The 60948-nt window shown below is 49.5% G+C and overlaps 1 protein-coding gene across 2 annotated transcripts; it reads right to left on the minus strand.

Annotated features, from left to right (window-relative positions):
- Positions 1-11822: 11822 nt before the first annotated feature.
- On the minus strand, positions 11823-59673 carry PCDH19 (protocadherin 19; the record flags this gene model as incomplete). 2 transcript variants are annotated; one of them, XM_079542047.1, is made up of 5 exons in its annotated part: positions 11823-12385; positions 33880-34049; positions 36900-36958; positions 54343-54670; positions 57533-59673. In XM_079542047.1, the coding sequence occupies 5 exons, from the start codon at positions 59671-59673 to the stop codon at positions 11823-11825; spliced, it is 3261 nt and encodes a 1086-aa protein (XP_079398173.1). The 2 variants fall into 2 exon arrangements, with proteins under 2 accessions (XP_079398173.1, XP_079398172.1); XM_079542046.1 differs by having other exon boundaries at positions 33880-34052.
- Between the last annotated feature and the right edge of the window lie 1275 nt (positions 59674-60948).

Here is a 60948-nt window from a genome sequence, read left to right on the forward strand (position 1 = left end):
GGAGTTCACGGGGCTGGGACAGGCTTGGCGTGCCCCACTCAAACCCCACGAGATGCCCACCTCCTCTGGCTCACACAGACGTGAACACAAATGCTGAGCAGACAAAGCAGGCGGGGTTTGAAACACTCACTGCAAGCCTCTCATCACAGCGTGGTGAGTGTGACACAGCCTCACCCAGAGGGGTCACATTCCCTCCATTCAGCACACTGGGGCAGGGGACATGTGCAGCGCTTCAGAAAGCAGTGGTGAGCTGCAGGAAGGTGGCACAGCACCCAGCAGCCGTGTGTCACTTAAGGAGAGGCATCCCCAGCCATTATATAAATTGCTGATTCTCCATTTAACAAGTTAACATTAATATTTATTGCAGCATGTTCACAATTGTAAAGATCTTCATTTAAAATGTTTTGTGCCTCACACCCTGTCAGCAGGGAAAGCACTATAAGGCAGAAAGCAGGCTTGCAGGCTCTAATGCAAAGTGATGGCTCCAACTTCAGAAGGGAAGCCTATTTCCAGCAGGAACATCTGCTCTCGGCATGGTAACCCGGTACCTCATCGCAAAGGCTGGGAGCAGATGGAACAAGAAAGTTTCTTCTGCTCTTGCTGCAGAGCTGTGGCAAGAGAGGTTCACCACCTCAGCAGATTGCTTGCTGGGCGGTGCAGGCATCCCAGCCTAGATCTCTGCAGTGTCTTATGCTCTCGTTGCAAAGCAAGCAGGGAGGAAAATGTGCTTTAATTGTTTTGTGCAGCAAGAGCAAACCCAATTTAGCTCCTGTGCCAGAAGACATGCTGCTGGTGGTGACGCAGGTTTCCATCTCTCAGAATCGCAGCTCGTCTGCTGCAAAGAGCTTTGCTTGGTCTGAATCACAGACATTAGGCAGCAGGGAAGTGAGAAGTGCCTGCAAGTCGGGGAAGGCAGGAGAGGAGCCCGGGTGAGCAGAACCGGGCAAGGGGAAGGTGAGAGCGCTGTGAAGCGAAATAAAAATGAAGGTGGAAAAGTGAGAAGAACTTAATGCTAAGATCTGTTAAACCTCCCTCTTGCAAAGCCTTCTGCAGGTACTTAACTTTGCAGACTGTGAGTAATCCAATTAAAGTTGTTAAATCCCGCAGAGGCTTAAATTCAGGGGAATTAATGATAGCGCGCAAAGTTAAGCGCACGCTTACTGGGTGGAACAGTGAGAAAAAGACTTTTCTGGAGAGAGAGCTTCATGACTTGGAACTTTTAGAAGTGGAAAAAAAAACACCATCAAATGTCTCAAGAAATAATCTTTCTCTGGCTTGGAAGAAGCATTTGATGTGACCTAAAAGTCTCCTCCATCTCTGACTTCTATTAGTCCATGACAAGACTTAAAAGGTCATCTAGTCCACCCCCTTGCTAATGCAGGATTATTCCCAACAGCACACTGCCTGTTACTTTGTCCAGTCCAGTTTTAAATGAAAAGCCTTGCAAAATTTCCTCTTACCAAAGGACCATTATCCCTCCAATTCTAATGTGTTTCTTTTTGTCAATAGTTCTGTCAGTATAATGAAATCCTTACTGTGCTAAATTGCTAAAAAAGATCTAAAAGTCGAATCTTCTTCTAATATGACATGAAAGTGCTAGTATAAAAATAGGATTGTATTAGCGATTCTCCACTGTATTGTATTAACATCCTATTTCACTTAAGAGAGGCAGGACTGAATTATCTGCGGATTCTTCCAGCCACTACTTTTACAAAGCTGTGTATTTGGGGTTCAGAGCTGCATGACTTCCCATTACAGCGATACAATAAAATTTGATGAGGCATGCAAAACACTGAGGCAGGAGTTGAGGGCATGTGCCAAGCTGGGAGCCAGACCCCTTCTGCCTTGCACTCAGGCAGACACAACCTGGTCCTGGAGGCTCCCAGGATGCTTGGCCTGGGATGCATGGGGATATGCAATATGGGTGATCTGTGCCCCTGGGCGATGGGCAGCCCATGGCTCTGGAATGCTCCGTGCCTGGGTAATGGGCAGCCCATGGCATTTAGACTCTGTGTCCCTGGGTGGTGGATACTCTGCGGTTAAGCCATTGTGTGGGAAGGTAGTGCTTCTGTCACAAGTGTCTGCGATCTTGTCCAGGCTATTTCTCCGTTTTATCCCTCTTGTTTTCCATCAGAAAAGGGACTAATCGTCCTTTGTTTGTCACAGGGTGTGTCCCTCCTGTCTGTCAAAGCCCTGATTTAGGGCAGATGCGGCACCTGTGCACAAAGGGCAGCACAGCTGGCTCCTTGCAGGCGTCAGGGCCCCAACTGAAAGCGCAAAGCCCACCCCGTGCCTTTCATCCTCCCTTTGTGCCGCTGCATTCCTCCCCCCGCCGCCCCGCTCCTCCTCCCCTGGGGGGACAGAAGGATGGGGGGCACCGAGCAGGTAGAGGCCCCGGGGTACCAAACAGGATGGACCAGTCTGAGAAAAAAGAGATTTAAAAGCTCCTTTGTGGAAGAGCTGTGTGGAGGCTGAATGGGAAGAGGGGCTCCGTTTTTGCCATTCCCAGCCAGGTGAGAAGCATTTAAACGAGGGGCTACACCATCACAATTCACACGAGTTTAATGCAACTTGCATTATATCGTAGTAGAACCCAGCACTAACACAGTACCTTTTCTATTTTTTTTTTTTTAATCCTCTTAAAAACCAAGTCGGGATTCTTTGAAGATCCCCGAGCTCCACTGAAGCCATAGCATCACTTTTACCAGGAATCCAGAATAAAAACCAAGCAGTTTCATCTTGTTTCAGCCCTGTTCTCGTCGCCATTCCCAGCATGTTCTGCCGCCGTGCCCTCCCTGGGATTTACAGGGGCTTATTTTCCCAACACATGCTCCCTCGTTGCCATTCTTTTTCTTTCCCTTTTTTCTTTTTCTTTTTTTTTTTCTTTTTCTTTTTTTTTCCCCCTGCATAGCAGAAAGCTATTGAGCAGAAAGCCAGTGGGAAGCCACAGCTATTGTATCTCAGGTTTAGTTCCTTATCTGCTGAGGGGTCCTTTTGTGATTGTGTGAGGAAGGACGTGCAGACAGAGCCTTTTATCACCAGCACGGCATCTCCAGCATGAAAGGAGAGGCAGCGGGAATGCAGATGTGACGTTGGAGTATAAAAATCCACCATATGGTAAAGATTACTTCAGCTACGGTCTGGTCAAGATGTTGACACTTTGGTTATGAAAAGCAATATGTATCTCTCTCTTGGTGGTTTCTGTTCAAATTAAATGTTTTGTATCAGGCAGAGAACTAATAACGAGCCAGGTTTTCCCTTGACAGAGGAGTAGTAACAAATACGGAGTAATGTGAAAGCTGACTTGAAAATTACTATTCCCAAAGATGCAATAAATGTAGAGATAAGATTTGCTTAGAGGCCTTGAATGAGATAAATGCTAAAGGTGCTGCTGGTGGGAAGAGAATCCAAGGGGAACAGGCAAAAGCAGAAAAGTAGCACTTTGAAGACACAGGTTGACCTGCCAACATTGCTGCTAACAGAACGCCAGCGGGCACCGCTTTGTCCCCAGCAAACATCCCACCACGCCGATCTGTTGCTGCCACATGGCCCGAGCCTTTGCCTCGCAAAAACCAGCCTCCAACCAATTACATTCCAGAGGCACAGCCTAAAATAAACTTTGTGCATGAAATATTTAAAGCCCCCAAGCTTCTCCCGGAGGCTGAGCCCTGCAGCAGGCTCCCCACCGCCCCGCTCCCGCATGGCACTGGGCTGCACGCACCCCGCGCTGCTTAATGCAAGTTAACAGCGGTCGCAATGACTTATTTAAGAGCAGATCAAGAAACATCTCGGATCTCTTTGGAGACTTCAAAAGCAGCTGAATGCTACCGGTAGCCTCCGATAAAGACACAGTTTTGCTGTGCTGCCTACCTCCAGGGACCAGGTGGAGGGATGGTGAGGATGGATGGAGCCCGCTGCCCCCCGACCCATCAGCAGCCACAAACACAACAGAGATGAGCAAGATGAGCCTTGGAGAGGTCGCCCATAGCTGTACCAAAGACCTTCAGCTGGGATTGAGAGCAGGTGTCTGCCCTGCCTCAGTGCCAAACACAGCCAGGAGGGCCGAGGCTGGGATGTCCTCCATCAACAGGTGACATCCCCACTGGGAGCCAAAGCTCCATGGCCAAAATCTCCACCCCGGGCTGTTGTTGATAGGAGATTTGATATTGATTCACTGAGGCCCAGATTTCATCCTGTGATTTAAATCTAACTCCTCCAAAGAGAATAAGATCAATTTTACAGAGAATCAAATAGATAAAGAACAGCCTTTGAGCCTCTGCAGAACAGGCAGAGAGGAGACTTAAAAAAAAAAAAAAAAAAAAAGATTCTTTCCTTATCTGGAAAGTGAAAAAAAAAAAAGAAAAAGGAGAGAAAGAAACCTGGAGAATGTTGTTTGCTCATTTTTTCCTTTTCCAGTCAAAACAACTCCGCCTCTGTCTGCTCTCTGCATGGGCACCAAGGGAGCAGAGCAGCAGAGGGCTTCTCTGCGTTGCTCAGAGCGATGCCAGGGGATCCCTCTGCCACCTTTTGCCCCAGCCCCCACACGGGGCAGTCTCCATGCAGACAGGTAGCCCTCAGCGCTGCACTCGTAGAGCAATGTTACTGTGCTTGCACAGCCTGGCACAGGTGGAAGCTGGAGTAATGCACTGGTGTTACAGCACCAGTGGGTGTGGTGGGAGAGCAGCTGTGGCAGGGAAAGGCAGGGGTTTGGGATGGAAAGGGGGAATCATGGCACTGTGCTTCTCTCGCTGCCCCAGGCACCTTCACTCACCCTGTTGAGCCCTGCTCGCGTTCAGAAGAAGTCTAGAGACTATGAGGACTGCTCTGAAAGTAACGCCTCCTATTTTATTACGTTGGCATACAACATCAGAGGTGGTTGTTCGTGGTATGGCTATAGAGGTTGAACCTTCCCAACAATACCTCATTCCATTCCGTTGCCATGTGACAGATGGCAGCAGAGGGACAGTCTGACAAAGCGGGGTCAGACATGGAAGTGTGGATGAAGCAAAGGTGTGAAACTGAATTCTTCCATGCAAAAGAAATGGTGCCCACTGACATTCAATGCTTGCTGCATGTTTATGGAGACCAAACAGTGGGATGTCAGCAAGTGAAATTTGGACTTCCTGGGCAGCATCTTCCTAGCAACAAAACCATCATAGCAGCTGTGAAAGAAACAATCACCTCTGCTGGTGCAGATTTTTATGAGTGCAGCATTCAGGCTCTCGTTCATTGCTGATGAAAACATATAGCTCATGATGGTGACTATGTTGAAAAGCAGCGTTTTGTAACTGAGAATTTGCTCTATCAAATAGTGTCATTGTGCCCTTCGGATCTGTTGTAGCTTCCATGACAATAGATAGGAGGTATTACTTTTGGAGCAACCTACTTATTTTTCTTGAGAGAAAAAACTCTAAGCTCAATTCATGATGGGGTGAATATTGTTCACCACTCGTCTCCATTTACTTTTTTATTCAGGATTGTCCACAACACTGCAGCACAGCCACGTGCACACAGCTTCCCAGTGATGCTGCCCACAGCCTGCCAGCTCTGTGATGTGTGCCCTAACGCCCAGCACTCTTTGTTTCCAAAGAGCCTCCTTTCCTGCTCCAGCTCTTCTCCACCACCTGTGAGAGGGCAGGGAGCTGCTGACAGGTGAGCTCCATAATTGTGCACCTGCTGATGTTTGTTCTCCAGCGGCTCTTAAGGGACCAACAGGTTGCATCATCTTCAAAAGACAAGAAAACAAAACAAAACAAAAAAGAAACAGATGCAAGTTAAACAAGTGGATGGGTCCTTGGGACTGACAGCAAAAGTTATACTCCAGTTTCAGCCCAAAGTGAGCAGCAGCTCACCCTGCCTGCACAGGGCTGGGATCCAGCCCATGGAGCTGCAAGGACAGGGGGTGACCAAGGAGGGACAGCCAGCTCCCCATCCACATCCTGCTGCAGTGGGCACAGCTGCCCACACTTCCTTTCCTGCAATGCCCTGTGTTTGTAGAGCCACGCTTCAAACAAATACATATATTCTTGCTCTGTGCTTTCAGAGCTTTGATCCCTCCAATTTATTTGTTCTTGTCTTTGTGGGCTTAATAGTCAAAGTGTATGATAATTCATTGCTTGTTAATCCAATTTGGCTCTCTTTAGATATTCCAGTTGAACATCAAATATAAAATAATGTCTAGAAGAAACAGAAATGAGATCTGTGTCTGTGAACCGGCTCTGAACCTCAGCCACGAGGGCCGCCAGCTCTGTGCCCTGATTTATTCCCTCTCCCATCTCACAGTCCCTGTGACCAAATCCCTGCAGCTCCGCTCCTCCACTGCAGGTTGCACAGCACCCATAGGGGACACATTCCTCCAGACCAGCACCACTGTTAAGAAAAATCTCTTTGTTTCCTCCTCTGCAGAGGGCTCTAAATCACCCCTTCCCTCCCACTGTCTACCTCAGCCCTTTCCTGGCACTGTTATTTATACAAACTCGGGCACAGGCGATGTCGGCTGCTGTATCAGCAGAAGAGATGCTGCAGGTCTCAGAGGTGTGCCAGTGGGGACAGAGGAGAGGGACAGCTGGCCGGGGAGCACAGTGGGGACACGTCGCTGTGCTGACATCTCAGAGCCCCCAGCACGCCGCAAGCAGCAGCATGGCAGCTGGTACAGCGAGCTGCCCTCCATCAGGGGCTGATTAAATCACAGCCGCACCCGGTGCCCACAGGGCCCTGCAGGTTGTGCCAGCGAGCAGGGAGTGCTCTGAGGGAGCATCCCCAGCCTTTGTCACTGCTCGAGGGCAGCTCCCCTGCGCTGTGCACTGGGAGCGTCGGCTCCTGTATCCAAAGTAAGCCCAGCCGCAGGGATACTACGGTGCCACATCCCATTGCAGGAGCCTTCCTCCACCTCATGGAACAGCCTGGAGAGAGCAGGGTTTGAAGCCACAGACACCCCTGCACAGCCTGCTTTTGTCAGCTTACCACCTCCTCTCACCCACCTGCCAGGCGGGTCGTTGACGAGGTGCAGCCAGCGCCAGGTGCTGCGGGCAGGCTTTGGTGGCTGCAGCTGTGCGAGCTGTAAGCTCCCTATGTCTTCCAAAACAAAACTGGGCAGACACATCCGCCCTTAACCTATTTGTTATGGTGTGGTTGAACACGTTCCAGGTTCCCACCTGTGCACGGAGCAGCCCCACTGACAAACAGGGCTCTTCCTCCCATCCCACTGCAACCTCTGTGTCTCCTTGGCAGAGCCTTTAAGTGAGCAGAAGAGGACACTCACCCCAGTTACCCGCAGAGCGCTGCGATGCTCCTGGAAGAGCTCTATTAATAGGCCATTAATTCAGAGCAAGCGGATGCTCCTCACCAGCTCCCCAGGGCCTCCAAAGTGCCCTCCTGAAAATCCAGGGAAATAAGCTCTTCCTCTCTTTGGTGTTTCAATAGAAAAAAAAAAGTGTGGGCTGTCGGTGGTTTTCCTATCAATTCATGTCCCTGAGTGCTCTGCCACAACTGGAGCTGCATGGGGCTCAGGGCCTGCCTGCCTCAGGGGACAACACCTCTTGGGGGCCAGGACAGCCCATGGACACCAACGGCAAACAGAACTGGGAGAGGTGCATGGGGATGGGGCTGTGGTGGCACCACTGAGACCTTATGGGTGTCTGAGCTCCTTCTGGCTTCTGCAAACCCAGCACCTTCAGCCCATCAAAGCAAACCCACTTAGGCATGTTTGTAACCAAACATTTACTTTCCATTTTATTCAATAATTGCTTTAATACTAAAATGCATTAGATGCTCAAAGCAGAGAAAAGAAAGTCACATTTAGGTGGAAAACAAAGTTCTCATCGGATGAAAAAAACCCATGTGGCAGGTACACCATTTTGAAACAGAATCGTAATAATTTAATAAAGCTGCTTTATCATCTTCATAAAATAGACAGAATGGTGAATTTTTTTTTTCTTTTCCATTTTGTTCTTTACAATGATTCAATCACTGTGAAAATGTACATAACATACATATCAGCATATACAACAAATTATTCTTCGTATCATCAGCAACGGAGACACCACGACGAGACGCACCGCACTGAGTCCCACCGCCGCGCGGTGCCGTGCTGCTCCTCCTGCTGCGGGACGCGCCGCCTGCAGCTCATACCTGTCACCTTGGAATAGTGCAAGGAGGCGATGCTTGCTGAAAAGCAGTCTGCATTAGGTCAGCTCTTTGTGTTTAAAGATTATATCCCAGCGTAGATCAGCTGAACATCAGCTGATGGCGATTGAGGATCCATCCCAGCAGTGCTTGCAGTGGAGGCGGCTGGGCTTCTCCCCAAGGTAACCACAGCTCCCGGATGGGGTAAAGGATCACCTATAGCTGCAAAAGCAGCAGTAGCAACAGGATCATCCATGCTCCCCAACGACAGACAAATGTGTTTCCGTTCATAATTATTTTTTTTTTCCATGAATAATTTCAACATGTTCATCAGACAGTGTGTTCTTTACAAAAGGAACTTGTTTCCTATTTGGAAAAAAAGAAAAAACAAAAAAACAAATACCAACATACAAAAACAAAACAAAAAAAAGCAGAAGGGAATTCACTTTTGCGTGAGGTGTGATCCACAGGCCACCTCCAGCTTCACAACAGTGCACCAAGCACTCAGCGATGGTTTTCTCAGCCACCAAAGGCCCCCGTCCCCGCTGCCCATCCACACGGCCGCGCGCCCTTGTGGTGAAGGGACATTCAAGCTGGCAGAGGGTGGCACACAGGGACATCGCACGGGCTGCTCCAGACCAGGTCCTCGTCATGCTCGGTACAGAATCAGGCACAGCAGCTGCTGCCCTGTTTCTCCAGGGGAGCAGAGCAAGGCTGCCTGAAGGAAACCAACAGATCCAAGTTTGCTTTCCTAAACCAAATCTGAGGACAGGTTTAAATTACTAAAGAAGCATTCATTGGGTCTGGAGCCCCTCTCCCCCCCCCAAAAAAATCACCTACCCTGCAGCCTTTATGTTTTTGCATGACCAGTTTTGATGCAGCTATTACAAAACTAAGATATGCTGTGATTTGCCCAGGAGCCCTGAACTCATCTCAAATGGAGGGATGGTGACAGAAGTGCCCAAATCCAATGAAGGGAGGGGACGTGGAGTGGAGGCCCTCATCCCACACAGCAAGGACATGGCAGGGAAGGGCCCCTCGCTCAGCATCCTCAGCTGTGGCACGGGTCAGCCCAGGCAAAACTGTTGTTTAAACGATTTTCTTGGAGGCATAAGGGCTTACTGACCTCTTGAATGCCCCCTTTTAATACAGAATTATTTCGCATCCCTTCTCGGCTGTGCTTTTATTCAGAGTGGCAAGGAATGTTTCCTCTGGGTAAATTAGAGAAATGTTTCTGGGTTGGTTTTTTTTCCCTTTCTTCCTTTTCAGTTAGCATCTATTTTTCATCCAAAATCACCAGGCTGGTGGTGGCAGCTCCGCAGGCAGAGGGCAAGGCTCAGCACAAATTAACAGCCAGCACTTTTCAGGTGCTGGAGGCGGGTGGTGGGGGTTATGGATGCCTGGGGCGAAGGGGGCCATGCTCTCATCCCTGTGGCTGTGATGGGGCCGAGGGCACCGGTCCCATCCTGCTCCCAGATGGAGGTTGCGAGGTCTGTCTGTGATGGGGGGACGATGTCCAAAGGCATGGGATGGTTTCTGCAGAGGGGACAGATGTGTATCGAGCAGGCGCTTTCGCTCAGCAAAATAATACATGGATTTTCCTCAAAGAAAGCCCAGCAGAGCTGACAAAAACAGGTAATGTCAGAATAAACCCAGCTTAACGTTTACAGAAAACCCAGTTGCTTTAACAGCCCCAAGCCAGCCCGTTTCTTCTGTTGCTTGTTTTATAAAGATACACACATTTGGAAAGAAACAAAAACAAATGACAGCAGTACAGTATGCAGGCAGGAAACAACGCAGGAACAGAAATAACATATCCCTTAACCACAGGCTCAAACTCCAGAAGAGAGAGAAAAATCCCTGGTTCACGTTTAGGAGGGGTACATGACATTACATTAATGCACAGGATTTGATCTGAATGAGGTAGTAATAACACCAGAGGGAAGCATCACAAATTTTGTTGGAGGACCTTTGTTGGTTGGTTCCTTCCCAACACCTGGCCCTGGCAAGTGGCATGGGGAATACACTGACTGCCGACCTGTCTCAGAATGGCTACAACTTCAGGCAGTGTCAGTTCACCCTGAAGAAACAAATTACTCGAGCTTATTTTATGTTGAGGACAATAATGACTGGAGCTTGTTTTCCTGTTGACATTTTTAATTTAAATAAATCAAAGTAACAAATATTTTATCATGAAATGTATGCCTAGAAAGACTATTTCTCTAGAAACTGCTAATTTCAACTTGCTGGTACAGCAAACATTGGCAAGAGCTATATATTTTCCCTCCCAAAATCAATTTTAGATTCTATGAAACATTATTTAGGGTAGGAAAATCTGACAAGTGAAGGGTTAATAAAAATGCTACACTAACTGAAATCCTCCTACCGTACTCATACCTCACTGAGGAATTATCACTGAAAGAGAGCAGAGAGCTGTGAAACTCTTTCCGTCTCTCCCCCCTACAAAATGGCTATTAAAGTAGCTCAATCTTTAAATCAATTTTATATGAGTAAATTTGTACCCACACAAAAAAAAGTCCCTAATTATGAGAAAAAATAATGAATCGCTTTAATTTTTTCTCCATTAAGAAGGCACATTAATTGAATTAGTAGTGTTGTTACATATCACCTGTCTGCCCCTAAATTAACATCGCTGTTGCTCACTCCATGCTTATTCATGATGCAGGGATAAAAAGAAATCGGAACAGTCTAAAATCCATGCCATGATGACATACATACACACACACACTTAGCATAATCATGGCTGGGAAACGCTGACTGGGAAGTGTGTGTCTAATTGAGAAGGTAATTTAGATCTCCTAAATAATTCCGTCACTTTGACTTTGAAATGACTCGAGACAGGGCATGTCTAAATCCAGGAGCTGAAAACAAGAAAGAAACTTCTGGAAAAAAAAAAAACACCTTTCCATGCATTGCCTTGAAGTTACGCTAAGGAAGTGGATAAAGGGAAAAACTTCGGCACAGTGCATATGGCGGTTGCAATTCAGGCAGAATTTTCCCCAAGATGCCTTCTTATAACGTCCTGCCCTGAGAGCAGGTGGAGGCTGCAGATGGTGGGGACTGGAAATAGCACTTGTCCCACTCGGTCTGGAACTCCCCAAGGGTTCGGTGAGATGGTGGTGATTGTTTGTTTTAAACTTGAAAGCCTTTTGCCATCACTAGACGGACAGTAATTTGCGATATCAAATACAATAGTAGTACAGATAAGCATGTGACAGCAAAAGGATTCATAAACGCAGGGGTGTCCACAGCAAAATAGCAACATCTTCAGACAGAAACAACCTTGCATGGGGCGAATATTAAAACTCACTCAGATGTAATTTGAAAGTCGTGCGCAACAAATGGCCATTGCTTCGCCTGCAAAAAAGGGTCTGTAGAGGGAATTTGGAATTTGATTCTTGAGCATTACAGAGATTTACGTTGGCGTTGAGGTACAAAAATATATAAATCCAAGAAACGCGACGCTTGGCTCTGCCGCTGCCTCTTGGCAAAAGGAAAATGCGCTATTTGCCCACAGAACACCCCTGCCGCCTGCTGAAACAAGTGGGATTGTCACATTAACAACAGCTTCATTTATAAACAATACATTTAGGGAAAGCTTTTAAATACAGCGATCTGTGAACCATTGGTAAGCGATAAAAACGACCCGCTGGGCCCCTTGGGCGGCCGGGCGCTGCTCAGAGGACGATGTCCCTCAGTCTCCTGCCCGCCGGCGAGTCCTTCTCCCTGCGGTCCTGCAGCAGCGGGTTGCCCTCCTGCAGGCTGCCCTCGCTGTCCGCCCCCCTGGGCTCGGCCTCCGCGGGCCGCGCAGGGCCAGTGTTCGCCGGGGGCCGGCCGGCGGGGCAGGGCAGGCCGCCGTAGGCCGTGGGGCCCTTCAGGTGCAGGGGCGAGGTGACGGGGCTGGCGGCCTCGCAGCCATTGCCCGCCTCGCGCACGGTGCCGCTCACCTTGGGGCTGCCGGCGGCCGGCTCCACCGTTCTTTTGCCTTTGGGGTTGGCAGGCCGTTCTTCGGCCGGCGGCTCACCGCCCTCCTTGCCGAAAGTGGCGAAGGTCCTTTTGGCACTACAGTCTGCATAAGGCTCCGCGTCCACCGCCGTCGCTTCTATGGAGAGGGCGATGACGTTCCTGCCGTGCTCGGGGGACTTGGCGCGGCTGGGGACGGCGCTGCGGGGCATCCAGCACCGGTCCGAGTGGCCCAGGATGCGGCATTCTTCCCTGCAATGAAATCCTTCGCTCTGATCTGCATGGAGAAAACACAAGGCCGTGTGAAGAGGGCGAGCGCTGCCCAAATCCTCCTGCCCCAACGCTGCAGCAAACGGCTGTCAGCTTTACAGCAGCGCGGGGAAGGGGGATTTTTACAGCCATTTCTCCACTGCTCTAAAGACCAGAGTTCAATTTCCAACTGGTTGTGTGTCATCTTTAGTGGCTGGCGAGTCTGCTCGTGGCAGGGGGGTTGGAACAAGATGATCTCTAAGGTCCCCTCCAACCTGAGCCGTCCTATGATCTGCTGCTGCTGCCAGACCTGAGACGTGGGGGAAACGAGTTACAGCAGCAGACAAATGAGGACGGGGTTCTGCCACGTGTCGGGCTGCATGCCGTCAGCAGGTCCTGCTTTCAGCAGCCCGTGCTAAGGGCCACCATGCTCTGAGCACTGTCTGTCGTGACACTTAAGGTTGGCCTGGAGGGGGAAGCGAGCAGAGGGAACAGAGTGCTTTCTTTCTCCTGTGTTTGTATGTGTCAACTTTTTGCTCAACTCCGCTGGCCTCCCACACAACACAGCCTTTATAAATCTCCAAGGCTGCCCACTCCACTGAAGATTAAATATGTCATTCTGGCACTGGGTCTTTATTCATATGAGAGTAATAAAGATCTGTTCTCTCAACTTAGGGCTGTCCCAACCCTACTTTACAGGGCTGAAATATGGAACAGTATTTCACACTTTCCAAGGACCTCTCCTGTCCCACTCTGAGCGCAGCCACAGGTGGCTCTCAGCAGCAGGAGGTGCCCCACGGTGCCCCACTGCTGTCCCCAAAGCACTGTCCCATCCCCGCCACCCTGGGAGGTGTTGTCCCCACTGCAGGTGGATAAATCGAGACCTAGAGAAGCAGACGGGCTCAACCAAGTGCAACACTGGAAATCAAATCCAGGAGTCTCGACTTCCCGAGCCTTTGCTGAGCACCAGACCGTGGCTGCCACCAAACATCGTGGACTCCTGGCTGCTTTTCAATCTCGGCTTACGACTCCAGCTTCCTTTCATTTGATAAGAACTTGTAATTGCAGATAGCCCTCATTTCACAGGCAAAGATGCAGCTCCTGCCTGCTATAATCTATATACCCGTAAAGCAGCAAAGCAGTGTTGAAGAATTAATGCTATTAACAACACGAGAATGCACCCAGTCGGTGTCGGTGTGATAGATCAAGCCCTCCGAAGGTGCAGACTCAGCCTTGGTCTGCTTCCTGTCTGTCTGAAACAGTTCATTTTGATGCTTTGTACATCTGTGTGCATAACCTCAGCTCCTCAGACACATTGGTATTTCCACCACATTCTAGCACTAGGGCAGCTGATAAAAATTCTCAGCACATAACACAATGCACCAAAATATGAGCAGCTTAACACTTACAGAGAATAAACGAGTAAAAGGCAGACTTCAAAAAAAGGGATTTTTTTTTTTTTAAAGGAGAAGAAGCCAATTAATTGGAAAGCTGTGAGTAAAACATTAGCTCTTTCTCACCATCAGAGCAGCTACCCGGTGGTGCGAGGCGCGGCGCGAGGTGGCTGTGTAGGAGGTCTGGGTTTCGGCAGCCTCCTTTACAGCAGCTTTAGAGAAAGGTGCTCTGAGCCTTACATGCAGAACAACCTGCACTAAGATCTGAAAGCCGATGCTCTTACAGTTTGATTCTGTTGCTTTCAAGTACTTGAGCAAAATAAAAAAGGAGAAAAATTGCCCAGAAAATGTTGCTGTCTGCCTATTTATCCACAGCTTAACTTCAAAAGGGTGCTAGAGGCACACAAAGTTGTGTAGTCTGGCTGAAGACTTGGTAGTGGCTGGAGGGGGTACAGAAATATCTTGGGTTCTCATCCCAGGGAGATGTGATTTACTGTGCTGTGTGACCTTGGGTGCAATGTTGCAGCACACACCGTGTCAGCCCCTCTGCTACTATAAAGCATCGGACTGGGGTGCACTGGGGTTGTCTGCTCCAGCACAGGACCACATGGGGGTGAGCCCCCTACATCACCACAGCAAAGGCAAAGCTCACCCCAAGTGAGTTTGGTTTGCCCTGAGCTACTTACTGCAAGCTGCTATACGGTACAGTTAAAAACAAAGCAAGGGCTTCACCTTGTTTCCCTGGAGTGGCACAGTGGTGACGGGTTGATGGTTGGACTGGACAGTCTTAGTGGTTTATTCCAACCTTAACAATTCTATGATTACTGTAGTTCAAGCAGATTTTTCTCAAATGCAACAAAAGGACCTAAGCTTTAGGAGCGGTTTTACTAAAGCCTGCTGGTGCCTATCTGCTTGGACACCAGATGCCTGTCTGCAAGCGACAGCTCGAGTGCAGGCAGGAGAAGGGATGAAAAGCATTGCGTTGGGTTGCACCATTTCAACCTTTAATTTCAGAGTGGGAATGCAAACAACTATGAAAGATGGCAGGCTGGCAGGTGGAGGGACACAAGTCACCATCCATCCACAGACCTGAAAACAACAAGTAGCTCCACATTCAGTCTCCCTGCTCCTGTCCCCACCATGTCTCAGCTCTCTTCTGTTGAGACCAAATCCAGGAGCCAGAAGTTGTCCTGCTCCCAGGGACAGCACAAGTGTGAGCCCTCAGCCGGCAGCAGACCCCAGGCACTAGCGCAGGGCACTGAGCAGCAGCTCCTTCTCTTTGGCAGAATGAGGATATTCACCCAATCACCCTATTTCCTTGTTAATCACATAGATCATACAAAATACCATTTTAATGCCATAAGCATGCCCTGTTGATACATATAAGCACCGCACGGCTCCTTTGCTATCACAGTTGAGAGGCAGCTGAACTGCAGCATCCATCTCCAGCCAAGCGCCGGAGAACAAGAGCTGCTGCCCCAGGCACGGCAGGCACAAAGCCTCCAGGCAGACTCCTCGCTGCCCTTTGCAGCCAGGTCTGACTCACCCAGCCACAACGGCACCCAGGACAGCCATTCACATTCACGGATTCTTTATTGCACTATTCTGTCTTTTTCTTCTTTAACAATCGGAAATAGGATGACAGGAAATTCTTTTACAGCTCTAGACCTGCCCTAGTCAATAGGACTGTTATTGTCGGCACTAAAAAATGTTCTTAATGCAAGGAGCAAAGCCCAGGTACTAACCCCCACATCACATACCACATGATGAATGGCAGGCAGCCAGACCTGGCAGCTTCCCACATCCGCCAGACACAGGGGTGGCACAGGGCTGAGCAATATTGCCTGCAGGACCCAGAAGGAGCAAAAAAGGGGCAGCTCAGGTCTCGGGCACTGTTTGCTTGAGGGTGTCCTGAGCAGGACTGGGCTTTCTAAGCAGCTGAGCACACCACAGACACGCTGGGAGGACAGTCAGATACCTGCACTGTGCACGGGCTATTGGGGGAGATGTTGAACACCATGCCCAATTGCCATCGGTGTGTTTATGGGAGCTGCAGGTCCCCCAGCGGCAGGGCACGGCAGTGCCCACCTCTCAGCACCTCCTGCCTTCATCCAGCACAAACCCACAAGCTCAAGTCACAGCAGCTCAGGGCATGGTGCTTTTAAACTGATTCCCCAGGTGCAAAACAGCCCAGCAGACGCCTTTCCAGAAGATGCGCAGTTATCCTTGGCAGAAGAAAATGTGTCACTGCTAAACATAAGCTCTCGCACAGCAAATATGAAATAAAATAAAACCAACAGCCACCTCTGGAATTAATACGCTCCTTGACAAGTACAGCAAAACCCACGTTGAGCTCCGGATTTCAAACCTCCTCAGCCCGTACCTCGGGGGAGCAGCAGAGATGGAACGATGTGCTGCGGGCAGCCCAGTGCTGCAGGTGGGTCAGAGCTGGGCAGGGGCTGCAGAAGGAGCAGAGGCAGTGCCGACCCCCATGGCTCATCTCTGTACAGCCCAGAGGACACGGGGACAGAGGGACAGTGCTGTGCATGGAGCGGCACAGCCTCCAACTCCTCCCAGCACGGGGCCCTCTGCAGTTCAAAGGAAGGGTTAATGGACATCCTGCACCTGCAAGTGCTTTCAGTCTCCTATTCAAAGTCTCCAGTACCTGAACTCGGTTCTGCGGCAGCGCAACATGAAACCGGTTTGAAAGGAGCCCATTCAACTCTCAGAGCAATTGAATTATCTGCAGAGGAATCTCAGTGCTGGCCAAAGAGACAAAGTTAAATCGCACCGAGGTGCAAGTGCCTGGGAATGTAATATTCCTGATAAATGGCCAGATGACATGTGCTGTTATACAATCTAAGGTGCAATTTGGGCGATGACAATAGTCCCTGGAGTTTCCATTTTCAAACAGACGCTCAGTTCAATCCAATCCATGTCAGAGCAGGTTTGCAGGGGTGAGTAAGTGGAGCTCATTTGTACTATTACATGGAGAGCAAGGAAAAGGAGTGGAGGAGACGCTTGAAAATGAAAAGTAAGAAAGAATGGATGGCAGAAGCAGCACCTGCATGCGCTGTGCTGGGCCCAAAACCCTAAATTGGGTGTGAGGAGATGGGAGCGGTGTCCCTGGGCTGCCCTGGCCATGGATGCACAGCTTTATCTTTGTGTTGTGGTGCGTCTCCAGCAGCCGTATGGTTGTACTGTAATCACGGTGACACTGCTCCTGGGTACAGCAAACAGCACGATCATTAAAAAATTCATTTCAAAATCTTCCTGGAAGCTAATAAATTTTACAGCAGTTTCAATCTTTTCTCATTGCAACAAAGAAAAGCTTAGTTCCAGACAAATTAAAAGTAAATTGATTGCCTTAGGGGAATCTATTCAAATATCACTTTTCCATGTTAGAAATCTCTTCCTGAAACAAGACGAGAAGAGCCAAGGAGAGTGAGCATGGGAACTCTGTGGAAAAGCAAATCATTAAATCTCAGTGCACAAAACTAGGGGAGAAAAAAAAAAAAAAAAAAAAAAAACAACTTAAAATAAAATGCAAATGTCTCACTGGGGTGCAGGCCTAACATTTGTGACGGAATTTATGAATAATAAATATGAATAAATAGTAAACATGAAGGGATCAAACATTGCTGCTGATGTTTACTCATGGTTAGCCATCTTTCACGGACAATGCGCAACTGCATTATTTAACACCCATCACCCAGTTACTTTGGGGTTTCTTTTCAACTCCAGCACCTTCTTTTCTCTGCCAGGCACTGTGCAAGCCCTGCGCACAGCTCGCTGCCTCTCTTGGGAAGCTGCATGCTGCAGGAAAACCCGAATTTTGCAGCTGCCCTGCCCTGCATGGCCGTGTGAGGATAGTTGGCCCTGCCACTAATAAGCTCAAGCAAAATGCAAGAGATCTCCAGCCAGGGTTCATCATTTGCTTGTAAATTAAGACTATGCACCTCTCCCCTTATCTCCTGTAATAGCATAATATCTCAAAAGAAGAGGTGGGGAATAGTGTATTATATTTTTGACCTGTGGGCTTTTATGAAGCCTTCTTCACCCTGCTTAATCAAAAGCCTCCAGTCTATGCACAAATATAATCCTGTTGCAGCTTCTCCTGTACAATGCTCAGAGGATACTAATAAATACAGACAGTGACAAATGCTTTTTACTGCAACACGGAGCCCTTCTTTTTCTATCTTTTGCCATTATTTGGGATTTATGTGAGCTAAAAAATGTTGCATTTTTAATCCTGGATTGTCTATCCGAGCACTGGAGGTCAGCGGTGCTTGGACAAAGCTAATGCCAAGCGGAATTATCTTAATGAAACAAGGGATAGGAATTAGTTTAATTCATTATGCAACTGATGAGGACCCACACTGGAATGGGACTCGTGAGCAGCATCTCTGTAATGGCCAAATGGGATGCAATGGGGATCCCTCCCTCCTACTGCGGGTGGATGCACCTCCAAGAAGTGAACGTTTTCTCCCCAGACGAATTCCTGGGCTGGCTGGAGCCTTCTGGATGTGTGCAATGCCATGAGGAAGTGCTACATAAGGAGCTGGGTTCTGGGCACACCGTGCAGTAAAACAGAGCCAAGCTCTCAAGGTGTGAGCCAGGATGCAAGTCAGCGCTGGACATGCCCCTCTACCCAGGAAAATTAATTCCCATTCAGAGAACAGGCAAAACACACCATTTAAACTCCAATTAATCCTTTTCTGGGGACTTGAGTGATCCACAGAGCTTGTTGTGGCCCCGGAGCAGCAGGATTTTACCTCCGGAACTCTGCTACCTGCACATCAGCTGGGGCACTCACTGCAGGGCTCATTAACGTCCTCGTCGAGCCAACAGGCTGCACATGAGACTGGAGCGAGCAGGATCCTCAGAGAGGGAAGCACTCCAGCATCCGACAGACCTTTTCCATCTCTAGCCATTATGGCTCTGTAATTCATATGCACAACTCCCATTAATGCTAATGGAAGTTACTGTACTGCGTGCACTGACTGAAGAATACAACCCTTTGACTTCATTACTGGAATTCAATTTCATTAACACTGGATACAGAGGGATTGTCCTAAATACTCTCTTTCTTATATTTTTTTCATGTTAATGCAACCATTTGAGTATATTATACCCTGCAGAGATGGAAACATTTCTAGTCTGTTTAAACACATTTCCTACAATTGGGAGCAAAACTTTGTCTCCATTTATGCCTTTGACACCAGCTGCCTTCCATTTAATGGGACTTTAGTTGCTAGAGCAAATTAATCCAAAGGTTACTTTTCTGTGCTATTGTCAAATCTGAAGCAGCCAAATTCAAATAGACTGTGTTGCGGCAATGCAATACCAGCCACGCATCCAAATTCAAACGGCAACAATGAATCAAATTACTACAGCATCCCATTCAAAATTAGGTGGCGTTCAGAAAATTGCTTCTTGACGATCCCGACGAAAATCCAGCCAAACAGACATTGCAGCTGGGGGTGACAGGAAGCCATGCCCAGCCACCTGTACCTGCCGCGGAGCGGGCCAGCGCACATCAGCACGGCTTCACTGGCCTTGGGGACACCTGTGCCCCATCCCACAGCCCTCCTGCCTGCTCCCTCCATCCGCACGCGTCTCGCTTCCTTCAGAGGCTTCTGCTCTTTCCACGGAGCAAGCGAGAAATGAAGGAGCTGAGTTATAAACCCTGATACATAATTTACTCCCATTATCAAGATTAAACACATCTTTGCATGCTTAGCATAAAACAACTGCCTTTCCCCAGATTTCTCAAGGACACGCATAAACTTCATTATTATCTAAATAATCAAAAGAGGATTTCAATAGAATATTTAACTGTCTGCCTACTGGAAACTCACAGCCTTAATCTAACACTGATCCTCTGTTGTCCTTCATGTAAATATTGTTGGGACGTCAGCCAAAGCCTAGGGAAGTGAGCTTCATCTTGGTGGATGGGAATCTCTCGTGTCAGATACAGTCAGCCTGACTAATGAGACCTATAGCTTGCCAAAACCTACAGCCTTGCTGTCTGTTCCAGCCGTTGAATGCACTCAGAAACCCAGTGGCATCAGCCCAGCAGTCTACAGATCCCAATCAACTATCAATAGCTTAAGTGTAAGTGATTGTGTATGAAGCATGAGCCAAATGTGTTTCCTTTTGCAGTTTTAGGACCTCCAGTATTGTTACTGCACCAGCAACGCTTGCATGGAATTAATCATATACGTACCCACAAGGCAAAACATTATGAGAAGCTCTTTGTACTTTGTAAAAGTACGCAGCTCTAAGGAGTGGAAGGGAGCTGGAAGGCTTCCCAGCACGATGGGGCGTTCCCCACTGTTGAGCAAGTAAGGGAATTTATTTTTTTTTAAACCAAAAGCGTTGGTTCCTGGCCACTTCTCATCATGACTTTGACCTCTCGCTCTTCCATGCTGGAGCGCAGCATTATCCCCTCCCTGGTGTTCAACTGTTTGCTTTTTTTTTTTCTGACCAGCAAGCAGCTTTTCCATGCTGCTGGATCCTTTGTCTGAGTACAGGGACAGCCCATGACAGGATGCTGCACAAGGTTTGCAGATGCACCAGAAAATCCCAAAGGTGACCAACGGGAACCAGGAGGGCCCCGGGGGTGGTTCTACAAAAGCAATTCTAAATTGTTCAGCATCCAGCAGCACCCACAAATATACATCTAAAACTATTGTAAGATCAACAGCCAAATCCAAAACCTCCTCAGAAGTCTAGGGAAATTACGCTGCCTGCAAGCCATGACCAAGCTCAATTTCTAGCAACGCAGGTGGGCTCCTGCTCCATCAGCCCCACATCCGTGTGGGTGATAGTGAAAACAAACCTTCTGGTTTGCCTTGAGCTGTGAACTGGGGAGGCGGTTGAACTGCAGGAATGGAAAATGGTGGTATTTTCATCACCTGTGTGTGTACTCCAAGGAAAGCAGCTGGCTCCATGGTGTGTTTGCTGCATGATGGGGATGGTCTCACGCAAGAGCTCTGTGCTGCACGCACATGTCCCAGCACTGCTCTGATGCTGGAAATACATATTTTAATGTTTCCTCCTTTCTTTCCTGACTTAAATTTGGGAGAATAAACATCCTCCCTGTTGAGCTCCCTCTCTCCCACTGACAGGTGGCTGGGACAACTAAAGGTGATGTGGTGGGCTGAGGCTGAGCTGGCTGTGCTCTGCTCTTGGAATGCTCTCCCCTCCCTCTGCCAGCACCCACATCTCTCAAGCACACCGGCAAACCTTCAGTGCTCCAGACTGAGTGGGGCTGGGCATCGCTAGGCAATCCAGAAACAGGGTGGGCTTCTGGCTCTTGTTCTGCCCGTGCAGCCTCAAGGGAACTGATCTCACAACATTCCATGCTCCCAGGTGCACCCACTGCGCTGCATCCACTCCTGGCCCCAGCCTGTAGGGCTGTCAGCAGAAGCGCACTGCAGCACTGTTATTCCCAGCGACGATGTGACACAGAGCCCAGATGAAGTTTCAAAACCAAAGTGGTTTTCAATACTGACGGGTGGAAAAAAAAAACATCACAACTCTCTTAGTCTGAGCAGGTTTTATCTGGAAATACCAAAAGCTACTAAGTGTAAGGCCCCGCAAAGTCACTTCTACTGAGCCACTTCACTGACCAAACCTTTCAACTGTCACTGGGAAATAAAGAACGATAGGTACAAGCCCCAACTGTCGCTCCCTGATTAGTGCAGTCCCCACCACATCCTCCTGCAAAAGAACAAAGCAAGGCTGAAATGACGGCGGTAATTGGGAGCGTTCAGACAGAGCGAGTGAAAGGCGAGGAGTCCAGCTCCTCACCTCCGAGCTCAGCACGCGGCTGCGGCCGCTCTGACAGCCCGGTGTCGGCACAGAGCTGCAGTTCGGTAGATCTGATCCCAGCGTGTCCTTCCACAGTGGGAACGGGGCTGCTCTTCCCTCCGAGCACAACGGGAGCGTGAGTTGCAGGCACGCTGTGGTCCTGCAGTCACTCTGCTGGAGCCTCCCTACCAGGACCCACCCTCGTGTTTGCTTGCTGTCTGCTGCACGCAGATGTAATGCCGCCTCGCTGCCGCTGCGTGCTCTGCTCGCTTCTAAAACACTGACACATGCAGCATGCATTAGAATTAAAAAACCATTAAACCTCGGAAAGGAAAAACTTTGACAGGATGCGTAATATACTAAGTATAATTAATTAAATTGGATGAGGCACTGGGGGACGAGAGAAGAGTGGATGGAGACTGTTCTTGGAAAAGGGATGGTAATGCTCTAACGCTCACCATGTGCCATTAAGTAAGGAGAAGCCTCGGAAGAGGCGGGGATGGGAAACGGGAGCTTCAGGAGATGGCAGCAGCCAGTTGGCACCTCAGATGTATAGCAAAGAAGTGACAGTGGCCAATTAGAGCTCTAAAGGAGATAACAAAGACAGAAAAGGCATCCGAGTTAGAGAGAAGAGCAGAAGTGGCACTGAGGTCACCAAGAAGCAGCATAGCACTAGTGCTAGCTTCCCCTAAGAGCTCCTTCATGCCTGAGGGTGGGTGACAGCCCCATCCTTGCTCACTGCCATCTCACCATCAGCCTGGGCACAGGGGTAGCGACTTCTCCTGGGGGAGCACCTGGTTCTCCATGGGGCTCTTCTCCAATTCTTTGTACGTTCTGGACCAGTTCCCCCAGACAGCTTAGCATGCTGCCACATCCCCTCTGAGGTGAGGTGGAAAGGAGCAATCCAAGCTGGGGACAGGGAGTGAGCATCAAAGCGAGCCCCAGCTGACACAGCAGGCACAAGGCGTTGAGACAGCCGCAGTCTGGCTGTTCAGCAGGACAAAGTTTTAACAGGCTTAACAACAGCATCAGCACTGATCATTAGGCAATTACACCTGCTGAAAGTTGACAATGCACCAGGTCCAAATGAATTATCTCCCCAAATCCTGCAGGCAGGAGCATGGAAAAGAGAGAAGTCGTTGTCAACAGCCTCTGATAGCTCACCAAGTGCAGAAGCAGTAACTAAAAACTAAAGGGCTGCTCATTTACTTGCTGCTTGGAGAGATAAAAGGGAAAGGCCGGGAAATGAAGTCTTAAAAAAACACTCTCATCATTTAGGGAGTGGTGGGAGGGAAGGCCCTGGAAATACTGATACAGCCAGGATTGCTCAGCTGTCAGCATGTGTTTGGAAAGGGAAGGCAGATCTTGGCTGGGGGAACTTGCTCCTGAGTCAGCCCCGGTGCGGTTTCTTGCTCAGCCCTGAGCATTGCAGCTCCGCGAGCTGTCCTATTGGAGAACGTGCCAGGACTCCTCCATGGACCCCCAAAGCTGGATCTGCATGGACCACGGGGACTGCATGCCCTGCTCTGGGAAGGCAGCTTTGTCACAGCGCCTGTCTCAAGCACAGCCCTTCACTTTGAGTGACGAGGCATGCTTTTAGGAAAAACATGCAAATGTGATTTAAAGACTCTAAGTGATACAGAATATATCACATCTCTTGGGAGCCTGTTCTGGGGGGTAATTATTCTAATTCCTAAAATCACGCGTCTCATTTGCAGCTAGAATTTTCTGAGGCAAACCTCCACCCTCCAGCAGTGGGTGTGCCATATTTGCTAAATTACAGAGCAGCAAACACCCTGTCCCCTCTTTGGATGACGGCTGAGATGACCAATGTCTCAAGCAATGAGCAATGCCTCAGAGCATCTCCCTGAGGCTGCCATCTCTCTCGGGTCCTAATTCGAGCCCACCAGCACCAGCTTAAAGCACCCCACTGGATTTAGCAGGCTTTGAGTCAGCTCCTAAAGCTCCATTTGAAATAGGAACCAAATGCATGTGTTTGGAGAGTAGAAATCCGTGCCTACTCTCCAGAAGTTTCTATGGCCACTGCAGATGCAGAAGGGCCCCAGAAAGCAAGGGGACATTTCTGCACAGACAAAGCACCTCTTCTCATGACTGCTGGAGCTCAGTGAGCTCTGCAAAGCACTTCTGTGTGGAGCTTAGAATGAATTAATTGGGCATATCTACCAAGCAACAAAGGAGGAAGGCTGACGAGGCAGAGGTCAGGTGATTAGGGAACTGCAGGTGGAATTGCTCATTTTAATTACACATCTTCATTAACGTGAGGTTCCTGGATCCTACTGTGATGACTACTTCATCTAAATATTTGCATGAGTGATGCGTGCGTGAGTGAATGCACTTCCACAAAAGGACACGTGGCTGAAGAGTGGAACAGACACAGAGTTTTCTTTGAATTTTACAGGGACATTTCCACCACAAAATCATTTCCTAGGAGAACAACACTGTAAATGTAAGATAAACATTTTTGTAAGGCACAAAAGTGCACAGGAAAAGAACGGCTTGAGGAGGAAATAAATGATGAGTGAGGAAAAACACGGGTTGTACTCGAGCTGTTTGTGTCTCCCTGGCACTCGAATGAGTTTGATACAAGCATCACGATTACCTGTTCTACTGACAGCCCTGAAAGGAAACAAAAGTTTGGAACAAGCCAAACACATTCAATCTCCTTGAATAATTTAGGCTGCTGAGTTATCATGTGCTTCATGGACTGTCATCTAGAGAAGCTGTATTGCAGAGGAAAGGTCTGTAAATCAATGCATCCGAGGGACCAAAACTTGTCAGAGAGTGGCTGCAAAAGCACTGCACGTCAGAACAGATGCAGAGCATGGAAATGAAGCGGCGAGTGTCACAGGGCAGCTGCAGCCCTGCACTGCCTGGATGGCTGCAACAGAATGGCAAGAACGGGCAGACAGGGGCATCAGGAAGACATGGCTTCTGAAACATGCTGCTGAAAAGCAATGTCAGCAGCACAAATAGCTGGTAAACTCGCAGTGAAAAACAGGAAACAAATGGAAGTGCAGCATAAATATACCTAGTGGCCCACCTGGGTGTGCCACACACTCCCCAGAGCTATTTATATATTCCACTAATGTACCTACTGCTTCCAATAACATGTCTGGCTCTGACCTTTCCTGATTTACTGCTCTGCATGGTTTGGCTTCAGATTCCCAGACAAATTCCCAAACTGTCGATGCCCATTGTAGCATCTCTCAGAACCGTACCAAATGCGGAACCAGGCTGGCATGCCCTGGAGAGCCAGGCAGGACAAATCAGAAGAAAAGGATTTTTAAGACATTTCAGAGGACACCTTAATATACAAAGCACAGACCTTTTACACGCCACAGCCAACAAGTACAATTTGCAGTAGGACTCATGAATCTTTAGAGAAGTCTGTACGTCTTTAATGAAGGTGACATTTCCAAAGCAGCCAGAAGAACCAAGTGCCAGACCTATTTTGGTCTGCGATCAGTGCAGACACCTACTCCATTAGGCTTCTCACAAGAACTCCAACCAGTGCTCCTCACCCTCCTTCGTCTACCATTTTAACAGTGCAAGAACAATACCTGCTCTCTCCATCATGCAGCAGAGCAAAGCCCCCTCCCTCGGATGGGCCAGGGCTGCTTGCTCTGACCGCCAGCACCCTGCCAAAGGAGTTGCCTCCATCCATCCCAGCCCGCCTGGCTGCAGGCAGCCTCCTGAGACATCCCCACACCCACACATGGGTGCCAGGGACGTTTTGTGGCTTCCAGTTCCCAGTGTGCTTCCGTAAGATGCAAGGTAGCATCTGTGGTGAAATCTCACAAAATGATCCAAGATAGTTTTCTCCAGCTGGGACTGATTGAATATAGCCTGGGCACCGGATGATGTGGGAAATCATTCGTAGCCAAGCACAAATTGCATGCATAGAGGTAATTACTGCAGCACAAGGTTGGTAGCACCGCTACCCACATGACAGTATATCTCAGCAATTTTCATTTCCTATCGCTTCAATTCAGACGGGGCTTTTTTTCTTTTTTTTTTTTTTGGTTCAATTTTCTCCTTTTCCTACAGGGACCCACTTTAACCCAGGACTCCTCCAGGATAAAGCCCTGCCTTCACTACAGCCAGCCCTTCCACACACTCCAGTTTTCTCCTATTGACAACCCCAGCACTGGGGCTCAACCTGCCCTTGCCCTGACTTCTCCTCCACACCCCGAGCACAACCATCTCTGCCTGAACGTGAAGTGACACAGCAGTGGCAGTCAGGCACCCGCTGCTGTGTGCTGTCACTCGGAGCCATCCACGGGCACCGGTAATGAAACACAATGTGCAAGCAGCTAATGAAGCTGGTTACAAAGCCAGTGATTCTCCACACTTGAAAGAGGGTGAAAATAAGGAAAATGGAACAAAAATAAAGACTTCTGCCGAAAAAATAGAAACACTAACAGATCTGATGCTGGGAGCGGGGATGTTTATCATCGCTATTATGGATACTCAGCAAAAATGGGGCCACATAATGCTCACTGTGATTGCATACATTGTGGCTCTTATATATCAACAATGTATTTGCTACAAAGGACTTCTGTTGTAGACGCAGATACAAAAGAGAAGGCAATGCAGCACCAGCCAGGGCCTGGCCGGGCTCCGTTCCCAGCACACTGCACATCTGCAGCAAAGAAAAGCTGCAAAACTTTTTAATAATTCTGTGACCTATTTAAAAAATATCTACTCACTTACATTCATCTATGCTGTGTAAGAAATAAAATATAGCACTGAAGAGCTTTGAGTGGCAGCACTTCCCTTAAGACGGATAAAAGCTTCAAGTTCTCTTGGCTGTTTGGTGCCAATTATTACCGAGTTTTGACTTATACATTATTACATAGATCATTTAGTAAAACAACCTGCATACAAACCCTGTGCTATGCCTCCCTTCAGTCGTAATCTGCTGGCAGCAGAGCACTTCAGACACTCACCATGTACACCTCCTGCCAAAAAACCGTGGGCCCCTTCGCTAAGGCACTCTGTACATGATGCTGTTGTACGTAAGTGGTCCAAATGAAGAGAGGACTGTGACTTCTCTTTATGGCACATTTAAAGTTATTTGCAGTGATTCTGCCAGTAGTGGAGGAAAGAATAGCTACCCAGCTCATCCCAAAGGGAGCCAGCATTGTGACGGCCCCAAACCTCACACCTCAGTTCCTCATCCCCTGGCCAAGGTGTGGGGACAGCTTGAGGGCGCTGCTGGAAAAGCCAACACCCCCCTTGTAGGGGAAGGAGCAGGGACGTCCTCACCATCCCTGAGCCCAAACGGGGGGCAAGGAGCGGCGCTCTGCCCACGCCACCCCTTCATGCTGTGATACACCAGGAGTTATTTAATTTGATAGCAAGTGCTTGTGACCTGTAACGATCTGCGCTAACGCGATGCCGTGTACCGACAGCCTGCGGAGGCCGAGGGTCAGCGCACTGTTTGCAGTGATTATTCCTTTAATAAAGGGCCCTGTATTTTCCAGCGGCAGCAAAATTGATGCAGGTTGCCATGGTAAGCACACACTTTCCCATTTACTAGAATAATAGGCAGCTCTGTATAATTCACTGATTTCAGATGATTTCTCACCCAAAGAGCAAGTCGCTCGAGTTACATAAGTCACCTGTTGTTTAGTCAATCTGGCAATTTTAATTAGAATAAATTTTTATGATTCCTCTTTGCAACACTTAGAGCTGCTCTGCCACCAGAATGTGGAGATGTCTGTAAATTATACAGACTCCAATCACATCTTTTTTGCTGTTTTAATTACAGTAACATTACGGCATTAATCATGTAAGCCTCTGTTAAACAAGTAACAGCCATCCTCCATCATAATTAAAAAGAAAGGCCAAGCAAACAGGAGCTTTGGATTTTACCATATTTCCTCTGAATGTCGTGTTTTAACTTAAGAGTTTCACAAACAGTAGTTCTATTTGGCTGTAATTAGTGTTGTGAGGGAAACACCAAAAGGTTAATAAGAGATGGTTAGTTTGTAATGCAAGTTTCCCGGTGCCAGCCCCAACAGTTCAGTCTGTTTTCAGAGTCATTAACAATGTAGATTGATTACAGGAGGAGATGGGGAAGTGCTCACTTGCTGCGTTAGCAGAAGGTTGGTTTTTATTCATATACCTTCCTCACTGTTAAATGTGATGGCCATTACCTCGACCATTACTAACCTTAACTGCTGTGAGACAGAAAGAGTTAATGGTTTTCTTAGAAGTTACTGTCAAAGGAGAAAAAAAAAAATGCCTACAGGAGCTTTTTTTGGCTTGTTTATAGGGGAAAAGGAAGCTGCAAGCTTCACTGACTTGTTTACTTATCTTAAAATATTTGAATATCTAAGTATTGTGTGGTGGTTTTGGAATAGGATGCACCGGGAGAGTCAGGGAAGCAGGTTAGCACTGCCCCGTCCTTCAGCTGAACCCTTGGTCCAGACCTGAGTTTTGGAGTGCTTAACAAAACTAAGCACACTCATAGTTGAAACTATCAGAAGTATCAGTCCTTCACATCTCCTACAAATTGTTCTCCAGTCACCCAGCAAAAATATGGGTGAGCAATAACTAAATTGGACAAAAATCTCATTAAAAACGACAAAAAAACCCCAAGAAACGCTGCAACTTCCTGGATTGATTGTTCATCCATTACAAACCTACACAACAGGGCGCAGATCCAAGTTTTAATTTTCCTCTCTAAGTTGCCAGAATGTTCACATCTGGTGAGTATTTGCTGTGCTTACACAGAAAGGACTCAAGCATCTAAAGGTTATAACTTGTGTGACCCTGGCTGAGAAACTGCAGCGATGGAGGCATTGCAAGAATCATCTTTAAAGGAACGAACCTAAAAGCTGAAGAAAGAGTGCCAGCAGCGTAGGATATAAGATAACATTTCCTATGTGAACAAAGGAGGTTGCACATCTGTTTGCTATTTAGTTCTGTTGCTGTGCAAAGGGGATTGGCTTTCATTTGTTTCCATGGACATGACTTCAGTGTCAGCCCTGCCCCACCACCAATGTCCAGAGAGGACTCCTCTAAGCCACACTCAGACAAATTGAAAAGCTACAGAGCCATGGGCCTAGAGAAGAAGCAATACATGGAGCCATTCGTGCCGGCCACGCATTCAATGCACAGGTGAAATCCCTTGAGTGACAGCTGCCCTGCACAACCACAGAACGGTGTGGGCTGCAAGGGACCTTACAACGTGGTGGCAGGGGCACTGGAGCCCATCGGTGGGCCAATCCAAGCCAATGCCCAGCTCCCAGGGATCAGCAACCGCCAGGCCAGCCACCCTGAATTGCCCCAGCTCCTCTGCCTTTGAAAGGCTTTTGCCAAAGCAGACTGAGATGCTCAACAGGAAATCATTGAAAAGCATAGGGCTCATAAGACAATCATCTCTTTTTGTTATCCTAAAGCCCAGCTTACCACTTTCCATAAAAATCCTTCTCAGGGGTTTCAAAGTATTTTGAAAAGCTGTCTGCTCCTTCCATGCTGGCCATTGTAGGAGCACCACTGAGCTTACTTAGTCTGTTACACTGAAGATCTATGCAATAATACAGAAATCAGAAATGCTGTAATAACAGGCGTTGTCCTGTAAAGAAAGCTTACAGCCTTTATCCATCTTAAGGGATGTGCTGTCACTCACATAGGAATGGGATACTGCACGTCTTGTGCTGCATATATGAATATAAGGAAATAGGTATGTTATTAATTTTTATGAACTTCCAGAGGAAAGCAGCCCTACTCTGAACTGCCAAGGCCCTAAAATAGGTCACCTGGGTCTTCATTTTATATAGTTCTATTGCCTTCTGCAGAATAAAAGGGAGTTGACAGTGGAATGATTGCTGGAAATTAATTTCAAAATCAGCAGTTTCTAATAACTGTGCTTGCCTACAGTTAATACCATTAGCCATGTTCTCAGTTCACGGCTGAAATGCACCAGATACTATGGAGATGAGCATGAGAACCAATTGGAATATTCTAGATAAAACCTGATCCACTAAATGACAATGTATCTGAATAATTAGGGATGAAACCAGCATGAAAAGTTTCAGTGAATATCAAGTGCCCAGCTCTCCTTTACATTCAAGCCTACTTCTATACTGTGCGATAGCATAAAGAAGACTTAACATAAGCATTTAAATATAACCCATTTCTACTCAAAAAACCCTTCATCTTGCTGGAGTTTATCAGACCCAGACACAATTAAACTACCTTTGTGAGCAAAGTTACTCAAATGTGTAAATGTATGCAGGATCAGGTCTTTACTGATGACATTTCATGCCAACCTTTACCGCTGATCTGGCACCAGAAGAACGAAAGCGATGCTTTTAGAAGCAATTCTCTGAAGAGACACATTAGCGACATAAAGCATTGCTTAAAAACCCCCAAACTTTGATTTTAAAGCTTTTCTCTTTTCTTATGGCTGTGGTGACTACTTCTAACACTGCCTTTTTATGATTAGTGTGTGTTTATCATTTCTGCATTTTCCTTTGGATTCTATTTTTGTCTGAAGCAGTGAATCGCTGCTTCACTGGGTCAATGATTGTCACAATTAATGATAAAAATACTGGCCAAGAATGGGAATTAAGATAAGTTTGAAATCTGTTGCCTGTGACATTATAAACACACATTTGAAACAGTTCCTTTCTGATTTGTACACTGGCAAGAGCTTCCGTGACTTATAGAGCACAAGCATGGTTCTGGCTCAAGGCAAGGTGAAAAAGGCAGTAGAAAAGATTTAAGCAGATTACGTGACTGTACACTTCCACACAAAGAAAACAAGCCAAACTTGCACAAACGAAATGTTTGGAAGAGGGCAAAGGCATTAAAAAAAAAGTCCCAGTATGAGCAAAACCAAGGGAGGAATAACTACCTGAATCACAAAACAGACTATCTAGCCTGAAAGATGCTAATTCAGGTCCTGAGGGATCTAATCAACCTCTTTGTTGAAGTAAAGATAAAACTTTTTGACAGCAAATGCTTTCTGATAAAATGGAATTTTCAATTACCCTGTGAAACATCTGGTCCGTGCTGCCACTTACGGGAAAAGCACCACCACGCTCTGCGGTGCTGGAGAACGCTGCACACTGAGATTGCCCCACATCGCTGGCAGGAACAGGCAGCAGGGGCTTCAAACCCACTGCTGAAGCTCCCACGTCCCCCTCCTTTGCCCACGGAGGCACCGTTATCACCATGCAGCAATTCCTGCACCGGGGCACGCTGAGTCCTCCTGGATTGGGCTTGGAGGAAATCCAGTACGTACTGCAGTGAAATTGGCCAAGATACAAAGGGCACCCCAGAATTTCTCCACACGCTGCAGCAGCCTTCTCCAGCCAACATGAAACCTCGCTGACATCCAGCAGACGCTTCCAAATCTTTTCATACAAACCCACTGCAAAGTTCAGCTGAGGGTAATGTTATAAAAAAGTGGCGTACAAACACCTCCACAAATAAACAAACAATTAACCAGCAGCCAAGCAATTGTGGAAGGTGGAGCAGCGCCCAGTGCCCGCATTCCTAAACGTCCCATTTGGTATCAATTAGCAGGGGAAGGAAAACAATCCCGCGCAATAATGAACTCCAAATTGGGTACATATTAGAGCAATTAAAGCAATCTTTTCAACTGATGAATTTATAATCAATAATTAAGATCCTGAGGTAAAGAGGGACTGGGCAGAAGTCCTGCTTCCAAACCAGGCAACATGGCTGAGCTCCAGGCGCTATTTCTGATGACCTGCTGCTGCCCACTTCAGCTCAGCACCCTTTACACGACAGACTGCCATTTTTCTGGAAGTCTAGGTCATTTCCAAAAGGAAGAGAAAGGGTTCCAGCCAGAGAGACTGGCATGGAAGCAGTGAAGCCCCCTCCAGCCCAGTGGCAGTGGGAAACCAGTTGTGTCTGAACATCACTGGCATATCAATAATAATGTACAAAACCAACCTTCATTCTTTCCCTACTCAACTCCAAAAGTCTTGTAAGACCAAGTTCCAAACCCACAGTTCTAGAGACTGCTTTTAAGAACACTTAAAGGAGTTTTCTCTCATTCCTACTGCTTTCTGCAGGAAATCCCGCACCTGAGTAAATGAAAACCACCCAGACCCCCAATGCCAGCACAGAGAGACCGTCCTCATTAACAGGCTTCAGATCAAGATATCACTGAGCTGCAAGGATTTCTGCCAGCCAGCATCCGACCTCAGCAGAACCATCATTACCCACAGAGCAGATAAAAAGATTCCCAGATTATCTGAATGAAGCCTGAAAGTTCCCCACCGATGACTGACTGGTGGTGTTACAGAGGTCCAAGCCCAGGGCATCTCAGTGGGCTGCCAGGCAGGGTATGGTTAGGACCAGGCAAACCCTGGCATGTCTCTTTTGGGCTATAGGACAGGCATCCCACAGTATGCTCAGGGAGGCGGGCAGTCCACATCCTGGGTGATCCTGCCTTGGATACTGAGCGCCTCCTTCCTGCCCCTGCATTGCTGACCTGAAATTGGGTAAAAATTATCATGCCGAAACCATCGCTTTCATTATGTGGAACCGCTGTTATCACTGCTGTCTGAGTGCCTTGATTTTCCTGATTATTTTATACAGCCCGTGCTTGACAAATCAGCTTAGAAAATATTCTCTTTAACCTTTTCCTCAGCTGCTGTGCCAGTGACTGCTCACCTCCCTGCCTGCAAGTCCAGCCAGATGGCAATGCAGAGCTGGTGCTTTGGGGCTGTCCCTGCAGCCATGCAGTCACGAGACTGGGGAGCGGGATGGACGCCTGGTTTGCTTTTGTAAGTCTCCTTCTGGAAACCCTTCTTGTTCTTTTGTGGGTGTTTGACATGCAATAGGGATTTATCGTTGCAATAGATTGGACCAAATTTACTTCCTTTGTAACTCCTCAAATGAGCTCTGCCTCCAACTCCTCTTTAAATTCTCTGCATTGTTACCTGGTGTGCAACAGAGACAGCCCGCAGACTTATCAGAAATGTAATCTCTGTAAAACCCTATCTGCAGTCCATTGAGATTGTTTTTTTTTGCTAAAGAAATGTGACAAAAAATTAACAGATGTTGCTCAGACTATTGGGCAGGACAAGAATCAATTATGAACATTTTTTGCTTCTATAGTCATCCCTTACTGCAAACGCGTCTTAGGAAACCCTCTCCTGATCGAAATGAAAAAGCATTTCTTTGTAATAGAAGAATAATAAATGATAGCTATCAGCCTGCATTCTCGACACAGCACTGGTCCTCAGAGAATTAAACTGCCACTGTACCGTTATATAAATGTTTAATTTTTTTCATCTTTGGCCACAGTAGGGATGTCTGGAAATACATTATCACTGCGGATGCCATCCCCCTCCAATTAGCGTGGCTGGCAGTGTGGAATGGGTAGGTGACCTCTGCGTTCCCCTGCTCGCAGAGTCTTACAGGGTTAACTATGGCCATTTAACAGACTCTATCGAGAATTAATACAGCCATCAGCTTCACTCCGGAAAAAAAAAATAAAACATTCCATGGCGCAGATGGCAAGAACTCTCTCTCCCCCATTTGACTCTTTTATGACAGCAAAACAAAGGCTTTTAATGATGTTTACCATGAATTGAATTAAACAGCTGAAGACCAGTTCATAATCACAGCATTTTGTTTTCATATCCTTAAGTCTTTTAGCAGTGGGGCTTCCATTTGAGCCTCAGCTACAGCTTATCTCAAGATATAGCCAAGCGCCCTGAGGCTTCCCTGTGCTGGAACACCAAACCGCATTCATACTTCTTAATTGAAAAAGACAGGATGTTTGCATAGGATGTTTGCATCAGTAAGACATTAAAAGCGACATTCATGTCCAAGTACAAATGACAGCCTGGGCTCAGCTGAACTCCTCTGACTCTTTTCCTCTAGCTAACACCAGGGTTGAGATCAGGGCTTCATCTTCCAACTGCGCACGTGGGGACACAAAACAGCTGAGACCACGATGCACATTTTGGGGAAGAGATGCAAATCCCTCACCCACCAGGGCTGGTCTGTGCTGCGATGGCTGACTAGCAGCGCTGATCTCTTGGAGGAGCCATTTTGGGGAGCAGGAAGGAGCTGCCCTGCATCTGCAGGCACGAGCCCAGGCTGGAAGCTGGCAATTCCCACCCTCATCCCATCTCACGCACTGTCACGGCTTCTCGGGGTGAAATATGGGATAATCCCATCCGCTGGCTTACCTGACAGGAAAGGCATGAAGATTAATTCCTATCTACCAAAGTCATACAGCCTTATCCCTAACCCACGCTAAGGCATATGGGGCCACGGCGGTGCTCACCTGGTTCGGGGCCCTGCGAACCCATGGAGGGCACGCTGGTGTTGAGCACGTCATTGACAGCCGTGTCGCAGTAGAGGCCGCGCTGCACGTCGTGCTCGCTGTCAGTCTGGTCGCTCTCCTCATGGCCGCTGTCCTTCAGGCTGTTTCCCTCCAGGTCTTTGAACGTGGAGCTGCTGGGGGAGACATGGCAGTGAGCTGCGCCGGCCACCATCGGCCCGCACCCCAAACGCAGGCTGCTCGCGTGTGTTGCGGGCCGCCGCCAGGATGCACACACATCCAATGAGCCGTTTCCACAATTAGGCTTCCTCGTATTGTGCTACTTCAAATTAAAGATAAAAGGATCTCAAGTTTAATTTTCTAGGTTATAGGCCAAGTCCTAATCGCTTAAAGGTTTAAAATAAAAGCCTTCCAGGAAGCGTGAATTTCTTCTCATTCTCTTTCCTATTTTTAACAATAAGTCTCTGGATCTGGGTCCAAGTTCACAGGGACTTCAGGGGATCTGGCAGCAACTCGGCTCCCTGACATCCCCTGCGGTCACAGCTGCCAAGGTCAACACAGGAGGGACACCGGGGCTAAGCTGGTCCCAAATTCCTCATGTTCCCATCCTGACGGTTGACCCAGTGGGGCAGGAAGCTGCTATCCAAGCAAAGGAAGACCTGCATCCTGGGTTGGATGTGATGTGAGTGCATGGAGCACATCATCATGGACAGCAGAGCAGTGGTGGCTGTGGGGTGTCCGACCAGCATGTCACCAGAACAGGATGCACTGACTGCCACATCGTGTCCCCTTCCTACCAGCATAGAGCTTTGAGTGGTGAGCTGCACATAGGTGTCCTTGGCACTGTGGGAAGCCAGAAGCAAAGGCACTGGCTTGTGGAACAGCAGCACAACGAGCACGCAGCCCTGGCATGGACACACAGGCATGGTGCATGTGAACCAAGTGAGCCAGCTCCTGTGCGCCCAGCTTTCCTCCAGGAGCCTCTGGGAGCAAGAGGCTGTCAGTCTGGGCCCACAGACAGCGGATGATCCTCCTGCCACTCCCCAAGCCCTTAGACAGCTGGCTGCTGCAAGACAGGATCAACTCAAGATGCATGGGATGGAACTTTCTGGGAGCGTGGGCACGGGCTGGAGTGAACAGAAAGCAAAGGCAGATGCCAGGAGGAAAAAAGAAAGTGTTCGCCAAAGGAGGGCTGCCAGCCTGAGAAGCACCTGAGAGGGGCCTGGTGCACAAAGCAAAGCCCCAGTGGCTCCTGCCCCCAGGGCTACTTGTACCCATGGGAGATCTGGCTGCACTGAACTTGCTCACTGGCAGATCTGGGCTGAAATGTCGGTGTGAGGAGCGGCCTGTGCTTCAAAGCACTGAGGAGCTGCAGATTTTCATTACTTAGTGAAGCCCTTTTGCGTCTCCACGGAAACCAAGCAGACCACCTACCAACTGGTGCTTTGCAAAGCACACGAGGGGGGAGCTCTGAAATACATATAAATTGGTAAACCTTCAAACATCACCTTTTAAATAAAGATGTCCCTGTTGAAGCCATTGACTTTGATTCCAGGCAACATCAAAGAATTTTAAGTTAAGAAAGCACTACATATCTACAATTCATTTGTGTGTGCCTTACGTGAGTGAGAGAGGCAGGCAGACAACACAGGAAAAGTACAAATAGATTAATTAAAGTGCTGGATTGGAGGAGATTCACTCACCAGAGATAGAAGAGCTACAACATCTTCATAAAGGCAAGGGATGAAAATGATGCCACAGTATGCTACAGAAAATATTTTTGTTCTTGGATGTCTGCACAGCGTCCCTGGCACCCGCTGTACTTAAGATACAAGACAAAGGTAGAAAGCGAGGGGAAACGCTGTCCTACACGGCGCTGCTGTTCACAACGTGCAGCAATCTGCGTTACAGCGCATTTATCTCCCTGCAGTGAAGCAGACCATAATGCAGCAGCCACACAACACGGTTCCGTGGCTGACACTTCTCCAAAAGATGTGCAGGTCTGGGGGAAGCGGCAGCAGCAGCATTTCCCAACAATGCTGGAGGAAACCCCGCTGTGGCAGGAGGGAGCACTGCTTGCCTTTATGTTAGGTGTGAACGGGAAAAGATTAATAGATTTGCTTTTTTTCAGGGTGTCTGTGGACTGCCTTGCGAAGAGCAACACGGCGCAGGCAAGCCGCCTCTCACAATCGCATTAGCATCGTTAAACATCACACATAATGCAGGCAAATATCCCTGCCCCTCGCTAGCTGAACCCAAGTTGCTCATACAAAGTGCTTGCAGCTCCCATAGCCTTTATATTTTTAAGATGTAAACAAATGGGATCGCAGCCAGGAAGATAATTGGATTTTTTTTTAAGCTCAGAGCTGTCCTGAAGATGATACAACCCGGGTAAAATCAGTGGGGTTAAATTGGGACAGCACAGGCGTGAGTCCGTTGGTGACACCTTTGCCACCGGTGGGCTCTCTGAGGACACCAACAAGGCAGGGTTGTATGCAAAGGGTTAAATTCACCCAAGGGAAATTGCTAGGTTGTAACTGAACTGATGATTTGCTTTTTACCCCTGGAAGGAAAATCCTAGCAAAATGCTGCTTTGCCTCGGTATTCAGACTAAAACAGTGAGCATTCTCAAACCCAATTACCTGCCCCCAAACGAGATTTCTTCCCCCCCACCTCACACTATAAGGAAAACTCACCATCCAAAACTATCATTTTGTTCTTGTGCATTCAAATAGAATAAAATCCATGAATTTTAAAGTTGTCAGGGTAACGGCACTCTACCTAACTTGCTGTAACTTCCCAGTGTGTAGGAACCAAACAGAAGAGAAAAGATTTTCCTTTGTTGCAAACCAAGAGCAATGGGACTTAATAGGCAGTAAATACTGTTTTTAAAATCAAATGATAACTCTGGAAACGTTTTGCATATTAAAAAAAGCAAGTAGCATATAACGCAGTGAGAAAGAACATTAAATAATCAGGATTTGGCTGGGCACACCAAAGAGCTTTCAAGCCAGCCTACGTACCTTTTTATTAAATGAGCTCTGCTGTTCACGTAGTTGGAGTCAAAGGAGTAATTTTCAGTCTGGAAGGAGGAAAAGAAAAGGGAGAAGTTACAGGCTGCTTTCTGCTGGAGTTGGTGTTGGGCTCGATGTCCCTTAGGGTCCCTTCCAATTGGGGATATTCTGTACCTCTCTGAAGCAGGCCAGGGCATTGCCTGGCACCACAACCTCGGCCCACCTCAGTGGGACCAGCACCTCGCATGTCCCCCCCCGAGCCAGAGATACCCCAGTGCAACCCAAATCCCGACCCATCCAGCAGCAGATGATGACTCCGAGCCCTACACCAAGAAGCAGGCTGACTGGTGACCATGGAACAATTTGTAGAGAAGAAACAATGTGCCTATGCTCTGCTACAAAACTAATTGCTTTTAATTCCCTGATGGACTCGGTTCTGTGTGTGTCAATTTGACTGAAAGTTCAAAAGGTATTTTTCTTATTAGTGTATAATTAACATGTTAAAATATTTATTGCATAGATATGTAAATGCCAGCAAGGTAATCCCCTGCCAGAGAATTTAATGCAGGCACTTCCCTTTGTTTCAAATCATTTCACTCAGAGACATTGGCTCTGTTATTAATAAAAGGCAGACAATGGGTGGCATGGTCAAAAGTTGGAAGGGAGCAAAAGAGTGGGAGAAAAGTCAATGGATTTGTCACTTGCAGGCAAAGCCCACTGACAAACACCACAGCTGAAATGCTGTCTTTTAACCTGAGATTACAGAACCTGGGCTCCCAGTTTTCACAGCTGGGATGGAACAAAACATAGGTTGAAAAAAACCACCAGAACAGCAGGGTGCTATCAGCAGACCCCAGAGCCACAGATATGGGACATGGTGGGACAAAGTGACAGCCACGTGATGGGACATGGTGACAAACATGGTGGAACATGGTGGAAGTAGCGGTGGGACGTGGTGGGAGTTATGGTGGGAGCCATGTGTTGGGAAGCTGCTTGGCACGGTGGGATCATGGCTGAAAGGTAGCAGGAGCCTGAGGCAGCCCCGCAGCTGCTTTCCCTCCAAAGAGCCACCTGGGGATGCTATGGCCTGTTTTTATGGCAATTATGAACATGGTAAAAATAAATGCATGCATCTTTAATGTCTCAATAAATAAAGGAAAGCAGAGGCTGCTGCTAACGTAATCACAACGGCAGGATGCAGGGAGCGGAGTTGCTGCAGCAGAGCCGAAAGTGAAATCCAATCGTACCCTGGCTGAGGTTATACTGCTGTACTGAGATAATAAAGCAAAGGCAGCCTTGGTTAAGTGTGACCTTTTCTGAAATACAGCACAATATCTAATTTACCAAACAGGAGCCTCCCAGAGAGAAACATGCAAGGATCTGTGAGCCGGGGGAGTTGGCCTAGCACTCAGCACAGCTCAGTTATTACTTTCACATAGTAATTACTGCTGTAGAGTCACGCAGGAGATTTACTGCACAAACTACTGGTCCCTGCAGTTCTTGCATCCTTGTTCCTGCAGCACAACTTTGATTGTTAAAGCGCTCTGTGTCTCTGCAGGAAGCATACACATGTATTTTTAAAACACGCAGCGGCAAAGATTTAAGCACTGCAGAACATTTCTGATCCTGCGTCTGCCCATCAGTCCCAGTGCTGCCAACCTGGGGACCTCCAGCAGTGATGGAGGGTGGGAGGCAGCCATGGGAAAGCAGAGAGGAAAATGCATGCCCACATGTTGCAAGAGCTTTAATGCACTCATGGCACATGGACCAAGCTCTGGATTCCAATGGAGCATCCAGGGCCACTTGTGGGTAATGCTCAACTTGGTACCACCAAAACACCACCCAAACATCACCAAAACCCCACCAAAACCCACTGAAACACCTCCATGTGGTTCTAACAGGCTGCTTCTAACAAGCTTCTACCCCAGCCCAACTCCAGCCCTCACAGCAGATCTGACCAACAGCCCTGGGAGCTCTGTCATTGATGTCTGACAACAAAAAAAGCCAAACCCCTGAACCAAGCAAAACCACTGCCTGATGAACAGGTCCTTAAGAATTAGTTTGGTTGGCTAAAGTAACACCTTTCCTATGCAGATTCTCTGCATCACCCACTGCTCAAGATGCTCTGCACCACCGCAGTCATGAAGATGCAATGCCAGAGATGCCATGTACCCCCTCCACTTCCCAGGGGAGCTTTCATCGTACTCTGGAGCTGTCCCCAGGCTTTAACTCTAGCTGTCCCCAGTCTTTATATCTAAATCTAAAGCACATCTCTAAAAGAACACTACTCATGCAAATCCCTTCCAGATCCCCGGCAGGACAAGGAGCAATAAGGCAACAAGGACTGCAGCCAGGTGTGCTCCAGGTGGTTTCTGAGGTAGCTGGGTACTTATGGGATTATCTGTCAAAGTGATCTCCATGCAGGCTATGGGATCAAACCGGGAGAATAAAACGGCAATGAGATTTTTCATGGAAGAGGTCTGCTTTATAATTTGCATTTTTCAATCGAAGCTCACTTCATTTAAATCTAGTTCATCCTGCAAAGTGCAATCACTTACAAACAGAGGCAAAACGACTGGGAAGGAGAATGTCTACAACATGTCAACATTTTAATTGGAAAAGGATACGCTCCCTCTCTTAACGAGGCCCCAAGAACAAAGTCAAAGCACAAAAAAGAGGGACAAGGTAAGGCTTGTTGTGCCGATGAAACAGCATGCTCTTCATAACTCACAGCATCAAGAGTCCAGCCCACATTTTCTTCATTATTTTGGTAAAAGCAAACAAGCTGACACTCTCTTAATGATCAGATCAGTAAAAATCAAAGGAGAAAGGGAGGGTCCTCAGCCTAAGTCAAGGGCCACCCCCAGTGCTGCCCACTCTCACCTCCCGCTCAGCTCAGCGTGAAGGATGCTCAGCGCTCGTCAGGATGGACCCCACACTGTATACGCCATATACCAAGGTATGAGGGGGCACTGAGCAGCACCTACATGGTGCCTGTGCTCTCTGGTGTCAGACCACGTTACTGCTTTGCCCTTAGTGGGCAGGCTTGCTTGGGGCTGTGGGGAGCACCCGGCTCTAATTCGGAAAGTGCTTCTAACCGCTGCCTTAGCAACACAAATATAAATACGGCATCAGACACGCTGAGAATCAAGCAATCAGCAGGGACATTTGAAAATTCTTTTTTATTTGTTTCCCCTCCAGCTGCTGTTGAGGGCTCCCATTTTTGTTAAAGAAGATGCAGAGCTTCAATGCAACTCTTCCAGACCCTGGCATTGGGACCCAAAGGGGCTGCAGGAAGAAGCTTTACAACGGGGTAATCAGGGCTGCGTTACGCTGCTGTCCCTCCGCACCTCAATAATTCAGGGCCTGTTGTTCCTGGGTTTTAGCCGCGATGCGGAAAACATACAAATGAGCATCTCTAAAGGGGCGGCTGTGTGCCCTGCCCAGCACCCAGCTCCAGGCTGTCACATCGCTCTCTAGGCACTAGGAATGCATGGATGCCCCAAATCCTTCCTGACCCGCAGGAAGGGGCACCCGTCCCCCCACACCCCTGACCCACTGCATCTCCGCTTCTCACTTCGGGGTGAAAACATTTCCATCTTTCTACAAATTATTGCCAACCTGCTGCAACCTCCTGCCAAAGCGCGTAGGAACCCTTCAGAAAACTGGCTTCACAAAAATGACACATTTAGCACCACTTTTTCAGAGTTGTCCCTTGAGCCTTTTTTTTTTTCCCTACGTGCCTTGTTAATAAAGCTTGCATGTCACCCTTTATTACCAGGAAACAAAGTGGACCTTTCTCCCAGGCTGCAACGTGCATCTCTTGTTTGGGGTTTGAGCAAATCCTCCCAAAATACACCACCAGGACACACGTGGCCACCAGGAACACAGGTCTGCTGACCAATCGTCATGCTCCAGGCACATTCAGGACCAGAGGAATGTCAAATTGTTCACAAAAGCACACATGGTCTTCCCATGGGAAAAGCAGGGCAGGTGGTGCTGCTTCTCCTTTTGCTCTTCAGTCCTGCTCCGTGCAAGGCAATCAATATGTAATAAAACTGCTGCTCCCCACTTGAAAATCTCGCCAACGCTTAATTCTTACAGCCCACGATATATTGTGGGTAATATAGAATATGTGTAAATTGCAGGAGAACACTCAAGCTGCTCTTCTGAAACGTGGATAATTTTAAAGGAGGGAATGGGTCAAATGAAGTCCTGCTCAGCCATGGCTGGAAGTCATTATCAGTAAGCAAGCTGCTTATTGCCCCATGGGAAATAAGTAAGTGGGCTGAGACTCTTTCCTTCAGGGAACAGGTGCAGCACGAAACACAGCCTCACAGCCACCACCAGTAAAAGTGCTGCAAACAACCAGCCCCAACCAACCAACCAACCCCAAACAAACCACATCGACAAACCAGCCCCAAGTAATCAACTTGTCCCAAACAACCAACTCAATCAGCCCCAAGTAACCATCCCTGAACAACCAACCCCAAACAATCAGCCCCAAAGAAACAACTGACACCAAACCACTGGCCCCAAACAACCAATCAACCCCAAACAAGCAGCCTCAATCAAAAAACCAGCCTTAACCAACCAACCAACCAACCAGCCCTATCCAACCAACCAACCATCCTCAGACAACCAACCAGCTTCACACGACCAACCTCAAACCACCAGTCCCAAAAAAACAATTGACCCCAAATAACAGACCCCAAACAACCAGCCCAAAATGAAGAACCAGGCCCAAACAATCAACCCTAATCATTCCCAAAAAAACAGCCCAATCAGCCCCAATTAATCGACTCCAAACAACCAGCCCCAAACAAACAACCAGCCCCAAACAACTGACCCCAAATGTGAACACTTTTGGTTATTGTTAAGGGGTATTTAAGAGGAGACACTTGGGGAAGCCTGAAAAGCTGAAAAGGATCTGACCTCTGGCATCTCCCTATGAAGGCATTTTCCTATATCCTGACTTACTGCTAAAGTAAGAGACTGCAAACTGTAAACTAGCAACACAGCGTCTCTGAAAAAGTAAGTGCATTTAGCATCTGATATTGATGTTTTATAATTAGATATAATACAGCAGATCATTTTCCTGCCCTTGATCAATGAAACCACGGTTGGTTTTTTGGGTTAGGCTTTTTTGCAGACACTCTGATTGCTGCCTAAACCAAATGGAGTGGTGCCTTGCTCAGTTCAGCAGGAACAAGCAGAGACAGGGATGTGCAAACACAGCAGCTATTTAGATTTACTATCCCTGAAATATAAACAGAATATTTATTTCTGACCTTTTAAGTACTAATTCCAAATTTAATGAGGCACAATGAACGTTCCTCAGAGCCAGACTCCATAGCTACTTAACACCACCAACCCTCTAATTATTATTGCAGCTTAAATAAAGGGCATTTGGTTCTGATGGACGTTATTAAACGCTGAAGGAACTCAGTCCAGCCTCCATTTTCTCCAGATAAAATAAAAAGCATTGCAGAAAAATCACTGGGAGAGTTCAGCCTCTAGCATCACCCCGCTCATCAGAAATGAGCAAAAGTATCAAAACGGATTGCATGACGGCGCTGCCATCCCCACTAATCCGCTCTGAACTCCTGTCCCCTCCCCAAATAAGTACGGGCTTTCTCATTTTGGTCTGAAAATGGATCGAAGGCAGGAGGAAAGGAGCTGCAGTGATGTGATTTTGAGAAAGGGTATAGGATTAGAAACCCAGATTGAATCCTGAGAGCGGCGACACACAATGAAGCCATAATTACACTCCTGAAAGCCGCAAATAATATTACCCGTTTGAATTTGTCAACATATCAGAAATCTACAGCATCGTTATGGAGTGCAAAAAGGCAATAACAAAACCCCTTCCATTCACATCCAGCATCAAAGCTCTCCAGCGGCCGCCACGCAGCCAGGAGCTGCCATGGGCAGCCGCCTAGCACCAGCACCGCAGAACCCAAAGAAAAGCACTGAACCTACAGTGGGCATATCTGTAAGGGAGGGCAAACTAACAGCCTGCAGCAGGCTGCCAGCAGCCCCTGCCTGCAGAACACCTTTTGGGGAGGAGATCCCCCAAAAGCAAGGGTCAGTGCCCCCCCACGGGCACTCTGCTGCAAGCTGGTACCCTGCAGGGGCACGGTGACCCACACACCTCCCAGTAGGCCTTTCCCATCACCTGTGCCTGCAACTTGCAGCTGTGTCATGGATCTATGGATGCAGCTTCCAGCGAGGGCTGCACCCCTCTTTAAGTAGTGCAGGAAACAATCTGGATCTAATCAGCAGCCCTGAGGTAATGGGGCATGACTTACAGATTTGTTAAAAAACCTTTCAGAACTGTCCTTTGCCTGCCTCCTTCTATTAGGAATGAAAACAAATATAACAGAAGAACCTTTTTTCAAATGTTCCCATTGCCAGAGCTAAATAAAACTCCTTGTCATTCACCCTCTGGAGTGGCAGGTCAGAGCGGTACCTTTCACAAGGAACAGAAGAAATCACAGATTTGTCACCGCAGAAGGGAAACCAAAAAAAAAATCACTGCAGCCAAGTTAAAAATACGGCAGGCGTCAGCGCAGCGCAGCAGCACGGGGACACGGAGGCAAACCTGCTGCTCCAAGGGCTGTCTGTGACAGCACTGCCATCCCCGTGCCACTCTGTGCCCACGTCACCCACCTCCCATCCGTCCCAGCGGTGGGGGAGCCCGCCCCGTGTGAGGAACCAGCTGGTAAACACAGCCCGTGCGTTACACAAAGATGCCAAAACCTTACTACTTCGTGTTCCTTCCAGTTAATGTACCATAGCCGAGGATGAATTGCTATTACAAGGAACTAAAAATAAAAATGTTTCAGAGGCCGTAATTGGCTTGTCTTGTTGGGCTTTTTAAGGAGCCAAAGTACCAGTTCCAGGCTATTAGCCCTAAGGTTGTAGAAGAATAGTGTAAAATATTTCTTCATTAAAACTATACCTTCCCCATAGAGGTGTTTTTCTTAGGGATTTTTTTCCCTTTCCTCCTTCATTTTTTTTTTTTACTCTTTTCTTTTTAAAAGATGTGTGTTATCAAATAAGCTTTAGTTAAAAGAGGGCTTTGAAAGCCCAGGGGTGATAAAAATAGACAAGGCTCTTTGCAGCTGGAGAACCAGCCAGAGCCTTCAGCCATGGATTCAGGTCATTTTCCTACAAAGTTTATATAATGTTCCTCAGTCACATCTGTCAGCTTGGGCCATTTTTAATAACTGGCATCAAATCCTCCAGGAAAGGAGCGAGTGTGGGATGGGGACACTCACTGGCATGGGATGGGCACTGCTGGCATGGGATGGAGACTGCCACCAGCCTGGGATGAGGACTGGTGGCATGGGATGGGCACTGCTGGAATAGGCTGGGAGAACCACCAGCACAGAATGGGAACCGCTGGTACGGGATGAGGACTTCCACTGGGACAGGAACTGTTGGCATGGGATGGGGATTGCTGGCACGGTGACTGCAAGCCCCAAGGATGGCCAGTGAGCAGCAGCTACCTGTGCCCGGTGTCTCCCAGCACCTGTATCTGCAGCTGGTGGCACTGCTAATTGCAACCACAGCCTGGGAAACAACAGGAATGCAGAGTGCTGCCTCCCTTCCTGGCAGCTCCCTCCCACCCCGCAGGATGTCACAGTTGCAGGATCATCCCCAAATGTGTCGTGCAGGAGATGCCCCTGGGATGGGAATGACTTTTTCCCCCTCCACCTTTTGAGCTCTTCAGTCCTATTCTATTATTAACAGCACTGGCTGCTCCGATCACTCGGTATCAGCAATGACAAATCCAAAATCATTTATTCAGCAAACACTTGTTTTGAAAGAAACAGATGCTGTGCCTGAGCGAGGAGCAGGAGATCTGGCACCAGTCAGCCATCCCGATGAGGCACGAGCAGAACAGCAATAACTCACAGACATCTCAAATGGTTTCAAACCCAGCATTCAGCCCTGTCACTTAGAGCCTGCCCCGACGGCCGCTGGGTCACAGCACACCGCGCTGCCCTCTCCACCCACAAAAGCATTCATCTGCACAGAATTAAAGCAATAACAACAACAGCAGCAGTAACGAGGCTGACCAATGTGCCGGCAGCTCAGCAGAGGGATTACCAGGAACCCTCGAGCCCCCTGGTTTTGGCACTTTCCCTTCCAAAGTGCCAGATGTTTACAGCTTTGGTCTTGTGAATTGAAGGCTGCTGCTGGAAGAAGAATACATCTGCTAGGTACAATTGCTATTTTTTGATAGTGTCTAAGCAATACCTTGTTAAAAAGGGCAAAACAACAGTTATTAATTACCCTAATTAACCCAATTCATAAGACACATTTGTGTAGCTGTCATGACAACTGCTTTGACTAACTTGCCAAGAATAGCTTAGCTGTCCATTCAAATAAATCCCTGATAATTACTAGTCTAGTTTACTGGGCTTCTGTGATAACAATAATTAGTGCTACCGTACAAAAGGTCGCACTAAACAGTTTATGAATGATGCATTTCACACAGGGCTTACACGGCTCACCCAGCACCCAGAAGCGCGGCCGTGGGTCCGCGTGGCGTGGGCAGCACCGGGGGGCAAAGCCACCACCATCACAGGGAGCTGACGCAGAGGACAGCTGTCGGCACGGCGGAAATCTACGAAATCGCCCCATTTAGAATATATTCTGATTAAAAGCCACATATGGTCCTCATTGTCCACTCATTGTTACCTATCGCTACAGACATCTGCACGTCAACAGGGTCTTAATCTTTAAATATGTGCTGCTCCAGCACGCTCCTCCCACCTGAACTCGGCATTGCTCCTACTGACGGACGAGCATCGCATCGCCCTGCCCCACACAGCAGGTCGTGGCTGCGGGCAGCAGCGAGGCCGGGCAGGCGCTTCTGACATCGCCGTGGTGTGAAAAGCAAAGCGGCAGAAGTGACACCTCGGTTCGCAGCAAAGCTGTTCCCCCAGCAGCTCCAAATTCAGCGTGGGTTTCTTCGCGTTAACCCCGGAGTCGGCACACAGGAAGCCATGGTCTCCCATCTGCCTTTGGGGAAGGATGCGCTTCAGGTCCCTGAGGGGTTTGGATCCAGGCCGGCTGCATTCATCACTCACAGCAAAACAAGGGCTGGGAAACAAGGGGCTTTGTCAGGGCATCGTGGAGAAGGTGCAGAAACCTGACGCCGAGCAGCAGCTTCCCCAAGCGGAGCCTGCAGCTTGGTTCAATATGTCAGTGCCTAATGAAGGCTTCCCCCATGTTCTGCAGGGTATCATCATTCTCCTCCTAATGAGCACGTGTTAATGGCATACTAATGCTGACAACAACCAAGTACGGAGAACAAGAGAGGAACAGGTTGGAAATTAGGAAAAACTCTTCCAAAAAGTGGTCAGGCTCTGGCACAGGCTGCTCTGGGTGTGCTGGGGTCACCGTCCCTGGAGGTGCTCCAGGACCATGGAGATGTGGCACTGAGGGATGTGGTTATGGGCATGGTGCAGGTCAGTAGATGGTTGGATCAGATGATCTCAGAGACCTTTTCCAACCTTCACGATTCCATGATTAATAGGAAGGAAACAGGTTCCAAAACTCTTCCCGTTTCAAACACAGAGCTTCACCCTAAGGCAGTCAAACTGCCTTATTTCTCCCCAAACCAGGGACACCTGCACAGCAAGCAAGGGGCAGGACCAGAGGACTGCATGCAGACTGTAGGAAGAGCCTCTCCCAGGATATGCAGGGCTAGGCACTGTGTCTGTGCCAGCAGCCACCTGGATCTGATTACCAAATGCCACCAGCGGTGGGTCCACGGCAGAGCACTCAGCTGTAAATCTGATCCTGGAAGCTGGGCAGGGAGCCGGCATGCTGGGTTTGCACGATGGGGTTCATGCAACTTCAATGGATAGAAAACAACACACACTCCGGGTGCTCCTCCAGTTTTGTCTCCTTCATTTGTGTTCCTTTGGAAGAGCAATGTCCGTGCTGCGGCACCAGCCTGGCTATTTTCCAGCAGACTGCCCAGCGCACCTGAGCGCACGCACAGCTCCTACATCATCCGGGCACGGGGCCCCCGGGCCCCATACATCACTGCACAGCACAGACAGCTCCCAAAATACATCCGTCTGCACACATGGAGCGCCGCAGGAAGAGGCAGAGAATCCTGCAGTCGTTACACTCCCGTGTGCCCACACCAGTGCTACGTTCAGATTGGCAGATCGATAATCGATGCCGCAATCAATAGCAGGGAATTTAGCTACATTATAAAAACAGTAAAATCAGCCAATAGTGAGAAATGACTATTGAGTCCTCTGTTTTCTGTACTCACTTAGTCTAATAATGGTGAATGATATTTTCCAAGTGCATTATTCAGCAATAAAAACACAGAATTATTTGATCTCCTCCTAACCTTTATGATTCTAAGCACTCCTTTTGACCCAGATTGAACGAGGCAACATCTGCAGAGCCTTTCACAAAATTGTACTCTGCGTGTACTATTGTAGGTCCGCCGCCAAAGATAAATGTTATTATTTTAAAACCATCATCGTACTAATAGATGAGCGCGCACACTGCATTAGCACAGCCTGCAGATCTCTCGCGTTGGTGAGAAAATGCCAGAGGGTTTTTGCTTAATGGAATTTTACATACCTGACTTAGTATGGGTTAATGCAATCCACCAACACAGGAATTTTAAAACCTGCCCTGTGGCATACACCTGCCGTTACAAAAGATGGTGTAATCCGACAAGCTCACATCCCCGTGAGGGCAGCGCGGCGTTCACCTCCCAGTCTCCAACGGGACGCAGAGACAAGGAGCTCATCCACACGGCCCCAGAGCACTGCTGGGGTCGCCTGGTGTGCCCAGTGTCACCACCAGGGCACTGACCACTGCTCCAGCTGGCACAGTCATCGTTTCACTCCAAAACTGGTCAGGACACCACAGCGATGATCCCACAGCCTCTTCTCCATCAAACCTCCCACTGGTGCAATGCAATTGCCCAAACAGAAATATCCCAAAACACACTTGGAGCTACCAATGGGCTCGGTGGCACTTTGCTGAATGCTGGGATGCTTCTGGGGATGGTGAGAGGGACCCCAGGATGAGATCTGTGCTCTGTGCCACGCTCACGCTCGCTGCCTATGCCAAGCACAGACTAATTTAAATTATAATTACTCTTATACGTACACAGATTACAACTATTTATGCTACAAATAAGACCATCCTGTATTTTAATTACCAGAAAATGATTGGAACTCAACTATTGCCTCTGCTGGGAACAATATCTGATCATTTATTTAAGCGAGGCTGTGCACAGCCCCATATACAACCTGGCCGGGCAGCAGGAGCGGGCACAGCTGCTGGCACTGCTATGTATTTATATTTACATATGTATCTATGTATAAAACTCAGAGAGCAACAGCATTAACCCCAGGAAAAGGCAGGCTGGAAGAAAGGAAGGGCCAGAGGATGAAAAAGCACTTTTGTAACTGGGCTGCTCTACTGTATTCAAAACGCCCCATCTCAAAGCAATGCTGACAACGTGACAGACCAGGAACCAGGACAGGTTGTGCAATTTTTTGTGTCACAGTCAGGGGCAAAGGGAATCGTAAAACCTACAACAGTTCAAAGCAGCATCACCTGCCCTGCAGTGAAGCAGGGGATCTCTCAACAACTTTCTACCCTTCAGCTCTCGAAGGGCAAAGCAGGGAGCACTGGAGTGAATTCCCAAACAGCGGGACATTGGTTGGCCATAGGACAAATCTGAAAGATAACAACCCTACAGCACTAGGGCAGAAAGGGACGGCAGCTCTGCAGGGTGACCCTCTGGAGACAAAGCCCATCTCTGCTCCATCCTCAACCCATCAGACTCCAAGCTCAAAGCAGGAAAAGGAGCCAGAAGGGCACCTGGCTGAGGGTTTCTGACCCAAACACCTGGGAAGTCTCCAGGAGAAAAACATGGCCCTGTGTAAGGTTACCCAAAGGGGATGTGTGCTTGATCCTAAATATTCCTTTGCATGCAGGTGCTTTATGCAAAACAAATTACAGAAGGAAGCCACGGGGTTTGTGTTGTTCGATACAACAAGAGCTAATTTAGAAATTACTCCACAAAAGGCTATAAATAGTGTGCAAGACCATCCTTTGGATGTAATTTTTAAAAAGCTTACAGTAAGTCTTTCCTAATTTAAGAGAAAAGCCTTATCTACCATGTGTAAATACACTCATGGGAGGTATATTTTGTAGACTTGACAAGTCAGAATTATGCATCAAATCCAAAATTCCTAACAGCAAAGCAAGATGGGTTGCTGTACTTTTGGTAAAAGTGAACCATAAAACCCCAACAAAGAGTATGGAAATAAATTATGCACATCTCACTACAGAATCATACTATATCCCAAGTTGGAAGGGACCCGTAAGGATATTCGAGTCCAAGCCCTGGCTCCACACAGGACCAACCAAAAATCAAACCATATGACTATGCATATAATTATTTACTGCATACAATATACGACCCTACACACTTCATGTACTTACATAAATACACATAATTTCATACACTTCTACAAATACATCGGACCGAGACCATCTTTAAGGTCCTTTCCAACTCAAGCCATTCCGTGATAGACTATAGAAAGCATATGGTGCATTATATATTACATAGAACGTATAGTCCAATCATTTCCATTCCCAGCACTCTACAAGCATCAGAGAAGAGGTGGATGTCTTCCCCACACGGCTGCCAGCACCACGCCAGCCCTGACCCACATTGCCCCACAGATGCCAGCAGCAAACGCTGCCCCATGGAGCCAGCACAGGAGCTGTCCGGTGCTGAACCCCACACCGCCGAACCCAGCGCCCGGCAAAGAGCGGGAGCCATGGGCGAGAGCCACTGCACACCATCAACGAGAGCGGGAGCACTTATCCCCATCGCAGGGCATTCAAATGAACTTTTCAAATCAGACAGCTCGAAGCAATCACATTACAAGATGTACAATTGGGTTCAGCTGACCTCAGAACAGAACAGACCTCAGAATAGAACAGACCTCAGAATGGAACAGACCATTGCTCACGTCCGTAATGTTGTCCCTCAGTGCCAGGGGAGCATCCAGTGACACAATGCTGCACAGAAACAACCCCACCAAGGCAGGCATTGCGCTCGCGGTCCCACAACCTCTCCCGCCCCGACACCTCCCCACTGCCACCTCCAGCCTCCGAGCGCCCACAGGCACAAAGCACAAGTGCCGCCAGCCACCCAGCACCACCCACAAGGTTCTGCAGAGCCATCCTGCGGCTTCTCGGTGGAACCCATGCAGCACCTGGCCACCTCCAGCAGCAGAGATGGGCAGCAGAGCCGGCAGCCCGCGGAGCAGCCAGGCTGCCATTAACTGCCAGACAGAGATGCTCACGCGCGAGAAGACGGCGGTGCTAATTAGAGACGTGACCCGTGCCTGCACATCTCGGCGCAGCGCGGAGAGAAAAAAGTGCTGAGTTACAGTGACCTCCCAAGGAGAAAACAAGACTGGCAACGCTTTCTGCGAAGGCACTCTTCCGACTAGTTGAACATCATTGCTGATAATGCTTTAATTATTATCTCTACTTAAAATAAGCCTTATTTCAACAGTCTGGCATGTCTCAGCGCTGCAAACTTTCTCCGGCTTGGAAATTATCTCCTTTTTTTTCCTGCTCTATACACAGTATTACTGAGAAGCAAGCCAAATCCCTTCCAATTATGTATCATGACGTTTCCCCAGTGTTACAGTAAAAGCAAGGCCCTTCACTCCTAAATGGCACGGTTTATAACAAATTGTCTGTTATACCAGACAGAAACTGATTTCCTCAAACCGAGCATATTAAAGTGAGTACATTCATTCTGGTTGTAACACACAAAATGTGATTATAACAGACACATTTGGGGCTTTTTAAGGCTAGCGGAGAAGAGGAGGATAAGCTGGAGGGGAAGAAAGAATTGACAAGTAGAGAAATGACAGAGAAAGAGGAACAGCCACGCTCATTTCCTTCCTTACTAAACAAAAACCTTTGTGTGTTGTAGAAATGTGCTTTCGTTAACACCGCGAGATAGCCAGAGCAGAAAGTGCCTGCGCTGCCTGAAACGAAAATTGCTCCATTGTGCTTAGAAAACCATTTCCTATGGCGAGCGGAGTGCTTTCCAGGTAGTAAAAAGCCTATCTGAAACCACCGGGGCCTTATCCCACAACTGTTGCTCGCTCCAATAATCCCTGCTGCTATGAGGAGCCTAGGTGAAATCAGTGTGAGTGAGGATTACGCTACAGTGTGGCAAGGCAGGGACTATGGCAGGATGATCACAAATGCAGCTGCTCTCTATCCTACTCCTGGGGCTGGGGTGCTCCTGCCTGGTGCCACTGGCCATTGACCTTAAGGGGTCAATGACTGCTCTGTGGTGACTTGCTCCATTGCGGTGGCATTGGGTCGGTACGATCCAGGCCAGGGGAGATGTTCCACCTGTGGGGTGGCATTTCCCAAAACCATGTCCCCCAGAATAACATGGTGTGCCTGATGGCTGGAGGAACACAGGTAGGTAGCCATTGCACACAGGCAGTGTTCTTTTCAAGCCAAAATGGGCATGCAAGTGTTACCCAAGGGTGGCTGCTCTGCATGCATATTGTGTCCCAGTGATCCTAAAACACTCTGCGTTCAGACTGGTTTCCACACTGCCCCATGCATCGCGCATTTTTATCAAGGGAGCTGACTAACGGTTCCAACTACTTTAGGTTCCTCATCTTGTGGTACAAAGTCCAACAGTCTACACGCACCATCCGACCACGCGCCCGCTGGACTCCATCTGATGTCCCCATGCTCAGCAAGCAACAAAGCCCTGGGCTCCAACACTGATTGGCACGCTTCCCCACTCCCTTCTGCAAACTGAGTCCAGGGCAGATGGGAACACTTGGTGCCACCACCACACCATGCACAGCCCAGGGAAGGAATCCCATCAGCACCAGCACAACCGCAGCTCCACGCATCCCAGTCCTGAGGCTGTTGGAGCCAATGAGCCTTGCGCTGCAGCGCAGCAGCACGGCACACTCAGTGCTCCCGCTCAGAGGCAACCGCTCACCACCACCACGAACATCATATGCTAAGTGACACTGCAGCAACATGTTTACCTCCATGCTTTATCTCTCATCAAGCAGCACGTTGCCTTCCATCGACGCGGGAGGAGAAGTGGCTCCGAGGTGGAGCGTCAGCGCTATCTCCGTGACACTGACACCTATTAAAGGCTCCCGGGGGATGTGGCAGCAGCCTCGTCACTGCAGGCACCGCCAGGCGGCCCCGCCACATGCTCCCAATGTGCTGAGGGGAGAGCTCATCACTCCAGGAACATCACGCTCGGGACGGGTTTGTTATTGCTCCACCAGCCTCATCTGGAGGTGTACTGACAGCAATCTGCAGGGGGGTATAATTATAGCCCGTAGCAACCGCTGGCAAAATGACAGACAGCAGTGGGTACAGGCAGCAGCACTCTGTGTAAGGAGCAGGATTTGGGCAGTGGGATAGCAGGAAGGGGCTGGAGGAGGGCACACGATTGGGGTGCACTTGAGCAGAGCGTGGAGAAGCTGGGAAGCCTCTGCAGGGAGCACCTGGCATGGGGTGACACACAACCTGACATGGGGGTGATGCACGACAACCTGACTTGGAGGTGATGCACGACAACTTGAGATGCTGAAGATGAACAGCATGACATGGGGGCAATGTACAGTCTGACACACGGGTGATGCATAGGCTGAGGTAAGGAAGATGCACAGCGTGACGTGGTGAAGCACAATAACCTGGCATGGGGGTGGCAACACAATGGTCACATCTCCCTTCAGTGCCATGTTCTGCAGACACTGTGTGTGGCAGACAGGAGGTGGCTATGGTCACTGCTGGCTCCTGACACTGCTCCAGAATCAGGCAGCCACCTCATGCTCAGGGGGCACCTGGGCTTGTAGGAGTGGGCTGCACCCAGTAACACAAGTGGAGAAGCACCCTCGTAAGAGCTGGAAACACACTGTGGGGGCTCTCTTCCAAAAAATGAAAATAGAAAACATTCCTACCCCAAAACAAACATCCAAGCAGCCTCCAGTTGGGATTTCTCTGACCCTGCCCTTCTGTACTGCAACATCCCCAGAGCCCATGGCCCCATGGGAGGCAGCTCCACACTCATCCATGGCCGGGGGAACCCCTCTGGGCACAACGGTGCCTCATGAGGGCACACAGCAGGAGGAAGCCAGGCTCTGAGCAGGGAAGGGAGCTTCCCACTGCTCGCTCACAGGGCTGCTGACACTGCAGGGCAGCAAAGCATAGTGCTTCTCACCAGAGACAAATTCATTTCTGCAGGCCATGTACCAGTACTTAGCAATGTATCCTGTCTCACGAGGTCTGGGGAGAAAGAAAGGCAAAGCCCTGTGACTTGCATTCACAAGCACTGGTTCTATGCTCAGGTGCTAAAATACTGGGGTAGGGGTGTGCTTCACCACCACATTGAATCATTAAGGTTGGAAAAACCACTAAGATCATCTAGTCCAACGCCAACCCACCCCCACCATACCCATAACCACATCCCTCAGTGCCACATCTCTGTGGTTCTGGAACACCTCCATGGAAGGGGACTTCAACACCTCCCTGGGCAGCCTGTCCCACTGCATCGCCACTCTTTCTGATAAATCATACAAGATTGGGCCCGCCAGTACCAAGCATTTCCAGCAGTCCTGCTGTTTCGCAGCAGGCCAGGCTCTGTTCTCCACAGCAGAAGTCTGAATCTGAAGCAGCTCCACAGTCTCCAGGAGCATCACTTTGCATTTACACCAGCACCGCAAGCGCAGAACTAACCATAAATATTTTAGGTGCTTTTTCAGCTTTGTTATTCCGTTCAAAGCAGGAAACATGACAAACCTTTGATTGTTTTGCTTAATACTAAACAATAATTCAAAGAGAGACAAACAAACAACATTAAATGATGCCTGTGATGTACGGGAAAGCCAATGAATTAGGAGAACCTGATGAGGACAGCGTGGAGCACAGCAGCACCTTCACTTGGTACCACCCGTTGGCAGCACACCATCGTGTGCCGCATCCCCAGAGGGATGTGGGATAAGCAGTAGCCCCAAAAAGGCCTTAAGGACCTCGTAAAAACTCATGTCAATCCAACAAACGCCTCTTCCTTTAAGTCAACGCGCTCAAATTCCAGCTGCAAAGCACACAGAGCCATGCCATGCCACGCCAGCATCCCCCAACTGGGCACTGCCGCTGGTGGGAGAAACACCCTCCTATGAACACCTGCCACGACCACTCAAACCCACAAGAAGCGGTTCAACACTGCCCACCTCTCCCAGCAGAGAAGGAGGCGAGCGCCCGGCCAAGCACCTGCCCTCTGCCCACCACCCATCGCAAAGCAACCTCGAAGCGTCGGCTCATCCCGGCAGCACGGAGCCATCGGCGGTAGCCAGGCAGGACTCACCTCGGGCAGTGGCATCCCGTTGATGATGAGGTCGGGCTGCTGGGGGCTCTGCCCCGTGAAGGTGTGGTGGTAGATGTGGTTGGAGCCGGCGTTGCGGCTGTTCTGGCTCTCCACATTGAGGAAGGTGCTGTCGGAGCGGCGGCAGCCCAGCGGCAGAGTCTGCTGGTGGTAGTCGAAGTAGTTGAGAGACGAGGTGAGGGAGGAGCAGCTCACAACGTTCATTTTATCCGTCTCCTCCACGTCGCGCGGAACCAGGCGGATATCGTTCTTGCTGATTTTCTTCTTCTTGCTTGATTTCTTCTGATGCCCGTAGGAGTACTCGGCAATTCTGGGGGAGGGAAGAGAAAGGAAGAGCTGAGAGCATCCCGAACTCTGCCCCTAAAAGGAGCACTTGGAGAGCTGGCGGGCTCAGCCCCATCCCCGTGCAGGATTCAGTCACGCGCATTACGTCACGTTCGGGCTCTTGTGGCACAGAACAGTCTGGAACCGATTTTCCTACGTACAACATATTCGGGTCAGACATGAAAAGCAGAGGGGAAATGCCCCTGCTTTTTTTCTAGTGTTTCTTATTGCTGATATTTAGTGACTGGGAGTAAAGTCCAGCCTGCAGAAGAGAAAAATGGAGATGTTAAAATCCATGAACTGAAAAGGGTACCTGCATTCATTTCCATGCGTAATAAGGATTTTAAAAGTGATTTAATTTGGTCCCCATAATGAAAATTCAAAATGAATAGTGGATTTTTTCCCAGTTCATTTTCCATAGCAGTAAATAAAGCAGACCCACAAGCAGCCCTGGCTGGCAAGCTCTATTTCTCGCACTCCAAAGGCCGTTTGTTTATTAGCACTCTATCCAAAGCGCTCGTATTTTGGCTATCTCCTGGCAATACCTGATCTCTGCAATCTCTCCTCCAGCCGTGCCTTATTCCTCACTCGTCCCCTGACACACACACACACCCCCTCCTGCTGGGAAAGGCTTTCGTCTTCTGGAAATCAGAGAACTACAACTGTGTTTCGCAAAAAGAAATGATCCTTCCCGACCTTTTTTTTTTTTTTTTTTCTTTTAAAACTGCAAGCTTGCTTTTCTCTGCCTTTCTTCCCCTATTTTGCTTCCCACTGCCAAAAGAATCAGCTGATGAAGTGTCTTGTTGCCTTCTACATAACACCGGGGGGGGGGGGGGGGGGGGGGCGGATAAAGAAGTTACCATAAAGCAGCACACTAAGAACATAAAGAACACCACTGCACCTTGTGCTAACTATGCAGGCTGAGCTCGAAGGGCTGGGGCTGCTCCCTCCAACACAGCCCCACTGGGGCACGCACAGCTCAGCACTTCCCAAGGCACACCGCAGCTCGTACCGCTGCAACCTGAAAGCCAGGAGTTGCTCTTCTGTTTAACATGTATTACAAAAAAAAAACCAGCAACCACCAAACACAACAGCTGCAGCCAAAACAATAGGATGAATGAATAATACAGATTATCTAGAAAGGCAAATATTGGGAAAATACTCTTGTTCCAGACAGCTAATTGCCTGAGCATGAAAATGCCACCAAGCTGAAGAGCTCTCTCGTATAACCTTACGTGCCCCGTAAATTCACACGTTTTACGAAGCCTCTCCGCCAGATGTTGCGAGGAACCTCAGAAATAAAGCCCTGGAAGCCCAAGTGCAGGCACAGCACGGCGTGCCCGGTGACCACAGGCAGGGCCGGGGCGATCCACTGCCCCTCTCCCTCTGCAGCTGACTCCTGCTGATCAGATGCACACGGATAGCAGCCCGCGCCTCCCCTGAGTGCGGCAATAAATCAGAGCAAGGCAGAGATTTCTGTTGTGCCAACAATCTATACGCCGCCGAGTCGCCTAACAACGCTTGATGAAGCTTTAATTGTTTTGTTTACCTCAATGTTTAAGTTTGGCAATGCGAGATCCCAATTTATTTCCCGCAGGCATTCATTTTGTTGTCCTTTCTCTATTGACCAATTATTTAATTAAACTGCACTTCATTAATCCCTAAGCCATCGCAGCAAACCCAGCGCCCATACACACTCGTGAAGCTGCAAGGGGCACCACGACGTGATTTTTATACGTTTGGATCCCATTCGTGTTTAATGGGCCGAGCTGGCAAGAAATCTGCTATATTAGCTCCCCATAACACAGCACAGAGCCAGTTTTATTTGCAGATGATTTTTTCCCCCATCGTGCAAAAAGCCTTATAAATGCACTTCATGTTGTGAAAACGGGGTGTAAAAATCAAACTCTCGAGCATTATTTCTGCACAAATAAAACTTTAAGGACCGCACATCCCCCTTCTCCCCCCCCCCCCCCCCACCGAACGGCCACAGGCGATGCCAGGTTTCAAAGGTAGAGCAAAATTAATTTCCATTCCTCCCATCTGAAATGACTCAGTGCTGAAGGAATGGAGAAGTCATGGCTATTTCACTAGTAACAGGATTAAACCATTTATGAGGCATTGCAGCTGCTCTTTTATGGCATCTGATTGATATTCATGTGTGGTTAGCGTTTGTCTACTAACTTGTGTAACACTGAGAATAGTAAAAGAGAGACAATAATCGCGGGGCTGTTACATATTCAGGGGCTCAGTTCCACATCTTCCCCTTTCAGCAGGCGCTGACCTGCCCTCCTGCATTTCGGACCGTGCGCCCACATTCAGCCCAGGCAAAAGAATGCAGCGCTGCAAAAATAATTGCGAGAGCCCAGCTCACAGCCACCGTGTCCCCATCGCTTCCATCCGCCTGCGGGGATGGGAAGCTTTGGGCAGCACTGTCGTCCGTGGCTGAGCCGCATCCACGCCACGGGCACACAATGGCTCTTGGAGACAAGGAAAGGCCCACGGTCCCCGCTACTGTGGGCACCACCAGGATGCCACTCTGCGGTCCCATGGCACGTGGGTAGGGCGGTGGATCTGCGCCCAAGGCACTTCTGTACAGAGCAGAACCCAACACCCGCTGCAACAGATTGGCAAATGAAAAACGATGGCAGCCCGCACCTCGGCGCGGGGCTCGCTTCTTCCCCCTGAGAAGTGCTCTAAAGCTCCTAAGGACATCTCACAGACCTGCAGCTCGCGGCTGCTGCTAAAGCAAAAACCCCAGGCATAAAACAGCAAAAGGAAAAATAACTGTGCTCGCAGAAATCTAAGCAGCCCCTGGCCGGTACACAGAAATAAAGATGTTCTTTACCTGCAGTTATAGGTCCTGATTTCCTTGTTATCCCTTTTGCACTTTACGGCCACGAAGATCATGGTGACAAAAAGAATGGCTGCAATAGACCCCAGGGCAATAATGAAAATCAGGGAGAGGTTAACAGATCCTATGGACTCCTGGGCATCCAGGGCTGGGGACAAGTATATCAAAATCAAGGCAGAGGCCGACAGGGATGTTTTTCCATGGTCGTGAGCCACCACGATCAGCTCGTAGGCTGTCTTGGCATTCTCCCCAAAGGCTCTGGTGGTCCTTATCTCTCCATTGACCTGGTCTATCTCAAAAAATCCTCTGTCTCCTTCCACCATTTCATAGGAAAGCCTGCCATTTTCACCCTCATCATAGTCATCTGCTTTGACCACTGTCACCAGGTAGCCAACCCCTGCATTCCGGGGGATGTAAACCTCCGCGGTCCCATTGACCAACGGTGGGGCCGTGATCACCGGGGTGTTGTCGTTGACGTCCAGGACGATCACCCTGACAGTGGCATTGCTCTGCAGAGAGGGATTGCCCCCATCTTTCGCCAAGACTTTGAACTCAAAGGCCTTGGTCTGTTCATGATTGAAGGACCTCAAAGCATAGATATCTCCAGAGTTGGGGTTGATGGAGACATAGGTGAAGACAGGCATGTCCCTGACTTGGGAGGGCATGATCTGGTAGGAGACGCTGCCATTGAGGCCCAGGTCAGGGTCCCTTGCTGAGACCGAGAGGAGGTAGGCCCCCGGGGTGTTGTTCTCCTGCACGATGACCTGGTAGTAGGGCTTGGAAAAGTGAGGGTGGTTGTCATTCTCATCGGTGATCTTGACAGTGAAGGACTTGGTAGCCTGCAAGGAGGGGACACCATTGTCCTTGGCCTGGATGGTGAGGTTGTACTGGTCCCTTTGCTCACGGTCCAGCCGCCCATCCACCAGGATGGTGGAGAAACTCTCGTACTCCTGCAGCCGGAAGGGTACGTTGCCCAGCAGCTTGCACTGCACACGTCCGTTGGCCCCCGAGTCGCGGTCCGAGACCCGCACCAAGGCGATGACGTACCCTGGAGGGGCGTTCTCGCTCACCTCCACCAGCTCGCTGTTGACGGAGAGAAGGTTGATGAGGGGAGGGTTGTCATTGGCGTCCTGCACGCTGATGGTCACTTTGCAGTGGGCAGGGATGGAGTTAGGTCCCAAGTCCTTGGCCTGCACATCCAGCTCATATACATGTCCCTCCTCGTAGTCGATGGCACCACTGACTGTGATGAGGCCGCTCTGAGGGTCAATCTGGAAGAGCTCTCGAGCCCGGTCAGAGACATAACTGTGGAAAGAGTAGAGCACCTGCCCATTGGTGCCCTCATCCGGGTCAGAGGCGTTGAGGCGGATGACTGGTGTGCCTGGTGGGGCATTTTCAGGCACGCTGACAGTATAGGCCGGCTCCTCGAAGAGAGGGTTGTTGTCATTGGAGTCGATGACGCGGATGCTCAGCTCCACTGTGCCAAAGTTGGGCGGGTCTCCGCCATCCAGCGCCGTGATCACGTAACTGTAGTGGGACTGGGTCTCACGGTCCAGGCTCTTCTCCACCACCAACTCAGCAAAGCGAGAGCCATCTCCCCGTGTCTTGGTCTCCAGCCCAAAGAGGTCATTGGGGGTGATCTGATAGCTCTGCACTCCAAAGCTGCCCGAGTCTGGGTCATAGGCACTTTCCAGTGGGACACGGGTGCCGGGGCTGGCGGTCTCTGAGATCTCCAGCTCGATCTGGTCAGTGGGGAAGCTGGGCGCGTTGTCGTTGAGGTCCTTGATCTCCAGCTTGATCACGCAGATCTCCATGGAGCTGGACATCACCTCCAGCGAGATGACGCACTTGGGGCTCTGCCGGCACAGCAGGTCCCGGTCGATCTTCTGCTTGGTGACCAGCAGCCCAGATCCGGGGTTGATGTCCACCAGGTGGGGGGCCGAGTTGGAGACCACTCGGAAGGCGGTGGGCTGCCGGGGGTCTATCACGAAGCCGGCGTCCCGCGCGTCCTTGGCGACGTTGGCGATAACGGTGCCGGCCCGCTGCTCCTCCTCCACCGAGTACTTGAGGTTGACGAGGGCGCCGGCGCCGGCCCAAAGCAAGGCGGCCCCCAGCAGCGCCGGGAGAGCCCCCATCGCCGCACCCGCCCCCTCCGGCAGCCGCGTCGCGCCCCGACGGCCGCTCGCCTCAGGGGCCGTCCGCCCGCATGCGGGCAGAGCCCGGCGGAGCGCCCCGGCGGCGGCGGCGGCGGGCGGGAGCGGGCACCGGAGCCGCGGTCCCCCCGCGCCCACGCCAACGCCGCCCGCTCAGCAGCTTGGAGCCGGCGGTGCAAAGGATGGGTCGGGCATAGCGAGCGGGAGCGGGAAGTGTAGCCGGTCCTGAGCCGCGCCGCGCCGAGCGGAGCCGAGCGGAGCCGAGCCGCGCCGAGCCGAGCCGAGCCTGAACCCGCTCCCGCCGGCGCTCGCTGCGGCGGCCGCACGCCACTGCCCGCAGTCCGGAGCGCCGGCGGGCGGCGCGGGGGCGGGCGGCGCGGGGGCGGGAAACGGAGCGGCGCGTCCAATGGACGCCAGGGGGCGGGGCGGGCGCGGCGCTCTTCCACCAATGGGAGCGCGCCGAGCTGCGCTGCCGACCGGGGGGCGGGGCCGAGGCGGGGCCTGCGGAGCGGCGCGGTCGGGAGCGGAGCGGCGCGGGGTGCGCCGTGTCGGGAGCCGCTGCGTGCGGCCCGAGTCCGCCCGGTGCTCCTCGACTGCGAGCGCTTTGGGGCGCGACGGCACCGTGGGAAGCGGCGCTGCTGGGGCTTTCCCTGCGGCTCCCGCGCGGGCAGCGCGCCCAACTCGCTGCTAATTATCTTTAATTCCCTGGGAAAGGCGAGAGCTGCTGCTGGGTGCTGCCTTTTCGCTTAGAAAAACCAACTTTCAAACGCGATTCACTGCTCCGTACTTCGGGTCGCCGAGCGGACACGGGGGTGCACGGCACCGTGATTACGTAGCGCGGGGAAGCGGCTCGAGTGCTGGGCGGTCTGTGCTCCCCAAGGGCCGCGGGCAGCGGTGCGGCACCCGGCTCTGGCGGGCGCGGCTCCGGAGCTTTTAGCTGCGAACTTTCAGCCAAGCGGAATCTCGGAGGGTTTAAAATACAACGATAATAAAAATTAAAAAAGGGCCGGGCTCTGGCGCTTCTCTGCGGCAAACCGCCCCGGGAACCCGCGGGTCGATGGCGGCCGGGCGGCGCCGGGGCGGGCTGAGGGACGGGGCGGCGGGGCGGCGGGGCGGCGGGGGGAGCGGCCTCGGCCCCCGGGGCTGCGCGGATCGGGCGCGCCGTCGGGGCCCGCGCGGCTTTGCAGGCACAATGGCGCCACCTTGCGGGCGGCGCGGGCACGGCAGCGTCCCCGGACACCGCGCCGGAGGCAGCAG

Source organism: Tetrao urogallus (genome assembly GCF_951394365.1).
Source record: "Tetrao urogallus genome assembly, chromosome: 13".
Lineage (NCBI taxonomy): Eukaryota > Metazoa > Chordata > Aves > Galliformes > Phasianidae > Tetrao > Tetrao urogallus.